General features: G+C 44.6%; 1 protein-coding gene across 1 annotated transcript; it reads left to right on the forward strand.

Annotated features, from left to right (window-relative positions):
- Window positions 1–23,215: 23,215 nt before the first annotated feature.
- On the forward strand, window positions 23,216–51,210 carry LOC144680400 (heme-binding protein 2-like). Its single transcript, XM_078541370.1, has 4 exons — window positions 23,216–23,338; window positions 36,156–36,285; window positions 44,110–44,284; window positions 51,054–51,210. The coding sequence occupies exons 1-4, from the start codon at window positions 23,216–23,218 to the stop codon at window positions 51,208–51,210; spliced, it is 585 nt and encodes a 194-aa protein (XP_078397496.1).
- The last annotated feature ends 20,879 nt before the right edge of the window (window positions 51,211–72,089 follow it).

Consider the following 72,089-nt stretch of genomic DNA (forward strand, 5'->3'; position numbering starts at 1 on the left):
AATATATTTAAGGCAGAGCTAGATAGATTCTTGATGAACAAGGGTGAAAGGTTATCAGGGCTAGGCAGGAATGTGGGGTTGAGGTTACATTCAGATCAGCCATGATCTTATTGAATGGGGGAGCAGGCTTGAGGGACCGGGTGGCCTATTCCTGCTCTTAATTCATACATTTGCATGTTCGCATACAACCTACGACAAATGAACAAACTGCATAAAATAGGAGTTAACCAGTTATTACAGATGTACGCTGACAATGAAATGCAGCTACAGCAAGTCTGCATGCAAACAACCAGTATTGTACCTGGTGGACACGAGTGGAGAAGCAATAGCAGGGTTACTGGTGTGTACGGAACTCAGCGATGTGATCAAACGTAAGATCACCAATTTACCAATCATGGCAGAAGAGGACAAGAATAACCACATTGACTCAGATATACCAAGACAGATTGGATGCTCTAGGAAACTCCAGGGGTGATGCTGTATAGTACTGTAGATTGGATGCATTTCCATCGATCAATCTTTCTAGAAAGTACAATGTTCACATACTGAAGTTTAAAAGCGAGTTAGACAACATGGGACACATTGGCATTATTCGTTGTGTGCGTCAGCACACTGACTGGTACAGTTGCATCATGTGCCTGCTGAAAAAAAGATGGCACAGTCTGGGTATGCTTGGACACAAGGTGTATAAATATTGAACTGGAGAGTTCACAGAAGATCCCAACATTAAAGGAATTGAATCCCAAATTCACAGGAGCAAAGTTTTTCTCCCAGGTGGATGCCAAACACGGATATTGGTTGGTTCATTTGGCAGAGAGACCACAAGAAGTCACTACTTTCAGTGTGCCATTCATAAGAGGGGAGCAATGGTGTCGTGGTGTTGTCAATGGAATAGTAATACAGAAACCCAGAGTAATGCTCTGGGGATGTGGGTTTGAATCCCACCATGGCTAATGACGAAATTCGAATTCAATGAAAAACAATCTGGAATGAAAAGTCTAATGATTATCTAGAAACCATTGTCAATTGTTATAAAAACCCATTACCTGGTCTGATATGTGACTCCAGACCCACAACAATGGGGTTGACTCTGAAATGGCCTAGCAAGCCATTCAGCTCTTAAGAGCAATAAATGGTGGCCTAGTCAGTGTTACCCCCATTCCATGAAGAAATCTTAAAAAAAGATACTCCTTCTAGGCATTATCACTTTCTTTAGACATCATCAAGATGTGTTCCAGCAGCATATGGACAGCATTACAGCAAATATCCCTGGATGTGTATGCATTGCTGATGATATCGCAATGATGGTTAAAACCAAAGAAGAGCATGACTGAAATCTACCCTAACTGCAGCAGTTCATGCTATCAGAGCATGAAGGAGTCGTCTTCAACAGTGGGTAAAGCCAGGTCAATATCGATCAATGTCACAAAAGTGCAGTCATGATATTATTGAGTTTGTACAAAAGCAAAGCTTTTCTTGAAATGAACATGAGGAGCCTTAAATAATATTTGCCAAAAGTTACCTGACCTTTTTCGACTGCAATGTTTGTCAATTTTCTAGAAGGCTCCAAGTGGATTGCAAATAAACATACCCAGACATGATTTTTTTATTATTGATTCATGGGATGTGGCTTTGCTGACTGGGCCAGCATTTATTGCCCATCCTTAGTTGCCGGTTGGGCCGAGGACACTACCCTTAGGAACTCCTGCGGTGATGTCCTGGAGCTGAGATGACTGACCTCCAACAACCTCAACCATCTTCCTTTGTGCTAGGTATGACTCCAACCAGTGGAGAGTTTTCCCCCTGATTCCCATTGACTTCAGTTTTGCTAGGGTTCCTTGATGCCACACTCCGTCAAATACAGCCTTGATATCAAGGGCAGTCAACTCTTTTGTCCATGTTCTGAACCAAGGCTGCAATGAGGTCAGGAGCTGAGTGTCCCTGGCGGAACCCAAACTGGGCATCAGTGAGCAGATTATTGCTAAGAAAGTATGGCTTGTTAGCACTGTTGATGGCCCCTTCCATTGCTTTACTGAAGATGGAGAATTGACTGCTGGGGCAGTAATTGGCCGGGTTGCATTTGTCCTGCTTTTTGTGTACAGGATATACCTGGGCAACTCTACACATAGCTGGCATAAATGCCTGCATTGTAGCTGTCCTGGAAGAGCTTGGCAAGGCACGCGGCAAGTTCTGGAGCGCAAGTCTTTATTACTATTGCCGGAACATTGTCAGGGCCCATAGCCTTTGCAGCATCCAGTGCCTTCAGCCGTTTCTTGATATCACGTGGAGCGATTCGAATTGGCTGAAGACTGGCATCATTGATGCAGTGGACCTCCGGAGGAAGCCGAGATGGATCATGCACTCGACACTTCTGGCTGAAGATGGTTGCGAATGATTCAGCCTTAACTTTTGCACTGATGTGCTGGGCTCCTCCATCATTGAGGATGGGGATATTTGTGGAGCCTCCTCCTCCAGTGAGTTGTTTAATTGTCCACCACTATTCATGACTGGATGTGGCAGGACTGCAGAGCTTAAATCTGATCCATTGGTTGTGGGATCACTTAGCTCTGTCTATCGCTTGATGCTTATGCTGTTTGGCACGCAACTAGTCTGTGTTATAGCTTCACCAGGTTGACACCTCATGTCAGGCTGTTGCTTGTCTAGTCTGTAAGACAGCTCTCCCAATTTTGGTACTAGCCGCCAGATGTTAGACTTTGCAGGTTGGACAGGGCCATTTGCGGTGCCTAGGTCGGTGCCAAATAGGGATTTAAATCCCAGACTTTGCAAGAGCAATAAGTGAGTCAATGTCCTCTTTTATACCACTCCTGGTTTTCAGTTTCTTACATTCGTTTCAATGAGGTCCAAGATTCTCAAGACTCTGGCGTGTCAGTCAAATTGTACCTACTTAGGACATCACGAAAATTTAGACTGCTGTTGAAATGCTGGTTTAAATTGAAAAGAACATTTTTAGAAACGTACAGTATTAATTTTTGGTACTAAACCTTAAAAGTGACCTCCCAACCCACACCACCCTCCCGCACCCCTACCTCAACTTTACTTTCCCACCCAGCCCCCATCTGTGATGTTCCTAGAATCCAGAAATCTATCTCAATGACTAAACATCCATAACCCTCTGGGATAGAGAATTCCAAAGATTCACAAGCCTTTGAGTGAGGAAATTTCTCCTCCTCTCAGTCCTAAATGATTAACCCCTCATCCAGAGCTTGTCCCCCCGTGTTCTAGGTTACCAACCAGGGGAAACAACTTCCCTGTGTCTGCACTGCCAAGCCCCTTCACAATCTTGTATGTCTCAATGAAATCACCTCTCACTCTTCTAAACACCAGGGAGCATGCTCCAATTTATCATTTCTCTCATCATAGGACTCCCCTCCCCCATCCCAGAAATCAACCCCGTAAATCTTCATGCATCACCTCTGAAGTGTAGACATCCTTCTTTAAGTAAGGAGATCAAAACTGCACACAGTACTCCAGGTGTGATCTTCCTAAAGCCTTGTACAATTGGAGCAAGACTTCATTATTCTGGAACTCCAAACCCCTTTCAGTAAAGGGCAAATTAATATTTGCCTTTCTAATCATTTGTTATACCCTTATACAAACTTTCTGAGTTTCTTGGGTTATGACATCAAATGCTTCTAAATACCAAAATGGAAATGTTCTTTATACCAATTAAAAAAATTAGAGTCATACAGTCATCAAGACCTACAGCACAGAAAAAGACCCTTCGGCCCATTGACTCTGCGCCGGTCAAACAATTACCTAACTAGTCTAATCCCATTTTCCAGCACTAGGCCCAAAGCCGTGTGTGCCATGGCATTGCAAATGCACATCCAAATATTTCTTAAATGTTATGAGAGTTTCTGCCTCTACCACCCTTTCAGGCATTGAATTTGCAGATTCACACCACCCTCTGGGTGAAAAAATTCTTCCTCACATCCCTTCTAAACCTTCTGCCCCTTAACTTAAATCTATGCCCCCTGGTTATTGAACCCTCCACCTAGGGGACGAGTTCCTTCCTGTCTACCCAACTCTATGCTCCTCAAAATTTTACGCACCTCAATCATGCCCCCCCTCAATCTCCTCTGCTCCAAGGAAAATAACCTCAGCCGATCCAAACTGTCCACATAAGTAAAACTCTCCAGCCCAGGCAACATCCGGGTAAATCTCGTCTGCACTCTCTCTCACATCTACCCCTCTCTTGACCCTTTGCTGGAGACGGAAACCCTGATATTCTCACTACACAAGCTGGCAGTGGAGACCAATCAGCTGACAGCAGCTCATGTATAAAATGTTAATGAGACCCAAGGACCAATTTCAGTCCAGTCTCATGTTTCAGAGTTGGGGTGTGCACTGTCGGTGCACCACAGGTTATTTACCCCAAAAACGGGCATAGTATAATTTCCCCTGGTACAAACATTACAGAATGCAGTAAACTCTGAACTATACTTACCTTGTCCACAATGACTTCTGCAGGCTCAATGCAGTCATTTTCATCACAGAAGTTGTCCACCTCATCCTGTGCAGCAAGTTGATGCCAGAAGAGGACAGACACAGTTAGGAAGAGTCTCAGCATCCTGGTGTCTGCTCAGATCACTGGTGAACGCCCTGAATGACTCTCAGCACCTTCAGGTGGATCTGCAGACTGAGCAGAGAGCTCAGGTCTTTTTAAAAACAAAAAGCTAAAAGCTACTGCGGATGCTGGAAATCCAAAACAAAACAAAAACAGAATTACCTGGAAAAACTCAGCAAGTCTGGCAGCATCGGCGGAGAAGAAATCAGTCAACGCTTCAACTGAGACTGGCTGAGGTACATAACCCTTGGTAACAACTCCCACTGAAGTCCAGTTCCTGACACTGCCTTGGGTTCGCTGATGATTACACGATGTTCAGCAACATTCGCCGCTCCTCAGATACTGAACCAGTCCATGTCCAAATGCAGCAAGACCTGGATAATGTCCAGGCTTGGGCTGACAAGTGGCAAGTAATATTTGTGCCACACAAGTGCCAGGCAATGACCATCTCCAACAAGAGGGAATCTAACCATCGCCCCTTGACGTTCAATGGCATTATCATCACTGAATCCCCCACTATCAACATCCTGACCAGAAACTGAACTGGACCAGCCATATAAATACTGTGGCTGCAAGAGCAGGTCAGAGACGTGGATTCCTGCGACAAGCTACGCAGCTCCTGATTCCCCGAAGCCTGTCCACCATCTACAAGGCACAAGTCAGGAGTGTGATGGAATACTTCCCACTTGTCTAGATGAGTGCAGCTCCCACAACACTCAAGAAGCTCGACACCATCCAGGACAAAGCAGCCCGCTTGATTGGCACCACATCCACAAACATTCACTGCCCCCACCATCTACGCACAGTAGCAGCAGTGTGTACCATCTACAAGATGCATTTCAGGAATTCAGCAAGGCTCCTTACACAGCACCTTCCAAACCCACAGCCACCACCATATAGAAGGACAAAGGCAGCAGATAGATGGGATCACCACCACCTGGAAGTTCCCCTCCAAGTCACTCACCATTCTGACTTGGAAATATATCACCATTCCTTCACTGTTGCATTGGTCAAAATCCTGGAACTCCCTCCCTAACAGCACTGTGGATGCACCTACAGCAAGTGGACTGCAGTGGTTCAAGAGGGCAGCTCACCACCACCTTCTCAAGGGCATCTAGGGATGGGCAATAAATGCTGGCTTAGCCAGCGAAGCCCACTTCCCTTAATGAATAATTAAAAAAACCTTTCCTGGCAAAGCCTCTCACCGGGTTACTTTATCCCTGGCACTGCCTTTCACCGGGTTACTTTATCCCTGGCACAGCCTCTCACCGGGTTACTTTATCCCTGGCACTGCCTCTCACTGGGTTTTTTTTCCTGGCACTGACACTCACTCGGGTGCCGATCCCCGGCATTGATCTCACTGGGTTTCTCTTTCCCTCACACTGCCTCTCACTGGGTTAGTTTTTCACTGGCACTACCTCTCACTGGGTTTCTGTTTGCTGGGCACTGCCTCTCACTGGGGTGCAATCCCCCTGGCACTGACTGACTGGGGTAAAAGGGAACCTGCAATGGGAGGCACAGTGTAAAAATAAGGAGAAGCCTAGGCATGTGCATTTTTTTAATGTTTTGAAGGCTGGGGAAAGAGGACAGGGATAGATAGCACAACCCCTCGAGACTGACCATCCATTCAGGCCCAACAGTCTATCTGAGTGTCACTCCAGGATCCACTCAAAACCCTTTTCCACCTCCGGTTCAGGCATCCCTTCACCTTCCCCAATTCCAATCATTTCCAGACCTTTTCCCTGACCACTTTACTAATGCCAGGGATCATTCTCTCCAGTCTCTGGTCGTAGCCTTTTTAATGGTTCTGTTATTTTTAGCTCCCGGTAAGGTCAGCCAATTCCCTTCAACTTATTGCTAGCTTAAAGTCCCAACTAGAAGAAGTTCTAAGCGTTAAAGGAACATAATCTTAGACTGGGTACTCAAATATAAACCCTCTGCTCCAGGAGTCTCAAAGCCCACAAAATTATCTTAGGATGGGACATACATTGTGGCATGTCTTAGCAGACCAGCTTCTTTGAAAGCTTCAAAAACATGCACATTTTATTGAAGCCCATTACAGTTTAGAGCTTATAAATGAAGTTATAAATGATAATTAAAGCTAAACATAACATGTCAATAATAGTCTTAAATACATGAAATATATAAATCCAACTGACCTGCAAATATTGTTGGATAACTCAAACAAAGAGCAACAATTAAAAAAGATATTTACTCACGAATTCAATATGATTATATTGAATTTTGATATATCTCTGTCTCAACCCAGGGGAATTCTCAAAAGAGAACACTGACCCTTTATGTTCCAAAGGTGCCTGACTGACCTAATCCTCATGGTGTGAACTTTTAAATGCAGTGGGTGGAATCGTCTGTGCCCGCTGGCATCGGGCGTGTTCGGTGCTGTGAGCGGACAATATGGCAAGAAAGCCAAAAATTGGTTCCATGGAGTTGAAAAACCAGTTTGCGATCATCCTCTCAGTCCATCGATGGCGGGCCACATTTCCATCCATTGGACATGGGGAACCTCAATGTCGTACACCTGCATATCATTGTAAGGTTCACCTGTCAGACTCATTCCTCCCCCGGCCGGATCGTCCACTCACGCTGATGTGTTTCACAACAGCATATAAAAGGTGTGCACTTGACGGGCTGCACTTTGAGGCAAACTTGGAGGCGAGTGCACAGTAACATTGCAGAGCACTCACCAAGGACGCCTGTTAGATTTCAAGGTTCAGGCGTGTTTTTCAGGGGGTTTGGGGCAAAGGCTGCCCTGCAGTTGAAGGTAGCACACAAGCCCGTGTGGGGTGGAGGGTGGGGGGGGTGGATGAGGGAAGCGGACACGCATTTGGGACACATTAGACCATAAGACCATAAGACATAGGAGCAGAAATTAGGCCAATCGACCCATCGAGTCTGCTCCGCCATTCAATCATGGCTGATAAGTTTCTCAACCCCATTCTCCCGCCTTCTCCCCGTAACCTTTGATTCCCTTACCAATCAAGAACCTATCTATCTCGGTCTTTAATATACTCAATGACCTGGCCTCCACAGCCTTCTGTGGCAATGAATTCCATAGATTCACCACCCTCTGGCTAAAGAAGTTTCTCCTCATCTCTGTTCGAAAAGGTCTTCCCTTTACTCTGAGGCTGTGTCCTCGGGTCCTAGTCTCTCCTACTAATGGAAACATCTTCCCCATGTCCACTCTATCCAGGCCTTTCAGTATTCTGTAAGTTTCAATCAGATCCCCCCTCATCCTTCCAAACTCCATCGAGTATAGACCCAGAGTCCTCAAACGTTCCTCATATGTTAAGCCTTTCATTCCTGGGATCATTCTCGTGAACCTCCTCTGGACCCTCTCCAGGGCCAGCACATCCTTCCTGAGATACGGGGCCCAAAATTGCTCACAATATTCTAAATGTGGTCTGACCAGAGCCTTATAAAGCCTCAGCAGCACATCCCTGCTTTTATATTTTAGTCCTCTCGAAATAAGTGCCAACGTTGTATTTCCCTTCCTAACTACTGACTCAACCTGCAAGTTAACCTTAAGAAAATCCTGGACTAGGACTCCCAAGTCCCTTTGCACTCCAGATTTCTGAATTCCCCCCCCATTTAGAAAATAGTCCATTCCTCTATTCTTCCTACCAAAGTGCATGACCTCACACTTGCCCACGTTGTATTCCATATGCCACTTCTTTGCCCATTCTCCTAACCTGTTCAAATCCTTCTGCAGCCTCCCCGCCTCTTCAATAATACCTGTCCCTCCACCTATCTTTGTATCATCTGCAAACTTAGCCAGGATGCCCTCAGTTCCTTCATCTAGATCATTAACGTATAAAGTGAAAAGTTGTGGTCCCAACACTGACCCCTGCGGAACTCCACTAGTCTCCAGCTGCCATCCTGAGAAGTACCCCCTTATCCCCACTCTCTGCCTCCTGCCAGACAGCCAATCTTCTATCCATGCTAATACCTTGCCTCTAACACTATGGGCTCTTATCTTACTGAGCAGCCTCCTGAGTGACACGTGGTCAAAGGCCTTCTGGAAGTCCAAGTAGATAACATCCATTGGCTCTCCTTTGTCTAACCTACTCGTTACCTCCTCAAGAATTCTAACAGATTTGTCAGGCATGACCTCCCCTTGATGAAACCATGCTGACTTTGCCCTATTTTACCATGCACTCCCAAATATTCTGAAATCTCATCCTTATTAATGGACTCTAAAATCTTACCAACGACCGAGGTCAGCCTAATCGGCCTGTAATTTCCCGTCTTTTGCCTCACCCACTTCTTAAACAGAGGGGTTACATTAGCGATTTTCCAGTCCTCTGGGACCCTCCATGACTCTAGTGATTCCTGAAAGATCACCACTAACGCCTCCACTATCTCTTCAGCTATCTTCTTCAGAACTCTGGGGTGTAATCCATCTGGTCCAGGTGATTTATCCACCTTCAGACCTTTCAGTTTTCCTAGCACCTTTTCCTTGGTAAAGGCCACCATACTCACCTCTGCCCCCCCGACTCTCTTGAACTTTGGGGATGTCACTCGTGTCTTCCACTGTGAAGACTGATGCAAAGTACCTATTCAGTTCCTCCACCATTTCTTTGTTCCGCACTACTACTTCTCCAGCGTCATTTTCCAGCGGCCCAATGTCCACTTTTGCCTCTCTCTTACCCTTTATATATCTAAAATAACTCTTGCAATCTTCTTTTATATTACTGGCTAGTTTACCCTCATATTTAATCTTTTCCCTCCTTATTTCTTTTTTAGTTGTCCTCCGTTGGTCTTTGTAGGCTTCCCAATCCCCTGGTATCCCACTGCTCTTCACCGCATTGCAGGCTTTCTCTTTAGCTTTTATGCTGTCCCTGACTTCCCTCGTCAGCCATGGTTGCCTCGTCCTCCCTTTAGTATGCTTATTCTTCCTCGGGATGAATTTTTGCTGTGTCTCCCAAATTACTCCCAGAAACTCCTGCCATTGCTGTTCCACTGTCTTTCCTGCTAGGCTCATCTCCCAGCCAATTCTGGCCAGCTCCTCCCTCATGCCTCTGTAGTTGCCTTTATTCAACTGTAATACCGTTACATCTGATTCCAGGTTTTTCCTCTCAAATTGCAGGGTAAATTCTATCATATTATGGTCACTTCCTCCTAAGGGTTCCTTCACCTTATGCTCCCTTATCAAATCTGCCTCATTACACATCACTAAATCTAGAATTGCCTGTTCCCTAGTGGGCTCCACCACAAGCTGCTCCAAAAAGCCATCTCGTAGACATTCCACAAATTCCTTTTCTTGGGATCCACTACCAACCTGATTTTCCCAGTCTACCTGCATATTGAAATCCCCCATGATCACTGTAACCTTGCCTTTCTTACACGCCTTTTCCATCTCCTGGTGTATCTTGTACCCCACATCTTGACTATTGTACATAACTCCCATTATGTTTTTATTTACCTTTGCGGTTCCTCAACTCAACCCACACAGATTCTACATCATCTGACCCCACATCAGTTCTTGCTATCGATTTAATTTCATTTCTTACTAACAAAGCAACCCCATCCCCTCTGCCAACCTGCCTATCTTTTCGATAGGATGTATATCCTCGGATATCTAGCTCCCAGTCCTGATCCCCTTGCAGCCATGTCTCCCTGATACCCACCACATCATACCTGCCAATTTCAATCAGCGCCACAAGCTCATTTACCTTATTTTGTATGCTGCGTGCATTCAGATACAACACCTTCAGTCCTGTACCTTGTATAAAGTGACCCTTACTCTGCAGCTGAGACAGTTCAGGAGCAGCCAGATTGATATGATTGGAGTCGGGCCTCAAGCTTATCTGCCCACTCAAGCAACACAGAGGCATTAAAGTGCCACCAAGTGCTCCAGAGCTTATTATAGCGCGAGTTAGGAGAATACCTGCACCTGAGCTGAGAGCACAGCATGCAGTCCAATGGGCAAAGCTGCCGCCAATCGGCCGGGTGGAGTGGGGTGGCGGAAGGTGGGGTTTCGGGCAGCCATGCAGTGCAATAATCTCTGGCCATCCAAGTGATGGCCAGCTCCCTCCAGGATGTGTTAAGGGGACTTCAAATTTAACCAAAGAGAGGTTCTTAGTACACCCATGCTGACCCATGCCTCACTCTCTTTTATCCTGCAGGAGGAGTTCATCAGGATCATGGAGCCTGGTGAACTAGCTGTATGTCTCATGGCTTACAGAGAGTAAAGACAATGGAGAAGAGAGTGACTGAGGCACTGGCTGTGCAGAGGGAGGAGTAGCACCCTCAGGAAGAAGGGGCGACTGGGACTCCCGCTCACGCCGCTGAAGGGACACAGTGAGCCATCACTGGTCGGCACCTAGCTAGACCAAGGGACTATACGAGAGCCAGGATGCAAGAGTGATTAGATTTGTCCAGGTCTCAGGTTTCCCACAGGTGCAGGTTGCCATCGACTGCACTCATGTGGCGCTCAGATCTCCGTCGCTACACACGGTCCACTATGTGAACCATAAGGGATTCAATTCACTGAATGTGCAGCTGATGTGCAAACACCACAAACACATCCTGCAGGTCCGTGCACCGTTTCCAGGGAGTGTTCACAACTCCTAGATTCTCAATCAGTCACAGATCTCTGATGTTTTCCAGGGTCCACAGAGGCTGCAGGGATGGCTCCTCAGAGACTAGGGCTACTCACAGAGGACGTGGCTGATGACACCCGTGCGGCGGCCTCAGACTGGAGCAGAGCAACGCTATAGTGAGGCTCATGCTGCAACCTGGTGGAGCAAACCATCGGGATGCTGAAAAGGAGGTTCCGGTGCCTGGACCGGTCTGGAGGAGCCCTGCAATACAATCCCCAGAGGGTATCTCCCATCATCGTCACCTGCTGCACCCTTTACAACCTGGTGCTGCAAACAGGAGAGGAGCTGGCTGAGGAGGAGATAGAGGAGCTGGAGGTCTCCTCCTCCTCCATCACCTCTGAGGACATCGACTGTGATGAGGGTGAAGAGGGCCTTGAAGGCAACCATGACTGGGATGAGGCCCTCGCACTGGCCAGACGAGGCAGACGTGCTCGGGAGGCCCTCATTGCCTCTAGACTTGTGGAGGAGGATGACAACATGCAGTGGAGAGACACCATAAGATCCTCACATTGCATCTATGAATATTTGAATCCAGTCTGGATTATGGCAGGACACACACCCTCTGTGATAATGCTCCTGTCATGGAGATGCAGTGGAGGCCCTAATAGTCACTTGATTGCAGGAGGATAATGACGACATGCAGTGAGGACTCACCTAATATCTTTATATAGCCTCTGAGAATGTCTGACTCCTGTCTGGCTAAGGGCATCTCGCTTCCGCTCTGTGATCAGGGTCATATCAAAGAGACAAAGCCCTGAAACTTAAGGAGCATCTGGTCCTTTGTCCGCCTTCAGCAACTGAGCCCTTCAGGAGTACAGCGTCACAGATGCTGAGGAGATGGGGGCCAGCCCCACCTTAAAGATGCTGAGAACACACAGAGAGAATGACGGATCTCTGGGATGTCTGCCCACAACATTCCGGCAGCAATAACAAGCACAGCCGAGGTGCAGGCATCAGGAATGTGTCCAGGGAGCGTGAGGATACACCATTACTTTGGTCTGAAGGCTGCACAAAGCACAGGGGAGAGGCCATGGACTGAGACTCCTGCCTTTATCTTGTGCAGAAAGGTTTCATACCTGAGTGACATGAACAGTGCTCGTCATAACAGGGAGACACAGGATGGGCATCCATTGGAGGATGAGTCCTTGAGGGCCCTGTCTGCTTTCGGGGTCCTGCTGTGAGGTTTTGGCACCCCCATTGGCCTGTGCAGCTGGAGCTGCTGAGGCCACAGGAAGAGGGGATTAAATGTGCCGTACACTCCCAGAGTCACCTGGATGGATGGCCTCAGGGTGTGGACCTGCTGATCCTCCCCCCTATGGATGCCCAAGGGCCCCTGGCTGACCCTGTGAGGAGAAAGGGTAGACTTACTCTGGTGGAATGGGGGAGGTCATTCATCCTCTTGTGGCACAGGGTGGCAGTCCTCTTGTGCAGGGCATTGGAACTAACCATGCTGCCACAGCCTGCCAAGCCGGGTTGGTGATGTTGCTGCCCATTCTGCGGCCAGAGCGGGGTTAGAGGACATCATGGCGAGTCTCCACTACGTCCAAAAGGTGCTCGAGAGACATGTCATTGAACTGGGAGGGCTGCAGTCTTTTTTCCATTCAGGACTATGTCTTCTGTGCAGCAGCCGTGGGCTGGAAGCACTGAGAGGTTTTGCCGCAGCTACACTTTAAATATGGTGCCGGGTGTGAAGCGGTGAGATGATGGTGTGGAGGACAAATGAGAGGCCGCCTGGCATGGAAACGGTGTGTTTCCTGGGAATGCATAATTAACACGGTGGGTTTGGGACAATAAGCTGTTTTCCGGCCGATGGGTAAAATGTCATTTTACCCGCTGGCTACCGCACTTAAAGCAAATCTGGGACGAATTCCCCCAGTGCCTGCAGAGACAAAACAAGTTCCTATTGTCTATTTTATTAATAAAGGCTAAATCTTTTCTTTCCAACCTGTGTAATGGGCTGTTTTCAAGTGACTGGCTGGTTGGCTACACTCCAAAAATAATTTAGCCTCAGGGTTTAGCTGTACTCTGTGTTTCTTTCAATGTTGTCTCCCGCAACAGTATCCAAAACAATATATGTGTTAGAGATGTGGATGGACATGGGGGTCTCCTGCACTACCTGCCTTCCTCTACTCTGCCTTGTGGTGACCTATCCCCTTTCTGCTTGTTTAGTCTTTATCTGCGGTGTGACCATCTCAATGAATGTGCTGTCCACACAATATCAGCATCGTGCATTCGCCACAATGAATCCGCCTGCAGCTCCAGCTCCATAATGCAGTTAGCCAATAAATGCAACTGGACACACTTCCTCACACATGGTCACCAAGGACAGTGGAAGCATTCATGTCTTCCCACCTAGTGCAGGAGGAGCATATCACAGGTGTGAGCACTGCTGCCATGACTTCCATTTCAATTAAGCTCATTAGTAACTCCCTTTAAAGAATACTAACTATGCTAGGGACCTTATTCTACCGAAACACTCCCACTACAGTCCAAAGTCCCCACGTTATTTTGTTTAAGCTAATGAACTGCAGCAGTTTAATTAGTAGAAAAAGTAGAAGTGGAAGTGCTCACCTGACCCTACTTACCAATCAGCTGCCTCCGCTGTGTCGTGTCACTTTTTGAATCAGGACATCACTTCGAAATCCACCACCTGAAGGTCCTGAGGGTACAGCTCTCCTCTCAGGTCTCGGCCTCTGTTTCTCATGCCCTTTTATACCGATTTCGCTGGCCTCTCCTCTCCTGTCTAAAACTCACCTTCCTCTAACCCTAACAGCAACTTTTAGTTAATTGTTAAATTAAAGAAAGACTAGACTTTAGATAGAATTTTACCCTTAAGTTAACCCTTATACTCCCTCAGTCACCAATCTCCAACTGAAGCTCTCTACTGCAGCCAAACACAGCACTCCAGTGCAGACAAAAGACCACTCGTCACATCCTGCCAACCAGGAAAAGACCCATTTATGCAAACTCTCTGCTTCCTGTTAGCTAGCCAATCTTCTATCCATGCCAATATGTTACCCCCTACACCATGAGCTTTTATTTTCTGCATTATCCTTTGATGTGACACTTCATCAAATGCCTTCTGGAAATCTAAGTACAGAACATCCACTGGTTCCGCTTTTCCACAGCACATGTGACTCCATCAAAGAACGCCAATAAATTGGTTTAACATGATTTCCCTTTTACAAAACCATGTTGACCCTGTCTGTTTGCCTTGAATTTTTCTAAGTGCCCTGCTATAGCATCTTTAATAATAGCTTCTAACTTTTTCCCTATGACAGAGGCTAGGCTAACTGGCCTTTAGGTTCCTGCTTTCTGTCTGCCTCCCTTTTGGAATAAAGGAGTTATATTTGTTATTTTCCAATCGAATGTAACTTTCCCCAAATCTAGGAAATTTTTGAAAATTAAAGCCAATCCATCAGCTATCTCACTAACCACTTCTGTCAAGACCTCACAGTGAATTCCATCTGTACCTGGGGATTTGTCAGCCCGCAGCCCCAACAATTTGCTCAATACCACTTTTCTGGGGATTGTAATTTTCCCGAGTTTTTCCTCCCTTCCATTTCCTGATTTACAGCTAAGCCCAGGATATTACTTGTGTCCTCTATAGTGAAGATCAAAGCAAAATATCTGTTTAATTCATCCGCCACCTCCCGACTTTCAATTACCAATTCCCCCGACGCACTCTCTAAAGGACCAACACTCACTTTGTTAACTCTTCTTATTTAAATATCCATAGAAACACTTACTGCCCATCTTTATATTACGAGCTAGCTTTCTCTCATTCTCTCATTTTTCCTTCCTTATTAATCTTTTTCACATCCTTTGCTGTTCCTTATATTCTTTCCAATCTTCTAACCTTCCAGCCATCCGCGTGTAATTATCTGTTTTTACTTTAAGTTTGATGCTGTCTTTAACTTTTTTAGTTAACCACAGATGCTGGGCCCTCCCGTTGGAATTTTTCTTTCCCATTGGAATGTATATATTCTGTATATTCTGAAATATCCCTTTAAATATCTGCCACTGAACCTCTACTGGCCTTTCCCCTAGGGGGTGGTGAGGTGCCAGAGAGAATCACGAAGGTCCAGAAGGCCAATCGGATGACCTGTTTTGAGGTTTTGTCTTATGTGCCAAAGGGGAAGGGGTCAGAGTCAGAAAAAGTGTATAAACGTCAGAGCCCAAGAAGACATCAGCGCTGCAGGCAGAGGATAGAGGCCTGGTCACTCACTGGGAGACATGGGGAGACATCGTCCAGTGGGCCGACTACCTGAAGGGTGACCCCGTGCACGGGGAGTCACCAAGCACCCGGTACAGTGAGTACGAGCTGTCATTAGTGAATGAATAAAGGTTTCCCACCTGAAGTAGAAATTGCATCCAAGACTGGTTTTGTGTTGCTGATACCCAGAGAACAGGTCCCGAACCTTGTAGACTCCCTGCTTCTAGAGTCTTACACCTCCTGGACAGCCGTTGCAGTTCAGAGCTGCATACAGCAGACCTGGACAACACCCTGGCTTGTCTGATGAGGGGTAAAGAAATTTCATGCCACCCAAGTGCCAGGCAGTGACCATGAATGATGGCATCACCATTGCTGAGACCCAAGCATCAACCTCCTGGGTGTCACCATTGCGCAGAAACTGAAGTGTCCAACCTCACAAACACTCTTTCTATCCACCCAGATTAGATACTTCATACTGGATCACCTCCTGCACACCCAATCCTCACTGCAAGGCAGACGTCTGGGTGTAATGTAATCCTCACCACTTTCCTGGATGTGTGAAGGTCCAGCAACACTCCAGGAGCTGACACAACCGTCCACAACAAATCAATCCCTATAACCAGCACCACATCTATTAGCTTAAATATCCACACCTTCCACCATCGGTATGTTGTAGCTACAGGCTGTAATCTCTACAAGATTCACTGCAGAGTGTTACTAAAATTTTTAGTTTGGTGGGTGGGCGCGAGCCCCACCCGCTCGAGCGTGAAACGACACTCATTGATTTCAGCCCAACGTGCCGACATCAACGCACAGTTACGCGATGGTTTGGTCAGCGGGTACACAGCGGAGTCGGCAGCACGCCCGCCGACAATGAAAAAGCTGTTAAAGAATCAATTAACTTACATTTTTCACTGACCATCGATCCTTATGGTTGGCGGGCAGGCAGAAAGGCCAAGCGGCCTTTGCACTTTTTTGGAAACCTCATCCACGTGCAGGATGAGGTTTCCAAAAGCAAATAAAAAATAAAAGTTTTAAAATTTAATCAATAACGTGTCCCTGCTCATGTGACAGAGTCACAAGAGGGGACTTTTTAATTAATTTTTTCAAATCTTTTTTTTTTTAAATCTGTAAGGGGTTAATATAGGGGTAGAGTAAGAATTTATTGAAAGGGAATGAATTATTTAAAATCTCCAAGCAACCAGTGCTACCAAGCACATTAACAGTTAAAGGTTACCAGATGAACCTTGCACAGCCTTAGGGCCTGCAAACAACACAAAGGCTTTGGGAACCAGACTGGAGTCAGAGGATGGCAATAACATAGATTAAATGTGCTCTTCAGCAGATAGGGGAAGAACATATAGTCCTAGTTTAGATAGGAGGGAACGTCTCTGCCTGGTTGAAAACAAATAGAGACATTCGGTGCATGTACCTGTTACCAGTGATGTCTGTTTAATGTAAACCTATATGTTGACGAGATCGGAATCTGGAATCTGTTCTTGTACGTGACCAATAATGTATAAATATACTGAACACTTGTAATTTAGCAGAGTGCTATCTCAAGCTGCATTGAGATGGTTCTCCCCTTGCAATTACTCGAATAAACGATCGTGACCTGTACCTGAGACTCCTGTGGTCCGTTTGTCAAAGTGACCATAACAAAGTGCTTCATGTTCCTGAGGCAGCTCTGTGCCTCAGGGAGATTTTGAATCACTCACTCGTGCACATGTGTGAAGTTAGCGCTCGCCCCGCTCACCCTCCTCCCCCGCCCGCAGAGGCAGCGCTGCTGCTGCCACTCCTGCTTCACGCTGGGCCGGCCTTCATTTGGCGGCCATCGTGAAGTTGCTGTCTGGCTCCAATCGCAGGCGGCAGCCGGCTCCCCGACTGCCTGTGCCCACCCCCATCGAGCATGCCCGTCAAGGGCAAAATTCTGCCCTAAGACTTCCTCTGCAGCACCTCCCAATCCCACAACCTTCACCAGCCAGAAGGACAAGAGCAGCAGATCAATGGAACACCTTCACCTCCAAGTTCCCCTCCAAGATCTCAATCTCCATTTTCTCACTGTCGCTGGATTAATCCCTGGAACTCCCAGTTTAACAATGTTGGTTTACCTGCACCACATGGAATGCAGCTGTTCAAAAAGAGGCATAACCACCATCTTAGGGCACCAAGGGAAGGGTAATAAATACCAAACTTGTCGGCAACTCTCACATCCCAAGAAGCAATAATAAATACCATGTGACCACAATGTGCAATGACTCGAACAAATATGTCCCTGGTTAAAGTTTTTTACAGCTTCATTTTACTATGGGGAGAATTTTCTCCCCTTTGGCGAGCCGCGTGGGAGCGGGCAAGGGCGGGCGCACAGCCGGTCACCACCCGCAATCGGCCGGGCGCCACCATTTTGCGTGGGTGAGCCCAGCGTGACGCACACCCGGAAGTGCTCAGGGCTACCTGTGCGTGCGATTAAAGAGCACTTGAACAATTTCAAATATAAAAATCAGCTCCAGTTCTTGCTCTGAAATTTAGGCCCTGTAAATGTCCGGAAGGACAATTGGGATTTGATTTCAGATCTGTCTTTGGAGGCAGATTTACTTCAGTGATCATTGGGTGGTCCAGATCTTACCCACATTTACAATGACCCTGTTTTTGAGTGAGGTACTCAGCTGATTAGATTACTTTGCATTGAGAGAGCAACAAGTCATTTCTTGGCCTCTCTTCTCAGTAACATTTACAATGTGCTTTGCATCTTTTTATGTAAAACTAATGAGAGATGAAGAAAAACAGCATCACAAGACATAAAGTGACTTCATCTGCACCTGGACAAAATAAATACTTGAATTTTAATAACTGGAGATTTTCCAACCTGAGACACAAAATGTACCTGTAATTCTCTCTGACTCTTTATTCCCTGGATTAGTTACAAAGCTTGTAGTCAAACCCGAATCTAGCAGACATGAGGAGGTGGGCGGTGGGTAGCAGTGCGATTACACACGGCATGAGGCTGTAAATTCAGTTACAGATCAGGTGGCAAATCTAAGATTTGAAGCTGTTAATCCCAGGATTAGCAGCACCAGATTAGCAGCATCAGGTTAGCAACATAAAAAGGCAAAATTGACTTTAACTACTTAAGATAGTTGATAACTTGAATTGTTGCCGATGTAACAGAAGAATATAAGAACAGAAGAAATAGGAACAGGAGTAGACCATTCAGCCCCTCAAGCCTGCTCCGAGATTCAATAAATTCATGGCTGATTTTCTTGTGTTTCGAATTCCACATTCCCATCTAGCCCCGAAACACTTTGTTTCCCTTGCCGAACAAGAATCCACCTACATCTGCCTTAAAAATATTCAATGACCCCGACTCCACCACTTTCTGAGGCAAAGAATTCCAAAATTGCACTACCCTCTGAGAGAAAAAAAAAATCTCCCCATCTCTGTCCTAAAACAGCACCCCCTAATTTTAAAACAGTGCCTCCTAGTTCTGGACTCACCCACAAGAGGAAACATCCTTTCCACACACACCTTGTAAAGGCCATTCAGGATCTTGTATACTTCAATCATATTAGCCCTCAATCTACAAAACACCAGTGGAAACAAGCCCAGTCTGTCCAACCTTTCCTCATCAGACAAAGGAAGCTTCAGATGGTGAGAAATTAGAATATAGCCAAAGTAGACATCTACGCTCAGAGTCAGTTTGAACATGAAATCACTTCAGATAAGCAAACATTTTTTAAAAGTACAGCTAAACCTTGAAGCGAAATTACTTTTGGAAGGTAGCCAACCAACCAGCCATTTTAAAACACCCCATTACAGAGGCTGGAAAGAAAACATTTAGCCTCCACTAACTCTTAAATTGATAAGATTTATTAATAAAATAGACAATAGGAGCTTGTATCGTCTCAGCAGACTGTCTATAAAAAGTACACACCATTAGCTTTCAGTCAGTCAGCCATCTTTGGAACATAAAGGGTCAGAGGGCAGTCTTTTGAGAATTCCCTTGGATTGATACAGAGATATATCAAAAGTCGATATGACCATTGTGAATTTCTGAGTATATATCTTTCTTAATTGTTACTGTATGCTTGAGATATCCAACAACATTTGCTGATAAGGTAGATTTATAAATTCCATGTATTTAGGACTACATTATTTACATGTTATGCTTAGCTTTAGTTATCATTTATAACTTAATGTATAAGCTATAATCTACAATGGGCTTCAATAAAATGTATATGTTTTTGAAGCATATAGCATGTGCAGTCTGAAATATTTATTATCTCGCCAGTCCACATAAATACATTATTCTAGAATTCTTAGTAAGTTTTCTAAGAGCTGATATTGGTTAACTTTCAAAGAAATTGGTGAACTAAGAAATTCCTCAATGTGTGTACCGTCCTGAGATAATTTTGTGGGCTTTGAGACTCCTGGAGGAGAGGGCTGAACGGTCCAGGTATCGGAATCGCATCTTGAGAAGATCGATGGTTTAATCTACCACCGCCCTTGTGGAGGCATGGCTCCTATTGTACGGCTGCTCGGCCTCTGTTCTTGGGTGACGGAGGGGCATCATGTGCCATCTTTTGAGGGGAGAGCTCTTGCCGCCCAGGTGCCATTCATCCAGCTGGGCTGGAGCACTGAAGATCCTCGGTACCTGGGAGTGTCTCAGGAGTGAAATCCCTTCCTGTTGACGAAGGCACCCGGATGACGGGTAGAGAGAGCTGTTTCTAAAGCAGACAGTATTCTAGGCTTCATTAACAAGTGCATAGAGCACAAGAGCAGGGGGCTAGTGATGAACTTATATAAGGTACTGGTTAGACTCAGCTGGAGTACTGTGTACAGCTCAGGGCACCACACTATAGGAAGGATATAAACGCATTGGAAGACTGTAGAAGAGGTTTATAAGAATGATTTCAGAGATGAGACACTTCAGTTATAATGGAGAAGTTGGGACTGCTTTCCTATGAAAGGAGAAGTCTAAGACGAGACTTGATGAAAGTTTTCAAAATTATGAGTGGTCTGGACAGAGCAGATGGAGAGAAATTGTTCCTGCTGGTAAATAGGCTGAGAGCCAGAGGGACAGTTTTAAAGTGTTTTGCAAAATAAGCAAATGCGAGGTGAGTAAAATCTTTTTCACATAGCGAGTGGTTAGGGTTTGGAATGCACTGCCTGGAAGTGTGGTGGAGGCAGATTCGATTGAGGCATTCATGAGGTTATTGGTTGATTAATTAAATAGAAACAATGTGCAGGGTTACGAGGAAAAGGCAGGAGACTGGCCCTAAGTTAAAATGCTCAGAGAGCCAGTGCAGACACGATGGGCTAATTGGTCTCCTTTTACACTGTAACAATAAATAAATTCATGCTTGAAGACTAAGAGGCATCCCTCACGAGTGCTCTGCAATGTTTCTGTGCACTCACCTCCGAGTTACCCTCAAAGTGCAGCCCGCCAAGTGCACGCCTTTTATCTGCTGTTGTGAAACACATCGGCGTGGGCGGCCGGTCCAGCAGAGGGGGGAATGAGTCCGGTGGGCGAACCTTATGATGATGTGCAGATGAACCACAATGAGGTTCCCAACGTCCGATGGAAGGAAATGCAGCCGCCATCGACGGGCTGAGCAGACAATCGCAAACTGGTTTCACAACGCCAGAGGGTACGGATGATTCCACCCACTGTCTTTTAAAGTACACACCATTAGCGTTAGGTCAGTCAGCCATCATTGGAACATAAAGGGTCAGAGTTCCCTTTGGAGAATTTCCCTCGGTTGAGACAGAGATATATCAAAATTCGATGTAACCATATTGAATTTGTGAGTAACTACTTTTATTAATTGTTGTTGTTTGTTTGAGTTATCCAGCAATATTTGCTGATAAGGTATATTCATACATTCCATGTATTTAACACCACATTATTTACATGTTATGTTAGCTTTAGTTATCATTTATAACTTCATGTATAAGCTACAACTTATAATGAGCTTCAGTAAAATGTATTTGCTTTTGAAGCATATAGAATGTGTTGTCTGAAATATTTATTATCTCGGCAATTCACATAAATACACCACTTCTGAAGTCTTAGGACGATTTCCAAGAGCTGATATTGGTAAATTTTCAAAGAAGTTGGTCCACTAAGACATGTCTCAATGTAAGTCCCGTCCCAAGATAATCATGTGGGCTTTGAGAGTTCTGGAGGAGAGGGCTTGTATTTGAAGACCCAATCCAAGACTTTATTCCATTAATGCTTAGAATCTCTTTTAGTTGGGACTTTAAGCTAGCAATAAGTTGAAGGGAATTGACTTAACTTGCCGGGAACTAAAAATATTCAAGCCATAAAAAAGGCCACCACTTGAGACTGGAGAGAATTCCCTGGCATTGGGAAAGTGGTCAGGGAAAAGTTTCGGAAGTGATTAGAATTCGGGAAGGTGAAAGGATGCCTGTACCGGAGGGTGGACAAAGGTTTTAAGTGGATCCTGGAGTGACACTCATATGGACCAGAGGGCCTGAATGGAAGGACAATCTTGAGGGGTTGTGCTATTTTTTCCTGTCCTCTTTGCCCACTAGGGAGCCTTCAAAACATTAAAAAGATGGACATGTCATGGCTCCTGCTTATTTTAACACTCTGCCCCCTTGTTCCAGATTTGCTTTCACCCCTGTCAGTCCGTGTCAGGGGAATTGCACCCCAGTGAGAGGCAGTGCCAGGAAAACAGAAATCCAGTGAGAGGCAGTGCCAGGAAAAGAGAAACCCAGTGAGAGTCAGTGCCAGGAAAACAGAAACCCAGTGAGAGGCAGTGCCAGGAAAACTGAAACCCAGTGAGAGGCAGTGCCAGGAAAACAGAAACCCAGTGAGAGGCAGTGTTCAGGAAACAGAAACCCAGTGAGAGGCAGTGCCAGGAAAACAGAAACCCAGTGAGAGTCAATGTCCCGGAAACAGAAAACCAATGAGAGGCAGTGCCAGGAAAGCAGGAACCCAGTGAGAGGCAGTGCCAGGAAAGCAGGAACCCAGTGAGAGGCAGTGCCAGGAAAGCAGAAACCCAGTGAGAGGCAGTGCCAGGAAAGCAGGAACCAAGTGAGAGGCAGAGCCAGGAAAGCAGAAACCCAGTGAGAGGCAGTGTCCAGGAAAATAGAAACCCAGTGATAGGCAGTGCCAGGAAAACTGAACCCAAGTCAGAAACTGGACTTCAGTGGGAGCTGCTACAAAGGGTTATGTACCTCAGCCAGTCTCAGTTACCTCAGGAGAGGAGGGGAAGAAACAAACAGGAACAGTGTGAAATGCTCAAGTCATTGGGCAGTGAGACCCACACCAGCTTCACCTACTCAGTGAGGAAATGGTGGTGTGTCCTGCGGTTGGAGTGCAGCATGGCCACTGGGTTCCCACTTTCCGCCAGTGCAGGAAACCCAAGAAATGAAACTGTGCAGACATGAAACCCGAATGTGAAACTGTTTTCTCCCGGGTCACTAACACCAGCGACCGGCAGATCAATCTTCCATTCCAGGCGACCTCCCAAACAGGGAGGGTTGACAATCCTGAGTGTGTGAATGGGAATCAATTGTGAAATAGCTTCCCGAGTGTTCAGACTTCCCGGGAACCGGCACTCAGAGAGTTAATGGTTTCTAATGGCATCAGCAAGTGCATTTCTTCAATACATGATGTTCCTGCCTGCAGCTAAACATTATTCAAAATCATCTTCATAAAACAGTATAAAAAGATCTGAGCTCTCTGCTCAAACTGCAGATCCACCTGAAGGTGCTGAGAGTCATTCAGTGTGTTCACCAGTGATCTGAGCAGACACCAGGATGCTGAGACTCTTCCTAACTGTGTTTGTCCTCTTCTGGCATCAACTTGCTGCACTTGATGAAGTGAATAACTTCTGTCATCAAAAGCACTGCATTGAGCCCACAGAAGTCATTCAACACAAGGTAAGTATTGTTCAGAGTTTACTGCATTCTGTCATGGTTGTACCAGGGGAAATTATTCAATGCCTGTTTTTGGGGTAAATAACCTGTGGTGGACCGACAGCGCACACCCCAACCCTGAAACATGAGGCTGGACTGAAATTGGTCCTTGGGTCTCAGTAACATTTTATACATGAGCTGCTGTCGGCTGATTGGTCTCCACTGCCAGCTTGTGTAGTGAGAATATCAGGGTTTCCGTCTCCAGCAGCGGGTCTAAAGTGGGGTTGGTGTGGAAACAGACAGGTTAGAGGGACAATGCGAAGGACTGTAGAGTCGGGACACATTCCTGTTACTCCTGTATTCACTGAATTTAACCCAATTTCTGAAATTTATAACAGATTTAAGATCACTATGTTATATCTGTAAGAAGCTCTTTCTGTCCATTAGCCAATTCCCTATTCATGTTAATGGCTCACAACATCCGGGGAGTGACAATCACCTTCGGATTTCCACTCTGCTCCTTTTCACTCACCCAGGTGTGGGGGAGGGTCAGGATGTCAGGAAGGGTAGGGAGTAGTGAGGGTAGGTGGGGGTATTCGGCGGGGGGGAATGGGGTGTCATGTGGTAGTCGGGGGTACAGCTGGGGTAGATGGGTCGGTGTGGGGGTATTCTTGGGCATTGTTTGGGCAATAGTCGGGGGGTGGGGAGCACTCGGAGTGTTTTGGGTTAGTCAGGGATTGGAGGAGGGCTGGGAGTGTCCAGTGGTGGGGGCTAGTCAGGATGTGGGGGTTAGTCGGGGCTGTTGTGGGGTAGTCAGGGAGTGGGAGGGTCAGGGGAGGGTAAGGGGGTATGGGGAGTAGCATGGGTGGGGTCAGGTGGCTGTGTTGCCCGGAGAGGATCTGGGTTTTGGGTGGTGGGGTTGGGGTGAAGTCAGGAGTTGGGGGTAGTCGAGGTGGTGGGGTAGTTTGGGGTACAGGATAGTGAGGTATGGGGGGTTTGAATGGTAATTGGGGTGTAGGGGGTAGATAGGGGTGGGGGGTAAATTGTGGCAGTCATTGGAGAGATGGAGGTAGTTGGGGGTGGGGGTGGTGGTTGGGGGTAGTGAGGTTAGTCAGTGGTGATAATTGGTGGGGTGGGGATAGACATGGGAAGGGAGGGTTAGTCAGGTGGGTGACTAGATAGGGGTTGGGGATGGGGGTAGCTGGGGTGCTGGGGGTGTTCAGGTGATATTCGGGGTGACTGGGGTACAGTCAGGGGGGAGTCCTCGGGGAAGGAAGATGGGAGACATGTCAGAAGCGCCAATTTGGAAGGTGGCATCAACAGAACAGATGCGACGGAGGCGAAGGAACTGAGAGAATGGGATGGAGCCCTCACAGGAAGCAGGGTGTGAGGAGCTGTAGTCGAAGTAGCTGTGGGAGTGGGTGGGCTTGTACTAAATATTGGTGGACAGTCTATCACCAGGAGCGGAGACAGAGGTCAAGGAAGGGAAGGGAAGTGTCAGAGATGCATCATGTGAAGGTGATAGAGGGGTGGAAATAGAAAGCAAAATTGATAAATTTTTCCAGGTCCAGACGTTAGCATGAAGCAGCCCCAATACAGTCATCGGTGTACCGAGAAAAGAATTCTGGGAGGGGTCCTCATGATGCCACCTTCCAAAGTGGCACTTCTGACATGCCTTCTATCCTCCTTAACCAAGGGTTACCCCACCCCCATTGTGAGTGATAGGACCTCAACTGCGTCCGACCTGTTTCCTGTGGCTCTGCCCTCACACCTTTCCCTCCCTCCTAGAACCATGATAGGGACCCTTTGTCCTCATCTTTCACCCACCAGCCACCACATTCAAAGGATCATCCTCTGCCATTTCTGTCAACTCCAGCATGATGCCACCGCCAAACACATCTTCTCCTCACCCCTCGCCATCAGCATTCTGTTGGGTCCATTCCCTCAGTGACACCCTGGCCCACTTCTCCATCACCCCCAACACCCCATCCCCTAGCCATAGCATCTTCTCATGCAATCGCAGAAGGTGCAACACCTGCCCCTTTCCCTCCTCCCTCCTCACTGTCCAAATGTCCAAACACTCTTTTCTGGTGAAGCAGCACTTCACTTGCACCTCCTTCAATTTGGTCCACTCCATTCGCTGCTCCCAATGCGGTCTCTTCTCCACTGGGGAGACCAAAGGCCGACTGGGTGACTGCTTTGCGGAACACCTTCGGTCTGTCTGCAAGCATGACCCAGACCTTCCTGTCGCTTGCCATTTCAATACCCCACCCTGCTCTCAGGCCCACATATTCGTCCTTGGCCTACTGCAATGTTCCAGTGAAGCCCAACACAATCTGGAGTAACAGCAGCTCATCTTCCAATTAGGCACTTTACAGCCTTCCGGACTGAATATTGAGTTTAACAACTTCAAACCAAGAAATCTCTCCTCCATTTTTACCCCTTTTTTAATCCATTTTAAAAACTGTATTTATATTTCAAAAGTTTATTATTCATTTATTCATTGTTTTACCCCTTCTTTATTAAAGAAAATCTGCCTGGCTACAGACCAACGCAAAGTGGTTGACTCTGAACTGCCCCGAAAGCAATAAATGCTGGCCTAGCCAGCGACACCCACATCCCATGAACGAATAAATAAAAGTGCATCTACAGAGTGGAAAGTGTCCCTAGGTAGCAGTAACCACAGTTTGATTGAATTTTACACTCAGTTTGAAAGGGAGAAGAGTGGGCCTAAGACCAATATTTTAACTTAAATAAGGGCAACTACATGGGCATGAAAGCTGAGCAAGCTGAAGTGAACTGGGATACTCGACTATGGGCTAAATCAATAGAGAAGAGTGGCTGACATTTGAAGGGGTATTTGAAAGGGGCATTTGAAGGCCTTTATCTACAGTGCGTGTCAGCTGTGGCTCAGTTCATAGCACCCTCGCCTTTGAATCAGAGGGTTGTGGATTCATGTCCCACTCCCGGAAACTGTGATTGTACTCGAAAGAGTTGCAATCTGTGACTGTTGATAACTCGAAAGAGTTTACTCCTTCAAAGAGCTCCAAAAAATTGGTTAAACATGATTTCCTTTCCTCAAAACCATGCTGACTCTTTCCCACTTACCTTGATTTTCTCTAAGTGCCCAGATATAACCTCCTTAATGATCAATTCTAACACCTTCCCCATGACAAGTGTCAAGCTAATTTCCTTAATTAACTATCTACAGCTGCACCCCAGTGGATAGCTGCTCTCTCACTGTTCAGGTCCCTGGATGAGATTTAGAATGTTAAATGTTAAAATCAAACGATATTAGACATTTAGAAAGAGACTTAATGTTCCCTCAACTCACCAAACTCTCAGCGCTCTGTTGAAGTCGCACTCCAGTGCAAGGTCACCCTTATAATTGTTGTCAGTTTTTTTTGCTTTTGGAGATTCTTCTTTATTAATTACATTTTTCCACTTAATATGCCTGGTTCTGTCACAGCTCAAAAGCGATTTAAAAAAATACTATTTGCACATTTATTTAGTAGAAATAAAATGCAACATCACATTGAACCTGTGGATAGGTTGTAAATTCAGTGCTCAACACAACTTGTACGACAGCTTCTGGGGGCAGGGGAATCAATCCAGTTCTTGAGTGATGGCCGTACTGGATGTTTGTGCCATGTATCATTCTACTCTGAAACATTCAGAACAACGATTCTCTCTACATTATTTCTGAGCTGCTGGACAAACAGGTGCAATCGACTAACTGAGTGAAGACTTGGGCCTCAATTTTGCCCTCGTTGGGCGGGCATGGCGGGCAGGCCCAGGAGTGTCCATGAAACCGATCGCTACACGCGATCAAGCCCCGACTGTGATTTCACGCAGGTGGCCTAATTAAGACCCGTCCAGCATGAAACGCGGCTCTGCACTGGTCAGGAAGGGCCGAGCGGGGGCGGGGTCCTGTCGGCTGCTGGGTCCAATGGTGACCCGGAAACCTGTTTAAAAACAGCCCAGGCAGCCCCTGGAAGGCTAGCTATGGAAGGATGTCTGTTCTGTGGTGTCAGTATGGAAGTTATGAAGTTGAGTGTGGCTGGACACAGCAGGCGGGAGGGCAGGTCGGGTGGGAAATCGGCCGGCAGCTTTTCCGATGAGCGCCTCACCATCCTGCTGGAGGAGGTGACTCCCAGGATAGACACCCTTGTCCCCAGAGATCGGAGGGGGAGGCCACCGCACTTCACAAAGAGGGCATGGGAGGAGGTGGTAGCCCGCGTGAGCAGCCATGATGTGGTGCAGCGCACACGGGTGCAGTGCCACAAGCTCTTCAATGGCCTGAAGCGCTCAGGAAGGGTGGGTACCATGTTGGCTTGGGTCAGTGTGCCGTTGTTTTAAGGGATGCCCTTCCCCCCTGGGCCACAGCGGTGCTAGAGCCTGAGTGCCAATTGTCAATGATGCCAGAACTGGCCAAGGGGGTGAGCCCTAGCTGCTTGGACTGAGTGCCTTGCGGCTGGAGAGCCATGACTCGGATGTGCCCTGCAAGGGGTTCCTCAGCTGGTGTTGGCCAGGCTGCATTAGAGCTGCAGGTAGAGAGTGGACTGATCAATGCTCCTTTGTCCGTTCAAGAGAAGACAATCCATTACCAAGCAGAGAGGTCACGTACAGGAGGAGGGCCGTCCAACCTGCTGCTGCCCTCCCGGTTCGAGCAGGACACCCTTGAGCTGGAGAGCCAGCACGCACCCGTGCAACCGGGCATGGAGAGGCGAGGGTGCCAGATGAAGGTAAGAGCTCAGTGCACAGAGGTGACACTCTCGGATTGTGCAGCCATTCTAGTGCAGTCTCCTCATTGATGGGAGTCTCGAACCTGGTGTCCCCATTGATCATTGGAAGACAATGGCACCATGATGCAGATCTCTGGTGTCTCACCAGGGTGCCTGGCATGCACAGTGACAGAGTGATGACTTTAACTAATGAAATGTCCTTCTTTTCCTTTTTAGGTTCGCCAGCTGACGTCCGATCTGTAGACCCCGAAGGGCCTCCCCCTAACGGCAGAAAACCTCCGGGCATCACTGTCACCTGCATCACACCCGCTCTCTGAAGCAGGCACCAGTGCAGATACCAGCACGTTGGTGGGCATTAGTTCAGTGGTTAGTAATTCGGTGCACTTTGTTGAAGGCACTTCACACTCGCTTGAGGTGCATGCAGAGGCAGAGAGTGCCCAGGGTGCCGGCAGTCGGAGGATTGCCGGGGGCCAGGACAATGCTCAGTCAAAGGCTGAAAATGAGCCTCTGCAATCATCCATTAGGCAGCAGATGCTGGATGTTCAGTGAGATGTACGAGAGCATCGAGCGAAGATCATTGAGGATATGCGCACCATGCTCTCCGCGATGGAGGAGTCCATTTGGAGCGTGAGCACTGCATTGACCATCATGGGCGAGCGCACTGCCCCCTCCATTGAGACAGTGGTGTCTCTCATCGAGAGGCAGCTGAGGGACAGAATGAGGGTTTCCTGGGGTTGCGCTCGGACCTGCAAGCCCTCACACAGGAACTGACCTCAGGTGGTAAGTGTCAGTGTGGGAGAAGGATGAGGCACCCAGTATCCCATCCAGGCGCATGTCCATTAATGTTGTGCAGGGAGGTCCACAGAGACCTTACATTGGAGCACGAGCTGCCAGCCATCTCTGTGAACCCCTCTCAGGGCGGTCAAGGTGACAGCAGCAGCTTCTCCGCCCCTCCACCAGTGACCATGGCACCAGGTGAGGCTGTGGCGATTGGAGGGGTGCCAGCTGTGGCACTGGCTGCTCCATCCCAGGCAGGGCCAGCACGGGATCCACTGGCCTGAGGACAACCGACAAGGTCATCAAGCCCAACAGGGCAGCAGGGTCAGCAGGCTGTCTCCGATACCAGTGCCAGTGAGGGGGGAGCACCGAGAGTGAGCACTCACAAGTGTAAGTTAAAGGCAGCATGAGCACAAGAGGGACAGGTCATGGGTGATTTTATGTTCATTTATGTTTAGTTAATGTATACTGGTCTGGGACTTAAGACCAGAGGGTTTGATGTAAGTAGCCTGCACTTGTCAAAATGATATAAATCTGGTTTTGTCATCATGGCCTTAGAATCTTCACCTATTTAATTCATTGGTGTGGGGAACGCCAGGATGTAATTCTGGACGTAGGTGGCTGAGAACTTTATTGCTGGGTGTTCTTTGTGTTGAAATGAAAGGGTCCTTTCAGACATCTGGGTTGGAGGAGGCAGCCCTGGCATGAATTTGAAGCTGATCTTTGGTAGCCTCGCTGAAGGAGCGTTGGATCAAGGCATCCCTACTGTCTCTGCCTTCCTGGAGGTTACCGAGGTCAGGCTCCACACCCACAGCATTCTCCTCTCTGTGCTCATCTTCCAACTCACCATTGGACCCATCATCTGTGGCTTATGCAGCTGCATCAAGATCCCTTTCCTTCAGTGTGTCCCCCCCTTGCTAGTGCCAAACCACAGTCCCCATTAGCAGAGTAAAGGAAGGCTGTCTGATACCTGGAAAGGTCCACATGGTTTGAACGCTCCTGGCAGACAGCAATGAGTCCTGAAATGAGGCCAGGAAATGCTAAGAATGAGGCCCTGAACAGAAATGATGCTGCCAAATACCAATAAACAACCAGCTGCAAACTATCTCCAAAACTCCTCACTACCCACACTGGCAATGCTGCTGACCCTTTTTATCCCACCCTTAGATGAGGTTTGAGGAAATGTCAGCTGGCCACCTGCCTGTTTTGCCCGTGCAATGAGCAGAAAATCGGTTGGGCAATGAAAAACCTCAGACAATTGCATTGTTCAGGGCCTTGAGTTGCTTGTTAACTAATGGTGGGCACCGCTCTGGCACCCGCACGCACCCACCGGGTGAATAATCGCGAGAGTGCACGGTGACGTAGGGAGGCTCGCCCAGGAGGGAAACATTCTGCCCTTGGAGTTTGCTGAGAGGGGAGTTTTAAGTGTTAATTTTGTTCTTAAATTTTGCTCTGAGAATCGAATCTAGTCGGTAATTAGCAGTAACTGGAAAGTGCTGTGTAAGCAGGCTAAGTTCTTTCTTGCAGTTTAGACAGGGTAAACTCACTCTCGGCTGTAGGAGCTGAGTAGTTAATTCGCTAACTGCTTCAATCTGGTTACTGTTGCCCCTGTTCAGTTTACTATAAATTCAGGGTTCTTTCATGCAGCTGACAAATTGAGTGAAGACTTGGATAATGGTTGGAGGAAGGAGTTGTTCATTTCCTCTTTCTACCATTCTCAGCCCATAGAAATTGGTTCTTGCCCTACTACAGGGAGAGGAGCGAGCTGTTTGGTGAGTATCTGGTAAGTGGGTAAGTTCTATTCTATTGCTAACTTTTAAAATAATACATAATTTGTTGGTAAAGTTGATCAAATAAGTAAGAAAGCCATATTAAACAAGTGATTAATGTAATTATTTAAAACATCTTAAGGATGCAGTATGTGGGAGCTCCTGGATAACATTGTGATCCACGACACACGTCTGAGGTGAGTGTTTGCGCCTTGAGGAAATTCCGCTCAGAGTCATTGATCTGGAGGCTGAGCTGCAGACTTTGCGACACATCAGGGAGGGGGAAATTTACCTGGATGCATTATACCCAGGAGGCAGTCACACCACTTCGGATAGGGTCTTGTGTTTTGGTCAGTGGCCAGGGATAGGAGGGTATGACTGTGAGGCAGGCAAGCGGACCCAGAGGGCAGCAATGTGAATCTCTGCAATCGTCCAATAGGATTTCAGTTCTCTCAATTTGTTTGGATGAGAGTGGAGGCTTCAGGTGGATGAGCAAACTGACCATGGCACCGTGGTACAGGGAGCCATTCAAGTGGGGGAGCAAAAAGGAATGTAGTGCTAGTAGGGACAGTATAGTGAGGGGGATTGACACTGTTCTCTGTAGCAAAGAGTGAGAGTCCAGACAGCTTTGTTGCCTGCCTGGTACCAGGGTTCGGGACATCTGCTCAGGGCTAGAGATAAACTTGCAATGGGAGGGGGAGGATCCAGTGCTCATGGTCCATGTAGATACCAACAACTTAGGCATTCAAAGCAAAGCAGATGAACTGATAGCACAAATCGAAATAAGTAAGTACAATCAGATAGCCATTACAGAGACATGGCTACGGGATGTCAAAGAATGGCAACTGAATGTTGAAGGGTATGTGACATTTAGGAAGGACAGGAAGGTAGGAAAAGGTGGATGGCTGGCTCTGTTAAATAATGATGGTGTTAACACTTTAGAGAGGGATGACCTAAGTTCAGGAAACCAGGATGTAGTAGTAGTTTAGGTTAAGATGAGGAATGTTAAAGGCAAGAAGTCACTAGTGGATGTGGTGTACAGTGCCTCTTAATTGTAACTACACATTCGGACAGAGCATAAAAGAAGAGGTAATGGGGACTTGTCAGGAAGGTACAGTAATGGGGGCTTGTCAGAAAGGTACAGCAATAATCATGGGGGATTTTAATCTGCATAAAGACTGGAAAAATCAGATGGGCCAAGGTAGCGTAGATGAGAGTTGATAGAATGTTTTCAGGGTAGTTTGTTAGAACCGTGCATTCTGGAGCCAACCAGAGAGCAGGCGATACTAGACCTGATATTGAGAAACAAGATTGGATTAATTGATAATCTCCTAGTGAAGGCACCCCGGGTAGCAGCGATCATAATATGATTGACATTTACATTCATTGTGAGGGAGAAACGAGTGCGAACAAGATGAGTATTTCAATCTAAAATAACGGCAATTCTGGGGGCATGAAAGCAAAGGTAGCTAAAGTGAACTGGCAAATGAGGTTATGGGATAGGTCAATAGAAGTTCAGTCGCAGACATTTAAATGGATATTTCAGAAACACAGAATATATACATTCCAATGAGAGAAAATTCCAAGGGGAGGGCCCACCATCTGTCGTAAACTAAAACAGTATCAAACTTAAAGAAAAAGCATATAAGTATGCAAAGATGGGTGGCAGGTCAGGAGATTGGAAAGAATATAAAGAACATCAAAGTATCACAAAAAGTTTAAGGAGGGAAAATTAGAGTATGAGAGCAAACTTGCTCATAATATGAAGACAGATAGTAAGAGCTTCTTTCGATATTTAAGTAAGAAAAGGGTTAACAAAGTGAGCATTGGTCCGTTCAAGAGTGTGTCTGGGGAATTGATGATGGCAAGTTGGGTAATTTCGGATGAATTAAACAGATATTTTGCTTTGGTCTTCACTGTAGAGGACACAAGTGACATTCCAAAAATGGCTGTTTATCAGGAAATGGAAGGGAGAGAGGAACCCGGAAAAATTACCATCACCAGGGAAGTGGGATTGAGCAAATTGTTGGGGCTGTGGGCTGACCAATCCTCAGGTCTGGATGGACCTCATCCTGAGGCCTTGAAAGAAGTGGCTTATGAGATAGTTTATGCCTTCATTTTAATTTTCCAAAATTCCCTAGATTCGGGAAGGTTCCAGTAGATTGGAAAATAACAAATATAACTCCTTTATGCAAAGAGGGAGGGAAACAGAAAGCAGGGAACTTTTGGCCAGTTAGCCTAACATCTGTTAGAGGAACATGAGAAGTTATTAGGAAAGATATAATAGCAGCACACTTAGAAAAATTCAAGGCAATCGGGCAGAGTCAACATGGATTTGTAAAAGGGAAATCATATTTAACCAATTTATTGGTGTTGTTTGAAGGAGTCACATGTGCTGTGGATAAAGAGTAAATGTACTGTACTTATATTTTCAGAAGGCATTTGATAAAGTACCATGACAAAAGTATTGGAGAAAATAAAAGCTCCTGATGTAGGGGATAACATATTGGCATGGCTAGAAGAAGCTAACAGGAAGCAGAGAGTTGGCATAAATGAATCTTTTACTGGTTAGCAGGGCGTGACAAGTGGTGTGCCACAGGGATCACTGCTGGGGCTCAACTTTTTACAAATGATGTAAATGACTTGGATGAAGAGGCCGAAGGAATGATTGATAAATTTGGTGGTGGCACAAAGATAGGCAGGAAAGTCAATTGTGAAGAGGATGTAAGGAGGCTACGCAGTGACATGGATAGGTTAAGTGGGTGGGCAAGGATCTGGCAAATGGAGTATAGTGTGGGAAAAAGTGAAATCATTCACTTGGTTGGAATACTTTTATCTAAATGGTGAGAGATTGCAGGGTTCTGAGATTCCGAGGGATTTGGGTGTTCTAGCACATGAATCATTAAAGTTTAGTTTGCAGGTAGAGCAGGTAATTAGGAAACATAAACGAATGTTATCATTTATTGTGAGGGGAGTTGATAACATAAGTAGGGAGGTTATGATTCAGTTGTACAGGGCATTGGTGAGACCACATCTGGAGTACTGTGTACAATATTGGTCTCCTTGTATAAAAAAAAATGTAAATGCGTTACAAGCAGTTCAGAGAACATTTACTAGACTAATGGCAGGAATGGGCAGCTTGTCTTATGAGGAAAGGCTGGGCAGGCTAGGATTGTATCCACTGGGATTTACATGAGTAAGAAGCAAATTTATTGGAACCTTTAAGATCCTGAGGGGTCCAGACAGGGTTTATGTGGAGAGGATGTTTCCTCTTGTGGAGAATCTGGAATTGGGGCCAGTATTTAAAAATAAGGAGTCACTCACTTAAGACGCAGATGAGGAGAATTATTTGTCTGAGGGTTGTGTGTCTTTGGAACTGTCTTCCTAAGGAAGTGGTGGAAGCAAAGTCTTTGAATATTTTAAAGGCAGAACTAGATAGATTCTTGATTGACATGGGGGTGAAAGGTTATTAGGGGTGGGCAGGAATGTGCAGCTGAAGTTACATACAGATCAGCCGTGATCTTATTGAATGATGGGACAGTTTTGAGGGGCCGAGTGGCCTACTGCTCTTCCTAATTCATAAGCTCGTATGTTCATATGTCTGACTGACAAATCCTTGGATAGTTTCATTAGCATAAAATGGGCAGGTGTCATTTAAGGTTTGCTGTGATTTGGTGCCAGAGAAGTCAGAATGGTAAGGTTGTATTAGTTACAGAGTTGAATTGCTTTGTAAATGTAGTAATTTTTTTTGTAGCCACTTTCCTGACACCAGTTGATTTCTCTGTGATTAATTGTCCTTAGAGAATCAGCATTGGACCTCCAATATCACTATTGCTCCAGTTCTCTGCCTACTGCATGCTGGTGTAATGAAAGAAAGACAAAAGCTGCATTTACACAGCACCTTGCACAATGTCTCAAATCTCCTTATTGACAATTAAATGCTTTTTCATTGTAGTCACTGTGATGATTTAGGGAATGTTATTAAATGGCAGAGCAGGCTCAACAGGCCAAATGGCTCACTCCCACTGCTAACAGTATGTTTGTGTGCCATTCTGGACAGATCAGATGAGCTAGTCTAGATGACCTTTGTCATCCATAATTATCTTGCATTCAGAGTATTGAATAATTGCTGGAAATCTGTTTTTTTTTTGCTAATGGTTCTTTACTGTTAGCAAGTTTTGTGGGGTGAAATTACAAGGACACAAGTAGACAACGAGCTCATCATGAATCATTAACTTGTTTTATGCTCTACATAATTCTCAAGGTTCTTTTCCATTTTGTCTGCTCACCTATTAGCTCACTCTATCCTGGTGCTTTTATGACTTCCTTGAGGCATTGAAATATTGTGATAAAGTTGTGTTGCATACCAGATATTAAAAATAAAGAGTGATAAGAAACAGCAATCAGAAGAGTCTTCAGACTTGATGATCAAGAAACCCAATACAAATGTGAACCATTCAGTCTTTGTCCCCTGGCCTCTTAAAAGTTGTGTTACAAAGAGACACATTAGGGCACCAATGCTTATCACTGACGGTGAAGACTTATGTTGTTCAATCATTTCACTTTATTCCTCAGGAGTTATTTGACATTTCTAGCCTGTGAGATCACTGGTAAAGTAGAATCCAGTTACACTTCTTGTGGGCAGTAATTATATTGAATAATATCATGCACCCAAGTCAGGATAAAGTCTTCTACATCTTCTATGGAATGGGGAAGATCTTGTACACTTTATCTGGGTTGCAAGTTTTGAATCTTTCCCCTAAATATTAATTTACTGTCACTGCTTCCATAGGACCCAAAGTGCAGAATAAGTTAATGAGGTCTGAAGCACTGAACAAAATCAGCGTTATCGTCCGCAGTGTTATAAATAACTAATGGGATACATTACAGGAAAATTTGTACTATCTGGTCTGTTTAATGCTCGTGGTGGGATCACCTTTCAGCTGCGCACAAACTAACAATGCATTGTATCATTGTAGCTCTTAATATTATTGACCCATGCTGCATAAATACCAGTCGATGTTGGCATCTGGTTGCAAATATGAGTTATCATTTTCCTTGGAACTTTCTGTAACTGTTTGGTGAATGTTGAATGGGGATAAATGACCTGCATGATTGAGTGGGGAGAGTGTCGTTGGAGGGGAAGAACGTGTGTTGTAGATGGGGGTGGGATTAAGGGGCCCAAAGACAGGAGGAGAAATAGTGCTCATGGCTTCTCTCCCTGACCCTGAGAACACTCAGATGGAAGTGACTCAGTGTAGAAGGCTGTCAATAACATTCTCTTTTTTTATTGAATACCCAAGGGGAGGAGCAAGGCCAATGGTGCAGGACAACGCCAAAGTTGAAAGACTAAATGAGAAAGGAAAATGAACCAGGAAGTGTTAATGCCAAGAATTCCATCAAACCTTCTAACTCTCTTTCAATCCCAGCCATCCAGGACATGAATGCCGCTACCGCACCTGGGAACCAGGATGTCCTATCAACACTGGTGCTTTACAGGGGTAGTTCAGTTGTGTCATATGATAATACATTCTGCTTTTTTTGTTTTAGAATTATGAAGAGAGAAAATACCAACCTTTCCATTGGATTTACACAACGGTTGCTGGAATGGATATGAATCATGCAATAGAGACCGGCCTGAAAAAACTTTTCAGTTATTCACATTTCTCTAATGCTGCAGGTACATCAAATGTTCCATGAAGGTAACAACAGACTAGAAAACAACCCTTCAATCTTTGATATCTCATGTTTAAAACTTTGGCCGGGATTTTCCGTGCCCGCTGGTATCAGGCGTGTTTGGTGGCGTGACCGGACAATGTGGCGCGATTGGTTTCACAACCGCATGAAACCCGTTTGCGATTGTCCGCTCAGCCCACCCATGGCGGGCCGTGTTCCCTGCCATTGGACATCGGGAACCTCATTGTGATAGATCAGCAGATGTTTATAAGCCCAGCCGGCCGGCATCATCCTCCCCCGCTGGATCGTCCGCCCATGTTGGCTGGAAAGTGTTTGACAACAGCACATGTAGTGGGAGTGGGATTCCAAACTCATGTTCCTACTCCAGCAGTGGCTGCTGAATTTTCCTAGTATAATAAAGGCTCCATATGCCAGGCATGAATCCCACTATTGGAGTCGACATGTACCCTTGTGGAAGCTGATACATTGCATCTCTCTCAGGTTACTGGATGCTGCTGGAATGCTGGGTCCAGACTGAGGCTCAGTGGCAGGAAATTCTGTCTTGTTACAGATAAATCGTGTTTGACTAGCTTCATTCAGTTATTTAATGGTTAAAGGTGGATGAGGTTACAGTTGATATTATGTATACACACTTTCAAAAGATGTTTGACAAATTACTATATAATAGACTGTTAGCAAATTAAAGCCCATGGGATTAAAGGGTTTGGCAGCGTAGATACAGAATTGGTTAACAGACAGAACACAGAGAGTAGTGGTGGACAGTTGTTTTTCAGACTGGAAGGAAGTATACAGTGGTGTTCTCCAGGGGTCAGGGGCTATTACACTTTTGGAATTGAGGACTATTACACTTTAATAAATATTAATGATTTGGAATTGGGTATGCAAGGCAGAATACCAACATTTGCAAATGGTAACAATTTTGGGAAATGCAGAAAAAAATATGGAGGATTCTAACAGGACATCCAATAGGAACATAGGAGCAGGAATAGGGGAGGAATTTGGCACTTTGAGCCTGCTCCACCATTCAATAAGATCATGGCTGATCTGGTTGTGGTCTCAGCTCCACTTTCCTGTCTGCCCCTCCATAACCCTTGACTAACAGAAATCTTCTGACCCTGCCTTAAATCAATTCAAAGATCCAGCCTCCACGACTTTCTGGGGAAGAGAATTCCACACACCAACGATCCTTTGGGAGGAAAGGTTTCTCCTCATCTCTGCCTTCAAAGGGAGACCCCTTATTTTTAAACTGTATCCCCCAGTTTTAGTCACCCCAAAACAGGAAACATTCTCTGGGTTTCCACCTATCATGTCCCCTCAGGATTTTGTATGTTTCAATAAGATCACCTCTCATTCTTCAATGACAACTCATTTCTGGAATGAAGGAGATCAGTGAACCTTCTCTGAACTGCTTCCGAAAAATTATATATATTTTTTTTTAAATAAGAAGACCAAAGCTGCCCAGTACTCCAGATATGGTCTCACCAAGGCCTAGTACAGCTGTAGTAAAACGTTCTGACTTTTATATTCCATTCCTCTTGCAATAAACACCAACATTCCATTTGCCTTCCTAATCACTTGCTGTACCTGCACACTAACCTTATGTGTTTCCTGTATGTTCACATTTACCCATGTTACCCTCAATCTGCCAAACTTTTCCCACTCACTTAATCTGTCTATTTCTCTTTGCAGACGTACAACCTCCTCTAGACTACTTACTTTCCTACATACCTTGGTGTCATTGGCAAATTTAGTTACTATACATTTGTTTTCTTTTTCATTTACAGGATGTGGGCATTGCCAGCAATGCCCGCATTTATTGTACATCCCTAATTGCCTTTGAGAAGGTGGTGATGAGCTGCCTTTTTGAACTGCTACAGTCCCTGTGGTGTAGGTACACCCACAGTGCTGTTAGGGAGGGAGTTCCCACATTTTGTCCCAGACACAGTGAAGGAACTGGGTTTGCATTTACTTCAAGCAAGTCATTGATATAGATTGTAAACAGTTGAGGCCCCAGCACTGAAACCTCTGGCACTCCACTAGTTGCAGCTTGCCAACCTGATAAAGACCCATTTTTCCCTACCCTCTGCTTCCTGTTAGCCATCCAATCTATTATCCATGCTAATATATTACCCCTACAGCATGTGCTTTTATATTGTGTAGTGACATTTGATGTGGTACCTTATCAAATGCTTTTTGCAAATCCAAGTACACCAGATCCACAGGTTCCCCTTTATCCACCTTGAATGTCACTTCGTCAAAAAATTCAAACAGATTCATTAAAAACAATTTCCCTTTCACAAAGCCATGTTGGCACTGTTAGGAATTAGTTTAAACATTTTAATTTTTTTTGATGACTGATCGAAAATTCATCCCGCCCGTGGATGAGGTTTTGCAAGAAACCCAAAGGCCACTTTGCCTTTTCGCCTGCCCGCCCGCTAACTGAGGTTGGATGGACAGCAAAAGCTTTCATTTAATTAGATCTTCAATGGCCTTAATAGGCCTGTTAAATGTCGGCGGACGCACTTCCGACTACCACACCCACCCTGTGACCGAAATAGTGAGGACGATCGCCCAACATCATCACGCGTCATTTTACCCTCGGTCAGGTTGGGTGTGCGGCCACCCGACGGGAGGAAAATTCTGCCCTGAGGAATTTTACAAGATTATAACCAATGCATCTGTTATCTGTGCCAACACTTCTTTTCAGACCTCTGGATGTAGGCCATCCGGTCCTGGGGACTCCTCAACCTTCAGGTCTTGTTTCAGCTGCAGCTGATGTTGATGCTCAGCAAACCAGATCTCAGATTGAAACCCGCCTAAGCTGATCATAATTTATTATTAATTCATTCTTTGCTGGTTCTTAAAATCTGTCCAATCCTCTGACCTACAGCTAATCATTGCAGATTTGTATAGTTTTTCTTTCAATGTAAAACTATCCTTTAAATATCTTGTTAAGAATTTGTCAGTGCAACTTTACTGTACTACATTTTAACCTAGTTTCCCAGTTCACCTTAGCTAACTCTGATTTCATACTCTCATAGTTACATTTATTTAGCTTTAAAACACCAGTCATGGACCCACACTTCTCCACTTCAAATTGAACATGAAATTCTACAATGTGATCACTGTTCCTATTCACTTCTCCTGTGTCACAGATCTTGCCTGTTCCCCGGTTGGCTCTAGAATCTACTCCTCTAAGAAAGTGTCCCAAAAACTCCTGGTTCCAGGCTACCTTTGCCAATCTGATTTCCCCAATCTACATGTAGATTAAAGTCACCCATGATTATTGCAGTACCTTTCTTAAATAACCCATTTATTTCTTCCTGTATGCTCTATCATACAGATCTTTTTCATTGGTGCCTATATGGCTCAGAACCATTGGGTCATCACCCTCCCACTGCAAGTTCTCCAGCCCAGGCAGGCAACACAGCCATCTGGATTCATGCTCTCAACTGCAGAGAACTGTATCTATCCCCCTGACGATCCTGTATCCTATCACTTCCACATTCCTCTCTGCTCACCCACTTGAATGACATCCTTCACCAAGGTGCCATGGTCAGTCTGCTCATACAACTTGTAGTCCTCCTGCTCATCCACACAGTTTGCAAGCCTCTTGTACCTGTTGGAAATCTCCACTGGGAAACTCTACTATGCACCTTCCTCTAGTTTCTGTTTCCTGTCACTCAGACAATTTTCTATCCATGTTGCTATTGTCCCTTTTATTCCAGAAGCTAAAGCTTTGCTCAGCAGTCTGGTGTGTGACACTCTGTCAAATGCCTTTTGGAAGCCTATGTACACAACACCAAAACCATTATCTTCATCAACACTTTCTGTTACTTCATCGAAAAACTCAAGTAAGTTAGTTAAACACAATTAGTGCTTAACAAATCTGTGCTAGCTTTCCTTCATTAACCCCACTTGCATTAACCCACTGCTATGGGCCAGACTGCTGGCTGTTCACTCTTCCCCATCAGGGTTCTCAGCAGTGGCCAGTGACATCATTGACCCTGGCACCAAAGAGGCAATATAACATCCAAATTCATGTCTGCATTCACAGAAACACGTATCTTTCCCCTAACTATTGAATTTCCTATTACTATTGCTCTTCCCGTCTTCTTCATGTGCCCCTGTACAGCTGAGCTGCTGGTGGTGCTATGGACTTGACTGTACTCCCCAGTTAAACCATCACTTTCATCAATATTCAGAACTGAATACTGGTTGGAGAGTGGGGTGCACTCAGGGGTCTCCTGCCTCTTTTATTTCTTGATTGCCTGGTGGTCACCCATTCCCTCTCTCCCTGCATACTCTGAAGCTGTGGGATGACCACATCTATAAACATGCTATCACAAAGCTCTCTAACTTACAGATGTACCATAGTGATAACAGCTGATGCTTAAGCTCTGAAACCTGGAGCTCGAGCTGCTGCAACTGATGACAATTCCTGCACAAGCATCCTGGAGTTCCTACATAGCGCAGGATGTGCATTCAAGAGGTCAGATCTGCCCTGCCATTCCTCTATCTATTAGATAAGAAAACCTACAACCACTAATAAAACTTACTACTTAAAAAAATAAAGACTCACCAGCTACTCAATTCCCATCTGCTGTTGTCATTTAAACATGAGGAAAGTGACCAAATGTTTTATTTAAACCTCACTGCCTTTCGTAATTTTTTTTTATTGCAGTTATTAATTTCCCAGCTGCTTAAACTATCTCCTTAACTTTGGAGATAGGGAAACAAGCTACAGCACTCGCCAGGCAATCAATTCATAATTTCCAGTGATGTGATATTTTGATTTATTTTTTCTCACATTTTATTTCAAACTCCAGCATGCCCAGCTCCACTGCTCCTGACCAGACTCTCCACGAGAAATGGAATGGAATATAAAAGTAGTGATGTTTTTCATGGGGCTGAATTTTACCCCTGTCAGAGGGGAAGTTGAATGGTGGGGGCGCACAGCTGCGTTTCCGGTCGGCACCCGCGAACGGGAGCGCGCCACCATTTTATGTGTGCAGGCTATTTAAGGCCCCCCCCAGCATGACGTCGGCACGGCAGCGCTATGCGCTCCCTGTACAGGCTGAGGAGGGAACCCCAAAATCGAGAGTGCGCTCTTTCCCGCTTATTGCTGCCTCAGGGAGATCGGCTGTAAATGTCAAAAAGATAAAAATAGAAACATAAAGTTTCCCTAACATGACCCCTCATGTGACAATGTCACATGAATTGGGACATGTCCATAATTTTCAGAAAAACTTTATTAATACATTTAAAAGGTACATGAAACCTCATCCCGCCCGTGGATGAGGCTTCATGCTTTTTAACCCTGTCAGAGGGGAAGTTAAATGGCGGGTGCGCAAAGCTGCGCTTCTGGTCAGTGCCCCCGAACAAGAGCATGCCACCATTTTACGTGTGCAGGCCAATTGAGGCCCACCCAGCATGACATCAGCATGGAAGCGCTATGCGCTCCCTGTCCGAGCAGGGAGGGGAAATCCCAAAATCGTGAGTGTGCTCTTTCACGCACAAAAGAGCGCACTCATCTCCCTGAGGCTAAGTGCTGCCTCAGGGAGATCAACTGTAAATGTCAAAAAGATAAAAGAAAAATAAAATTACCCTGACATGTCCGCATGTGACAATGTCACATGTATTGGGACGTGTCCATAATTTTCAGAAAAACTTTATTAAAATATTTTAAAAGCTACATGAAACCTCATCCCACCCATGGATGAGGTTTTGTGCTTTTTCCAATTCGCGCCAGGGCTCCTGGTCTGCCCGCCAACATGAAGGTTGGAAGGGCAGGTTCTTTAATTATTTAATAGCCTCTGTCAAAGGCCTCAACTGGCCATTGACAGGCCAGTGGTCGTGCAGTTGATTTCTTTGCGCCCTCGTCTTCCTGAAAATTTAAATGGGGTGCAGCGAAGTCGGGAGTTCCCCCCGATGTCACCGCATGTCATTCTACCCGTGTGTGTGGGCCCCGCCCCCGCTTGCCGACGTGTAAAATCCTGTCCATATAGTTTTACAGAGCTTTAGTGAGATCACATCTCGAATACAGTGCACAGTTTTGTTTTCCTTATTTAAGAAATGATATCATTGCATTAGAAGTCGTTCAAAGAAGGTTCAGACAACTGATTCCTGGGATGAGGGTTTATCTTATGAGGAAAGGTGGGACAGGTTGGGACTGTGTCCATTTAAGTTTAGACTGAGGTGATTTTATTGAAACATATAAGAACCTGAGGAAGCTTGGCAGGGTGGATATTGAGAGGATATTTCCCCTTGTTGGAGAGACCAGAACGAGGGGACACTGTTTAAAATTAATGTGTCTCCCATTTAAGAGAGAGATGAGGAGAAGTTTTTTCTCTCAGAGGGCCGTGAGTCTATGGAACCCTCTTCCCCTGAGACCGGTAGATGCAGGTGATTAAATATTTCTAAGGCAGAAATAGACAAATTCTTTACTAACAAGGGAGTCGAAGTGTGCAGGGAGTAGGAAGGAAAGTGGAGTTGAGGCCAAAATCAGATCAGCCATGATCTTACTGAATGGTGGAGCAGGCTCGAGCAGCCAAATGATTTACTCCATCTCCTAATTTGTATGTATGAATGTAAGTAAGATAAGGCTATTTCTTTGCTAAACACGTCCCTTCAGTCTTCAAGCCTCTTGTCACCTGTCATTTTAATTTTCCATCTTGCTTCCATGCTGATCTTGCTGTCCACAGTCTCCTGCCATGTTCCAATGACTCTCATCAGTACCTTTGCCTCCATTTCCTTTCCTTTCTCTTTGCTGGTTTCCTTTTCTCTCTCTTGTTTTGCTCTTTTTGTTTTCAGGCGGTAGCTGTTCAGATTCTATCAATCACACCTCCTCCAGACACATCTTTTGTTTCTTTACACAAGGAAGGAGATCAAGGCTTTGGAGAGGGTGCAGAAGAGATTTACTAGAATGATAGGAGTGTGGATGGGTCTCAGTTACATGGAGAGACTGGAGAGGTCGGAGGTCATTTCCTTAGAGCAGAGAAATTTGCCAGGAGATTTGAGAGATCCAAGGTGTGCAGAACCAGGAATGGATTTGATAGAGTAAATAAGGAGAAACTGTTTCCATTGGCAGAGCAGTCGATAACTGGAGGACATAGAATTAAGATAATTGGCAACAGAACCAGATGCAACATTTATTTAAACAATGAGTCGCTGTGATCTGGAGAGCACTGCCTCAACTGGTGGTGAAGCAAATTCAACAGTAAAATTCAAAAGACAATTGTTGAGATAATGGGAAACATTTTTGTCTGTCTGTGGGAAGAGAGGAGGTCAGGGTGATTAGTGGGATAAGTCCACCAAACAACACAGGAGCAGCCTTCCTCTAGGCTGTTCCATTCTGTGTCTATAATTCAATGCCCACATCAGCGTTTTCCACATCTCAGTTTATTCATCTCAGCTTTCACCTTCCAAGCCCATGACCACTCCCATCTAGAAGGACACGAGCAGCAGATAGATGGGAATGCCACCAACTGGAAGTTCCCCTCCAAGCCACTCACCATCCTGACTTGGAAATATATCGCCATTCCTTCAAAGTTGCTGGGTCAAAATCTTGGAACTACCTTCCCAATAGCACTGTGGGTGTACCTACACCACATGAACTGCAGCGGTTCAAGGCAACTTGCCACCATCTTCTCAAGGGCAATTAGGGATGGGTAGTAAATGCTGGCCCAGCTAGTGAAGGTCACATCCTGTGAATGAATAAAAGAAAAGCAAAGTCACCCTGTCCCCTCACCCGTAATTTCTGATTCACCATGGGCAATTCTGTAACAATATGTTTCTTTGTCTACAGGTACAGTTGTTCCCATCTCTGCACCTTGGGGAGTTATTGGACAGTTAGCAAATGGCAAAATACAGCAGGCATTCAGAGTATCTATTGTAATAGTTCCTGAAGTCATCAGTCCACCGGAACCAACGGATAAAACGATCAAATTAAAAAAAGAACCTCCTAGTTCGTACTATGCCAGGTAACTTTAGTTACTGATATATTGTGTTTGACATTTCTTTACGTCAGCTCTTGTGTCAACATCACTCAACCTGGAGTCGGACTGTGATTATTGGGCTCATCCGGGTACAGGCGAACATTGGTCAATATTAATTGTATAATGGAGTGATTCATATCTCACAATCTGCAGTTCCTTCTTCTGAGAACACAGCGAGACCTCCCCATTCAAATTAGTCAGGTTCATTTGGAGTTGGGTCCTGTTTTTCCGACATTCTCACACCACCGCGTTGTGCATTTTTGATAGACCACTTTCACATCTTTTAATCAGTGCCTCAGCCAAAATAAAACATCAGCTCATTGAGATGTTTGATGTTCTTTCTACTGTAATTAGTTCAAATGTCTCTTTATCTGCTCTTTCTGTGCGTAGTCATAATTTACATAGTTCCAATGTTACTGGTCCCCCTCCCATACCCTTTGGAGGGGTCATTTTCCTCAAAGGTGTCTGGACGATGAATGTTGGCGTGATTTGCTGACCTCAGAGAGGATCAAGCTTGGCCCAGTCCATTCCTCACTCAACATTCACTAACTCACACTATCAGTGAGGGTCACTACACAGAATGCTCTCCAATGTGGACATTGTCCTACTGGTGTAATGAACTGTGATGCTATTTAGTCATCTGTAGAGTTTGCACATTGAGCTTTCTCAGTGAGCAAATGTGATCACAGAGATTGCTGTTTAGGAAAATTACTGTCCAGTTTTCAATCTGTTTAAATTCTTGACAGAAATCAGCGAGTTGGGGCCTGTGAATTCCCAACAAGTCACCCCTGTGAACAACAATTCACTCCAGGAACACACGATTAGGGATTCTGTCCTCATATTTTAAACAATCAAAAAGTGGAAGTGCTCCCTTCAAAGAGCAGAAGTTGGGGTGGGAGGAGTTTCCGTGTTATCAGCTGGTGTGGGTCATCCTTTATATGGGCTGGCAGTCTGTGGTAGCTGTAGAGAGCAGGAAATTCAGCAGGCAATTGGTGCACAGCCAGATCATACAAACATACAAATTAGGAGCAGGAGTAGGCCATCAGATCCTGGAGCCTCCTCTGCCATTCACGAGGATCATGGCTGATCTTATTGCGGCCTCAATTTCACTTTCCTGCCAACCATCTGTACATTTCACTCCCTTAATCGTCAAGAATCTATCTCCCTCGACATTAAAACTATTGAATGATCCTCTTTTGCTATCTGTGGAAGACAGTTCCACTGAGTCAAGGCCTTCAGAGAGAAAAAAATAATTCTCCTCATCTCCATCTTAAATAGGAGAGCTCTTATTTTTAAACTTTGGCCCCAGGTTCAGGTCTCTCCAACAAGGCGAAAAATCCTCTCAGCATCCACTCTGTCATGTCTCTCCAGCATCTTTCATTTCTCAATAAGATCACCTCATTCTTCTAAACTCCAATTGGCCCAACATGCCCAACCTTTCCTCATAAGATAACTTGTCCCAGGAATCAGTAGAGTGAACCTTCTCTGAACTGCTTCGAAGGCAATTATGTCCCTTCCTAAATAAGGAGACCAAAACTGTCCACAGTACTCCAGATGTGGTCTCACCAATGCTCTGTAGAACTGTAGCAAAGATCCCTAATTTTATATTCCAGTCACCTTGCAATAATGATAACATTTCCCCTCCTAATCACTTGCTGTATCTGCATACTAACTTCTTGTGATTCATCTACCCAGACACCCAGATCCCTCTGTACCTCAGAGTTCTGCAATCTCTGTCCAGTTAAACAATCTGCTGCTTTTCTATTCTTCCTGCCAAAGTGGACAAGAGGAATTACATTGACTATTTTCCAATCTGATGGGACCCATCCAGAATCTAGGGAATTTTAGAAAACTAAAACCAATGCATCTACTATCTCAGCAGCCATTTCTTCTAAGACTCTAGGATGAAGTCCACATGGCCTGGGGACTTGTCAGCCTTTAATTCCAATAATTTCCTCAGTACTCTTTCCCTGGTGATTGTAATTGTTTGAAGTTGCTCCCTACCTTTCACCTCTTGATTATTCCTGGGATGTTACTTTTTCCTCTATAGTTAAGACAGATGCAAAATAACATCTGTTAAATTCACCTGCCTGGTCCTCATTTTCCATTATTAATTCCAGACTCACTCTCTAGAAGACAAATGCTCACTTTAGTTATTCTATTCCCTTTTTGAATACTTGTCGAAACCCTTACTATATATTTTTATATTCCCAGCAAACTTTCTCTCATATTTTAATTTGCCCTCCTTATTATTCTTTTGGTCATTATTTGTTTTTTTTTATATATGCAAATTTTAATTTTCTGATCTTCATGGAATTCTGTGTTCTTTCTTTCAATTTGATGCTACCTTTAAATTCCTTAGTTAGCCACGGATGGTGTGTTCCTCCCAGAGAATTTCTCTTTCTCACTGGAATGTATCTTTGCTGAGGGTTATGGAATATCTCCAGAAATATCTGCCACTGCATCCCTACAGACCTATCTCTAAACCTATTTCCCCAGTTCACTTTAGCCCGCTCTGTTGTCATGCCCTCATAGTTGCCCTTATTTAAGTTTAAAACATTAGTCTTAGACCCACTGGCCCATAACTTCCAATCTCCGGGGCATTGTATCTGTAAGATGCCCTTGGATCTCCCCATGCAAGGACTGTATGGGAATTCCCCAGGAAGTTGAAAATTCCCTTTGGCAATTACCCTGCACTGGGAACCATTCCTTACTCCACTTTAAATCGGAGACTTCAGAAGGTTCCAAACTAGTTACCCAGGAAAAATTAGAAGAATTGAAACCACATCTAAATCCTGGATAACGATCGTACTGTCCACCTCCGCCTGAGCACCCAGGGGCCTCTTCCAACACCCACACCCATCCCCCAACTAGCCCCTCAAAGTTCTGACTACCTCCCAATCCCCCCCCCAAACTACTACCTCACTCTCTGACCACCAGCCACCTTCCCATTCCCTGAATTCCCCCCTGAACCTAAGACCACAACCCACTCCCAAACCCCTGACAACCCCCTCCAGCACCCTGACGACTATCCCGACCCACCAACTAAACCCTAGCCTCCACAATTACCATTCCGACCTGCCAGCAACCTCCCACCACACCCACTACTACACCCCTGACCTCCCGAATATCCCCCACCCCACCAACTACCCACCCAACACTCTCTACTCCCCTCCTCATCCCATGACCAAACCCCAACCCCCTCAACTCTCCTCCCATTCCCCCACCAACCCCAGGCCCATTCTACCACCACAATGCCTCACCACTGACCACTCGACAACTCCCTATTCTACCCACTTGCATTGCACAATTACCTTCCCCCTGGCTTCTCAAAGTGGCTGGGTATTTTAAACTTAGCTGCTTTATGGCAGCTAGTGCCATAAACAAGGGTGTGGCCTCCTCTCACCTGACTCTGCTGCCCTTGACTGAAGGCCTGGGGAACTCGCTGCGATGCATATTTCTCACCCGGCCCGAGGCGGAAGCTCGTCTGAGGAAGGTACCCACATGGACCAGAACCACTGGATCCTCCACCTCCCACTGCAAGTTCCCCCCCAGCCCTGATCAGGTGTCCCGAACCCTGGCACGAGGAAGCAATCCAACCTTCTGGGTTTCACTCTCAGCTGCAGGAAACTGTGCCTATCCCCCTGACTATTCTGTCCCCTACACCCACTACATTCCTATTCACTCCCCCTATTTGACTGGCTTCCTGTACGATGGTGCCATGGTCAGTTCGCTCAGCCATGCTGCAGTCCCCACTTTCATCCCTACAAACTGCAGGAACTCAAATCTGTTGAACAACTGCAAGGGCTGAGGCTCCTCCACTTCTACCTTCTCGATCCCTTATCTGCCTCACTCACAGCGACATCCTCCTGCCCCTGACCACTGACCAAATCAGCTGACCCTATCCTAAGGGGTGTGATCAGATCCTTGAATGAAGAGTCAAAGTAACTTTCCCCCTCCCTGATGCCTCGTAGTGTCTGCAGCTCGGCCTCCAGCTCAAAGACTCTGAGCCGAAGCTCCTCGAGTCTCTGGCACTTACTGCAGACATGTTTGCCCTGGATCACACACGTGTCCACGAGCTACGCATTCTGCAGTCGCAACACGTAGATCTCACGAGAATTCCCACAAGGGGCATTCTCTCAATTTCTTGAAAGTACAAAACTTCTTCGAAAACTGGGAATAAACTTGTGATTCCTTCAGGAAACTTTTTTTAAAAATTGCTGTTCCAAGATTCACATTTGCAAATCAGATGTTGTAGAAGGAAAGATGTGACTGGGGTTTTTTTCCAAAGGTGGTGCTAAAGTATTTAAATAGAGTAGAGGTACGGATTATAGACTTATAAGGCGCTATTTCAATGGAGGCGATGGGGATCTCAGCTAAATAGTCAGTGAGGGCCCTGCGTCACCTCCTTTAGGGAGGGCCTGCTGCATTAAGTGCCTTTCAGGCGGCCAATGATAGGCCTTCCCTGGGACCAAGGACCCCATGGGGCAAAGGCCTCACTCTCCAAAAGCTGCTGGCCAATCAGAGGCCAGCAGCTCTCAGCGCGTGTCAGCATCAAGAAGGTGTAGTGGCTGCTGTTGGCTCTGTTCCTGAGAGGCCTCGGATTAGTGCTGGATCCCAGGATAACAGGTGACCGATGGCAGGAAGAGGATCGCAGCAAAGGGGGTCACGGGGTAGGGGTGAGGTGTGTAGGAGAAAAAGGCAGCATGGAGGCTTCCTGCAGCTCTGCTCACCTTCCTGATGCCAGTCCCTCGACAACAAGGTGCTCCCTCCCACGGAAAGCAACCCGAGTAGTGATAGGCCCTACTGCCTCTGGGTTAATGCCTTTGGCTGTGGTAAGAGGCTCTTAGGTTGACATGAATTGTCCACTTAAGTGCCTCCATTGATGGTGGGTTGGGAAGGTTTGGGATGGCCGCCCACGAGCGTCCCCGCACTGGATTTAACCTTGGTGGAGGCAGCAGGGCAGCAGGGTGCCCGCCTGCCACCCTCACATACAATTAAATGCCCTGTACATGACCAAACTTGCCTGAATAGAGCATATTAAATTTGGCCTATAAAAACATGACTGCACATAAGGAGGCTATTCAGCCCTTTGAGACCATGCTGGCTATATAGAGCAATCCAATCAGTGCCATACCCTCCCTTTTACCCTGTGACCCTGCAATTTTATTCCCCTCAAATGCCCATCCAATTTCCATTCTGAAATCATTCATCATCTCTGCTTCCTCCGCCCTAATTAACAGTGAGTTCCAGATCATTACCACACACTGCATAAAAAGGTTTTTCCTCAGATACCCCCTGAATCTCTTGCCCAAAGTCTTCTATCTGTCTCCCTAGTTCTTGTACCATCAGCTCATGAGAACAGCTTTTCCTTTTCTACCTCATCAACCCAGTCAGGATCTTGTACAGCTCTATCCAATCACCCCTAAAACTCTTTTACCCCATGGAGAACAACCCCAGCTTCTCCAACCCAACCCTGTACTAAAATCCCCCACCCGGGGAACCATTCGAGTAAGTCTCCTCTGCATCTCCTCAAGGAGCCTCACATCCCTTCTAAAGTGTGATGACCATCACTGGATGCAATACTCTAGTTGTTGCCTCTCCAGAGCTTAATAAAGGTTCAGCATCACTTCCTTGCTTTTGTATTCAACACCTCTATCCATGAAACCCAAGTTCCTATGTAGTTTGCGAAACATTTTCTCAATATGTGTTTTCACCTTCAAAGATCCATGCACCCCAAGGTCCCCCTGTCCCTGCACACTCTTTATAATTGTTCCATGCCGTCTCTATTACCTCTCTCTATACCTTGTGCAAAATTCATCAGCTCACTTTGTTTTTGTTTCATTCATGGAGTGTGGGTGCTGCTGGCTAGGCCTGCATTTATTGCCCATTCCTAATTACCCTTGAGAAAGTGATGGTGAGCTGCCTTCTTGAACCGCTGCACTCTATGTGGTGTAGGTACACCCACAGTGCTGTTTGGGAGGGAGTTCCAGGATTTTGACCCAGCTATAGTGAAGAAACTGCCTTATATTTCCACGTCAGAATGGTGAGTGGCTTGGAGGGGAACTTCCAGGTGTTGGTGTTCCCAGGTATCTGCTGCCCTTGTCCTTCTAGTTGGTGGTGGTTGTGGATTTGGACTGTCCAAGGAGTCTTGGTGAGTTCCTGCAGTGCATCTTGTGGATGGTACATACTGCTGCCACTGTGTGTCAGTGGTGGAGGGAGTGAAATTTTGTGGATGTGGTGTCAATTAAGTGGGCTGCTTTGTCCAGTATGATGTCAAACATCTTGATTGTTGTAGGAGCTGTTCTCATGCAGGCAGGTGGAGAGTGTTCCATCACACTCCTGATGTGGGCCTTGTAGATGGTGGACAGGCTTTGAGGAGTCAGGAGGTGAGTTACTCATTGCAGGATTTCTAACCTCTGACCTGCTCTTGTAGCCACCATATTTATATGGCCAATCCAGTACTGTTTCAGGTCAAAAGTGACCGCTACAATGCAAATAGTGGGGGATTCAGTGATGGTAATGCCATTGAATGTCATTTCTCTGTATTAAATCCAATCTGGCAATTGTCTGCCCATTCAGCTAGCTTATCTATTATGTTACAACAGCTGTGGATGAACTGAATGGTGGAGGGTCCTCAGTGGGCTGAATGACCAACTCCTGTTCCTATTGTCCTCACAATCGACTTGGATCTCGGACAGGATTTGTCAGGAGGAATAAAAATGAAAATTATATATTCTTAATTCTGTTGCAGGACTTTTGACAAGAAAGTTGATGAGCAACAATATGAAGAACTCGTGAATAAACTCCAGCAGGACTTGCAACAAGACAATCGGCAATTTGATCCAAGATTTATTATTGCTTTCTATAACACACGTGGGCTCATGCAAATAGGTTTCAGAAAGAAATAAAATCCTCTTGGGTAGGTTTTGTCACCTCTGTAGACATCAACAGTGAGATGTGCTTAACTCTATTCTTAAACTATTTGAACCTTCCACAATTTACACATTGGGTTTAAGCTGGAGTACTGTGCTAAGTTCTGGTCTCCTTTCCTAAGGAAGGATATATTTACCTTAGAGGGAATGCAACAACTGTTCATTAGACAGATTACATATATGTGCTGGTATTGGGGTTTTGAACAATTCCACCAATGACACATTCAGCACTGAGACCCTGTTTAGAAATATTGCCCTCTAGTGACAGTTAATTCTGACTCACACACACACTGATGCATTTAATCTTTAATCAAAATTATACCAACACATGAGCATCAAAAGTGAGCAGATCTTCCCCATTTACATATGTTGGTTACTTTAGTTGTTTAGTTCCATTATTACAAACAACGGATCTTTCCAGGTGTCCAGTTCAATGTCTCTCCACATTGTCCTGTGACAGACAGATCTTGTTTCTCATCAAATTCGACTAAAAACAGGGTATTTTCAATCTTGCTCCGCCATTCATTAAGATCATAGCTGATCGTCTACCTAAACTCCACCTTCCCACACTATCCCTCGAGTGTATAATCTCTCTAATAAACAGGCATTGCAGTCTCTCTAAGGAAAGTTCATCCCTTAGGTAAGGAGAGCAAAACAACGGTTTTACCCACCTAAATAACTGAAGTAAGATTTCATTGCTCTTTGCTCCCTTTGTACTAAAGGCTAAGATACCATTTGTTTTCTGATTGCTTGTTGTAGCTGCAGATTACCTTTCTATGCTGCATGTGTAAAGACACCCAAGCCCCTCTGAATACCAACATTTTCCAGTCACTCACCCTTGCAAAATATTCCACTTTTATATTTTTCCGATGTTTGACTGACTTCACACGTCCCCAAATTATATTCTGTCAGCCACATTCTTACCCATTCACTTAACCAACCAAATATGGAGAAACCACATGGTCTGCGACCCACACGTTAACCAGACATGAGGATCCAGCCCTGGTAGATCTGACTGTCCCTGACAGAGGAGCCCTGACTGCTGCTGTTGCTTTTCATATTGTTTATAATTAGGTTCCTCCTTCAATTCCAAATTATTTGCTAATGTTTCAGGTTCACTTCTGACCAACCAACTCTGTGGGCAGCAAAGGTAAAATGAGTCTAACATCACCGCACTGCACATACACAGGCCTAATCCCAGTTGGACATGGGTAGTGGGCCCTCCATTGGGGAACAGGGATTAATCACTGCAGTAATTTGCCTTTTCTATAATCTTGCTTTAATTGAATCATGACCAGACTGAGATTGAGATGGTCCTGATGACTGACATAGTTCTAGGATGTTCTATCTTGACACAGCGATGGATTATATTTATGTTTATCACAGTCATTCTGAACAGAATGTTTCAAGGTGAAGTGAAAATATCTCATTGAAAATGGGATGTGTTTCAGAGCAGAGAGAATTGAAGTTGTTACAAATGAAATTATGGAGTGGTCAGATTTGGCATTGTACCTGAGCTCGGGGAGGGGAGCAAAAGAATGGCAGCTTGCATTGAGGCCCAGGACCGGCACGAGAGACTCAGATTTGGTGGGGTATGTGCAGTTAGGTCGGGGGTCAGGGGCATGCAAGAGTTAGAGTGTGTGAGGTGCTTGATAGTAGAAACAGCCAGAGAAACCTAGAATTAAAAGCGCATGAGCAACATGGCTCCTTATATTAAAACATCTTCTTTGGACTCTTTACTTCTTCATGCAGACTCCCTCTGCGGGAATAATTCTGTAAGGAAGCTTCCAGTGAACAACATGTACAGATTGCAATTTCAAAACAGTAATCAAAGACAGAAAGATCCAAGGAGGGCAGAGGGTGGACTTGGGGCAGGGAGGGGTGAAATAGGAGGGGCCTGGCATCTTGGTTCTGGTAGGGGTGGGGGTACGGGTGGAATGTGCAATACTGACAAGTGAAGTTTAAATTTGAAAAACACGCATGCCATCTTTGTGCTCTCAATAATTCTCCTGTTAGTAGCAATGGAGCTGGGCAGGAAAGTTGTGGTCACGATGAAGATCGTCCCTGTTTGTCCAGGAGACTCTTTTATAACCCGCCTGTACCTGCTACATTGTCAGCTGACAACAGTATTCACCAATGAAAAGCTTCCCCGCAGCATGATCACACACGTCTCCCATGCACACCACCAGCACTTTAAATTTTCATTAGAATCGTGAGGAACCTTCAGTGGAAACTTAACTGTTTAAAACTGAGAAAGAATCCCAATCTAAAATTAGACTCCAGAGACTGAACATGGAATAAAGTTCAGACTCCCATCTCCTCACACCCGTACTAGGTGCTCACAGTCGGAACATCGACAGGCTGAATCCGTGATTGAGAACATGAGCTACTCAGATATTACCCCTGTTAACAGGTGACCCATTCACAGGCTTCTCTCATGGTGTAAATTAGCCATTGTTTTCTTGCCTTTGTTTGTCTTTTATTTTTCAAACTGCTGGGAATGTATTCTCACTGTGAAATAAAGAGGGTGATGCATTTCAACTTTTGGTGTCATGTTAGATTCTTACTCAGAAATAAATCTGGATCACTCATTGGCTATTTCTGAGGAGATAGTGGCGTTGTGATAATATCACTGAACTAGTAATACAGAGAACCAGGTTAATGCTCTGGGAGCACGTGTTCAAATCCCACCATTGCAGCTGGTGAACTTTAAATTCAGTTAATAAAATCTGGAATTGAATACTAGTTTCAGTAATAGTGACTCTGAAAAAATCATTGATTGTTGTAAAAATCCATCTGCTTCACGAATGCCCTTACCTAGTTTGGCCTACATCTGACTCCAGGTCCACAGCAATGTGGCTGACTATTTACTGCCCTCTGAAATGGCCTAGCAAGACTCTTAGATCAAGGGCAATTAGGGATGGGCAACAATATGTGAACCTTGCCAGCAACACCCACATCCCATGAAAGAATAAATAAAAAATATTAGATAAACTCTCCGCATTTCAGTGAAATGATTCTGTCAAAATATTGAGATGTAAAAGGAAAGAATGAAGAGACAGAGAGTAATTTCTTGAGAGATGTGACACTTGGAGAGTGAGCTCCATATTCTCCAGGTGACAGCTCACACCCCGTGCAGCCTGACACTTCAACCTGTCAAACTCCACTCTGAACAGGGTTTAAAACTCTCTCAATGGGATTTCACTGATAAACTCCCAGGACAGACAGAGTCCAACACACAACAATTCATGGATCAATCATCGGCCGGGAGTTGTGAAATTCTTCTTTCTTGGAAAATCTCCCAATCTGGGCAGGTAAGGGAGGATTCTGGGGAGGGACCTAGAAAGGTCTCATTCTCCTTTCCTCACTTTTTCAAATTTCCACCCAAGAAGGGTCCGGAACTCCTTCTCTCCACACTTTCCATTGCAGGGGTCACAGGAAGAGGTTGAACTGATGGGAGAATCTCATCAATTGGGAATTCTGTCAGTTCCACCTCCATTGTGTGAAAGCTGCTTCTCCCTGTAGAGAACTGGGAGACTAGCATTCCAGAGCCTGATCCTGGCTGGAGTGGGACCTGCTTTCCATCGAAAGGACACTTTCCGTGCTGCAAAAACAGATGAGCAAAAAAAAATCAGGCGTGTTTTTTTTTAAGGGTCTTTGTTCCAGGGAAGAGGCCCCACTTACATAGCAGCAAGATAACACAGTGATATCCCTCCAAACCCCACTCAGACAGACACAACAGTTAGTGAGGAAATCACACCCACAGCCCCAATATATTCCAATCGTCCTGATCCTGCAATTCCAGGCAGGGGCAGCAGCATATCCATGGGGCAGCTGGATATCCTGCTACATGATGATCCTTCCCAGGAAGCATCCACTGAATTCAAGGATGAATCCCAGAGGTTGGGAGCTAGGATTCTCACAATTGTGTTCATGGTGTAGCCTCTGACAGGGTCAAAACTGGGTCAGGCTGAAGTGGATTATAATCCTAGCCCCTCTTTGGGGCTATTCTGGATCAGATGCACTGCTCGGATGATCACTCTGACTTAAGGTAGAGAAAAACAGGCCTCACAGATATTTAACTGTGCCTGAAGAACTGATATATCTCTCCCCAAAGGAAAGGAATTAACAGAGATTATTACCATGCTCCAGATAGCCTTTTTAACAAGTTTAAAGCTAGATTCTAACAACCTAGATATTACTGCAGTCTGGGCATCTCTCCTCAACAATATACCTCTCCACTGTAGATTGTATGGAGATAGCTTTTCGAGTTTGATACAGAAGACAATATGAGACTATACACTTTCGAAATTATATTAAAGTTGTTTTAGGAACTGAAAATGCAATTCACTTTTTATGGTAAATCAATCGTAACATTGACAGTTCTAGGAGAAGTAAGTATATTTTTGATTCTAATAGAGAATCCAGATCTTATTCATGTTACAAAAAAAATTGATATCTATTAATATTTGTAGTTGTTTTGTAGTAGAGAACATGATCATTGCGAAAACAGAGACATGTCAAAGTTTTTCGTATTGCACTCATCAGGACACTCCTCAAGAATACCAATATAAGGGAAAAACAACTGTTTATACTGTATGAGAAGAGAGTGCTGGTTGATTGGCAAGTGGACTCTGTTTGGTAGAGGCATTGATATTATGTGAATCAGCATTAATTGAACCTATAAACTTGGCAACTTATGCAGTTGAATTCAGTTTTAACCATGCCATGCATACCCAAATAGATGGTGTTGTCATAGGATCCCCTCTAGGCCCAGCTCTCATGAACATCTTTGTTGGGTTCCATGACAAATGTGTCTTTGATGTAATGACATCTACCTCTCACACATTTCTGATACGTGGATGATGTGTTTGCCATATTTAAATCTTCAGCTGCATATAATAATTTCCATATACATATTAATGGACTCCACCCAGTGCTCTGATAACCCTGGAAAGGCAAGTTATCCCAATAATTTGTTCAGCAGCAATAAGAGTGATATTCACTAGTAGCAGGATGCTGCCATCAAGCCAAAAGGACATTCTGCCTCTCACACAAATGAGTGATGTGGGATATGATTTCTCGTGCCAGTGCGATGCTAGGTATGTAGGCCGGACGTGCCAAAAACAGGGGATCACATCAAACAGCATGTCCCAGCTGCTGTTCACAACGGGCAGGGTACAGGCCGTATCCAACCAGCCCTTTCTTGCAAAAATCAAAACACAGTGTCCAACGTTAGATGTGATTCGGTGAATGGACAACATTTGCTAATTAATCCTCAGTGTGCTAAGAATGACGCTGACAACCAATTGAAGATTGTCAGTTGAGATCGCAGTGTGGCACTTTTACATGAACTGGAAGCTACACATATTAATACACAGGGCCCTGCTCATTGCAGACAGAAAGAAGATGTACAATGGGGAGGTGATGGTGTTGTGGTATTTTCACTGGTCTAGTAATCCAGAGACCTAGGGTAATGCTCTGGGGACCCAGGTTTGAACTTGCCAGCGCAGATGGTGGAAATTGAATTCAAAAACAACCTGGAATTAAAAGTCTAAAGATGATCACAAAACCATTGTCGATTGTTGTAAAAAAACCATCTGGTTCACTTATGCCGTTGAGGGAAGGAAATCTGCCATCCTTACCTGATCTAGCCTACATGTGACTCCAAACCCACAGCACTGTGGTTGACTCCTAAATGCCCTCTGAAATGGAGCCACTCAGTTGTTTCAAACTGTTACAAAGTCTCAAAAATGGAATGAAAACTAACGGACCAGTCGGCATCAGCCAAGCAACAGCCTGACATATTCATACTCACGGAATCATACTTTACAGATAATGTGCCAGACACCAGCAGCAGAGGTGGTGGCACAGTGGTATACAGGTGGGAGGGAGTTGCCCTGGGAGTCCTCAACTTCAACTCGGGACCCCATGAAGTCTCATGGCATCAGGTAAAACATGGGCAAGGAAACCTCCTGCTGATTACCACCCACCGCCCTCCGTCAGCTGATGAATCAGCGCTCCTCCATGTTGAATACCACTTGGAGGATGTTCTGAGAGTGGCAAGAGCACAGAATGTACCCTGGGTGGGAAACTTCAAAGTCCATCATCAAGAATGGCTCAGTTGCACCACTAATGACTGAGCTAGGCGAGTCCAAAAGGACATACCTACTAGACTGGGTCTGCCGCAGGTGGTGAGGGAACCAACAAAAGGGAAAAACACACTTGATGCTCACCAGCACAGCTGCATCCATCCATGACAGTATCGATAATAGTGACCAATGCACAGACCTTTTGGAGACAAAGCCTCATTTTCACATTGAGGATACCCTCCATCATGTTGTGTGGCACTACCACAATGCCAAGTGGGATAGGTTTTGAAAAGACCTCGCAACTCAAGACTGGGCACCCATGAGGCATCCAAGAGCAGCTGCAGAAACATGTTAGAACACAATCTGTAACCTCCATGGTCCGGCATATCCCCCACTCTACCATTACCATCAAGACAGGGGATCAACCCTGGTTCAATGAATTGTGCAGGTGGGCATGCCAGGAGCAGCACCAGGCATGCCAAAAACTGAGGTGTCAGGCTGGTGAAGCTAGAACACAGGACTACTTGCGTGCCAAACAGCATAAGCAACAATTGATAGACAGAGCTAAGCAATCCCACAACCAAAGGATCAGATCTAAGCTCTGCAGTCTTGCTGCATCCAGTCATGAATGGTGGTGGACAATTCAACAACTCATTGGGGGAGGAGGTTCCACAAATATCCCCATCCTCAATGATGGGGGAGCCCAGCACATCAGTGCAAAAGATAAGGCTGAAGCATTTGCAACAACCTTCAGCCAAAAGTGCCCAACGAATGATCATTCTTGGCCCCAGTTTCACAGATGCCAGTCTTCAGCGAATTCGATTCACTCCACATCTGAAGTCACTATATAGCGCAAAGGCTGTGGGCACTGAAAATATTCCAGCCATCGTACTAAAGACTTGTGCCCAAGAATATGCCATGCCCCTAGCCAAGATGTTCCAGTGCACCTCCAATGCTGGCATCTACCCAGCAATGTGGAAAATTGCCCAGGTATGCAAGACAAATGCAACCCGGCCAATTAATGCCCCGTCAGTCTACTCTCGATCATCAGTAAAGTAATGGAAGGGATCTTGAACTGTGCTATCAAGCAGCAGTTGCCGAGTAATAACCTACTCATTGATGCCCAGTTTGTGTTCCTCCTGGGCCACTCAGATCCTGACCTCATTAGAGCCTTGATTCAATTGTGGACTAAAGAGCTGAACTGCTGAGATGAGGTGGAAATTACTGCTCCTGACATCAAGTCAGTATTTTATTAGTGTGGCAACAAGGAGTCCTAGCTAAACTGGAGTCAATGGGAATCAGGGGGAAAATTCTCCACTGGTTGGAGTCTTACCTCAAACAAAGGAATGTGGTTGTGGTTGTTGGAGGTCAGTCATCTCAGCTCCAGAACATCACTGCAGCAGTTCCTCAGGGTAATGTCCTCAGCCCAACCATCATCAGCTGCTTCATCTATGACATTCCTTCCATCATAAGGTCAGAAGTGGGGATGTTCGCTGATGATTGCACAACGTTCATCACCATTCACGGCTCCTCAGATACTGAAGCAGTTCCATGTCCAATTGTAGTAAAACCTGCACAATATCCAGTCTTGGGCATACAAGCGGCCATAAGACCATACGGTTTAGGAGCAGAAGTTGGCCATTTGGCACATCGAATCTGCTCTGCCATTTAATGAGATCATGGCTGGTCTGATAATCCTTAACTCCACTTTCCTGCCTCTTCCCCATAACTCTTGATTCCATTACTTATTAAATATCTGTGTATCTCAGTCTTGAAAATACTTAACAACCCAGTCTCTACAGCCCTCTGCGGTAAAGAATTCCACAGATTCACTAGCCTCTGAGAGAAGAAATTCCTCCTCTTCTTCTTCTTAAATGGGTGGCCCCTTACTCTGAGATTAGGCCTTCTGGCGCTAGACTCTAGCACAAGGGGAAACAATCTCTCAGCATCTACCCTGTCAAGCCGCCTAACAATGTTATCTGTTTCAATAAGTTTGCCTCTCATTCTTCTAAACTCCAGTGGGTACAGGCCCAACCTACTCAACGTCTCCTCAGAAGAAAATCCCTCCATACGCGGGATCAACTTAATGAACTTCTCTGGGCTGCCTCCAATGCCAGTATATCTTTCCTTAGATAAGGGGACCAAAACTGTTCATAGCATTCTAGGTGTGGTCGAACTAGGGCCTTGTATAGTTTTAGCAAGACTTCCTTATTTTTATACTCCAATCCCTTTGAAATGAAGGCCAACATTTCATTTGCCTTCCCTATTACCTGCTGAACCTGTATGCTAGCTTTCTGTGATTCATGCACAAGGACCCCCAAATCCCTCTGTGCTGAAGCTTTCTGCAGTCTTTCTTCATTTAAATAATATTCAGCTCCTCTCTTCTTCCTGCCAACCTCACATTTTCCCACATTATATTCCATTTGCCAAGTTTTTCCTCACTCGCTTAACCTGTCCATATCCCTCTGTCGACTCTTTGTGTCATCCTCACCACTTACCTTCCCACATTTTATTGTGTCATCTGTAAACATGGCGATAGTACATTCACTTCTCTCATCCACTTCATTAATTAATATTGTAAATAATTGTGGCCCCAGCACTGATCCCTGTGTTACAGGTTGTCATCCTGAAAATGCCCCCCTTGTCCCAACTCTCTGTCTTCTGTTCATTATCCAATCCTCTATCCATGCGAATATACCACCCCAAACACAATGGACTCTTATCTTATTAAGCATTATTATGTGCGGTACCTTATCAAACGTCTTTTGGAATTTCAAATAGATTACATTGACTGATTCCCCTTTATCTCTCCTGCTTGTGACCTCAAAGAATTCCAATAAATTTGTCAGCCATGGTTTCCCCTTCATGAAGCCATGTCGTCTCTGCTAGATTATATTATGCATTTCTAAATGATCTGCTATTATATTGTTTATAATAAACTCGAACATTTTCCCAATGACAGATGTTAAGTTAACTGGCCTTTAGTTACCTGTTTTTTCTCTCCGACCCTTTTTGAATAAGTGTGTTACATTGGCAGTTTTCCAACCCTCTGGGACTTTACCAGAATCTAAGGATTCTTGGAAGATTGCTATTAATGCATCCACTATCTCTGTAGCTATTTCCTTTAATATCCTAGGATGCAACCCATCAGGTCCAGGCTATCAGCCTTTAGCACCATTAGTTTTCCTATTACTTTTGATAGTTATTGTATTCGTTTCCTCCCCTGCTCCCCCTGCTCCCCTCTTTTCCCCTTGATTATTTAGTATTTTTGGAACGCTATTAGTGTCTTCTAACGTGAAGACTGATGCAAAGTATTTATTCAACTCTTCTGCTATTTCCTGGTTCCCCATTATTATTTCCCCAACCTCGTTCTCCAAGGGGCCTATGTTCATTTTAGCCTCTTCCTTCCTTTTTATATATTTAAAGAAGCTCTTACAGTCCATTTATATATTACTTACTAGTTTACCCTCAAAGTTTATTTTCTCCCTCTTTATTTTGTTTTGGTCATCTTTTTAGATTTTAAATTTCTCCCAATCCTTTGCCTTACCACTAATCTTTCCCACATTGTATATTTTTTCTTTCAATTTGACAGTATTTGTTATAGAGTTGATCTTCAGACTAGTTTTCTTTGTGGAAACATTTAACTTTATATACAAGACAGCAGCAACAGCTGCACGTGTGCATCAAACTCCATAACTAAAGAAAAACTCTACTGTAGAGCTTCCCCGCGCTGCTAACATATTGGTTTACACAGATCATGTGATCTTACAACACAGGATTAATCTTAAAGCTACAGCCCAACATTTCTCAAAATGATAATTACTACTTTCCTCTCTCTTTAACTTTTCTGCACATTTTGTATTTACAAGGATTTTAATCTCATGACATTACAATGTTTACACAGGTTATGAAATTACAAGTTCAGTTTTTCAGGTGGTTTCCTGATCCGTGTGGAAAGTCGCAGATCCACATCTTCAGATTCTTTTGTAGGAAACACATTCTCTGGAACCCCATTAACATCAGGAACCTCATTATACACTTGCAGTTCAGTGTCTTCCACTCCGACAGAGACACTGGGCATGTCTGTCCTTGATTGAGCAACTTCAACAGGAAACACTGGCTCAGTAATGGTTACAAGTGGAACATCATTTTGTTGGGGTATCTCTCTATTTCTTAAATGATCCACATGTTTACGGGTGATCCGGCCCTCCACTTCCACATGGTACAACAATGGTCCGGTAACAGAACTCACTTTACCAGGTAACCATTTCAGTCCTCCACCAAAAATCTTTACACATTTTGCTTCTCCAACCGTAAACTGTCGCTCAAGACGATGCAAATCATGAGTCGCTTTTTGATTCCCTTGGATTTTCCCCACTTTCCCCTCCAAATGAGGAAGTATTAGGCTTAGTCTTGTCTGAAGACGGTGCCTCATCAGTAATCCTGTCGGTGTTGCTCCTGCCGTAGTGTGGGGGATTTGTTCTGTAGTGAAATCGAATACAAGCAAGCTTGGTCTCCAACGAAACCGCTGTTAACTCTTTCATTCCCGCCTTAAATGTGTGCACTGCCCTTTCCACCAGTGCGTTTGATGACGGATAGTACAGTGCAGTCTTCATTTGGTTGATACTGTTGAGGCTGATAAATCATTGGAACTCAGTGCTTGTAAATGCCGAACCATTATCTGAGACGATTACCTCTGGCAATCCATGGATGGTGAAGCTCTGGCGTAGTTTTTCTATAGTAGTGCCTGACATTGGCGACTTTACCTCATAAATGTCTAAACACTTGGAATGAGCATCTATAATCTGTAGAAGCAGGTTCCAAGGAAAGGACTCACGTAATCATTGTGCTATTGCACCCAGGGTCTACCAGGATACTCCCATGGGTGTAATGGGGCTTCCAAGGGCAAATTTTGTAACCGTTGACACTGCACACAGTGTTTAACCACCTTCTCAATATCACCATCCATCCACGGCCACCAAAGGTAACTCCGCGCTTTCATCTTCATTCGGGAGATCCCTGGATGGGCACTGTGTAGCTCTACTAAAAATGGTTCCCTTCCTTGTGCAGGAATTACTAGCCGTGCACCCCATAATAGAAAACCATCATGACTGCTCATCTTCTATCTGCGGTTGAAAAATCAGAGACTGGTTCCTGGGACTAACCCTGTAACACTTGGTCTCTCACTCGAGACAGGACGGGATCATGGTTCATCCAGTTTCTTATTTGCCTGGCACAGACTGGTGAGGAATCTAGAAGATTCATCACTAACTTGAGCTCCTGTGGGATTGGAACATGTTCATCATTCTCTTGTAAAGGGAAGTGACTCAGGGCATCGGTATTTGCTATATGAATCCCTGGTCTATGTACAAAGGTGCATTCATATGCCTCCAAAATTCGGACCCATCTTTGTATTCTTGCAGAGTCTATGGGTGGTATAAGGTTTTCCTCGCTAAGCAGACCCAAAAGTGGTTTGTGTTCTGATGCTATCATGAAATGTCGCCTGTGCACGTATTGGTGTAATGTTTTCATGCCAACAATAATTGAGAGGCCTTCCATTTTGATCTGAGGATATCCTTTTTCAACTGTTGTGTCCCGGGTACACAGCCTCTCGGCCTCTCTGTGCTGTCGTCCATTTTGTGAGGTAGTACCGCTCCCACTCCATAGGGGGAGCGCAGGTTAGCTCCAATTCCTTCATCTGCTCATAATGCACTAACACATTTGAGGAGTGTGAGAGCTGTTTTACTTTCCTGAAGGCTTCTTTTTGGGGTGTCTCTCAAAACCAACACTGCTTTTCTCTTAGCATCGAAAATAGAGGGATTAGAATTGTGGACAAATTTGGTAGAAATCGCCCACAGTCATTTATCATCCCTAAAAGTGATTGAAGTTCAGAGTTGTTCTTGGGTGCAGGTGCCTCTCTGATTGCTTTAACCCGATCTTCAACCGCGTGTAACCCTTGGGCATCTACCTGGTGGCCTAAATAAGTGACTTCATTTTCTTAAAAAGTACATTTTTCCTCCTTCAAGTACACTCCTGCTTCTAGAAATCACTTCAGGATTTCCTCTAAGTTAACCAAGTGTTCCCTTTCAGTGAATCCAGTTATCAGTACATCGCCCAGGTAGACTACAGCCTGAGGTAGTCCCTGTAATAAGCTCTCCATTGTCCTCTGAAAAATGGCACAGGCTGAGGAAACACCGAAGTGCAGACTGGGTGACCACTTTGCGGAACACCTTCGGACTGTCTGCAAGCATGACCCAGACCTCCCTGTCGCTTGCCATTTCAACACCCCACCCAGCTCTCATGCCCACATGTCCATCCTTGGCCTGCTGCAATCTTCCAGTGAAGCTCAACGCAAACTGGAGGAACAGCACCTCATCTTCCGACTAGGCACTTTACAGCCTTCCGGACTGAATATTGAGTTCAACAACTTTGGATCATGAACTCTCTCCTCCATCCCCACCCCCTTTCCGATCCCCCTTTTTTCCAATAATTTATATAGATTTTTCTTTTCCAACCTATTTCCATTATTTTAAATGTACTTCCATCCATTGTTTTATCTCTACCTTTTAGCCTATTTCGATCCCTTCCCCTCACCCCACCCACCCTAGGGTTATCTGTACCTTGCTCGTCCTGCTTTCTACCCTTAATGTCACTTATTAGCACATTCCTTAGATAATATCACCACAGTCAACACCTCTTTCTCCTTTTGTCTATGGCATCTTTTGGCAATCTCCACCTATCACTGGCCCTCTATCCAGCTCTACTTGTCCCACCCCCCTTAAACTAGCTTATATTTCACCTCTCTTCTATTTGACCTTAGTTCTGTTGAAGAGTCATACGGACTCGAAATGTTAACTGTGTTCCTCTCCGCAGATGCTGTCAGACCTGCTGCGTTTTTCCAGGTATTTTTATTTTTGTTTTTGTTTTGGATTTCCAGCATCTGCAGTTTTTTGCTTTTAAGTTTAACAAGATGCCTCGATCCAAGTTAAAGGGAGAACTATCATCACTACACTATAGCAGCATACCTTCACCTTGAGAGATGCTGGAGTGAATCCAACAAATTAAATATCCTACTGTGTCATTCCAATATATATACACGAACATACGATTAAGGAACAGGAGTAGACCATTCAGCCCCTTGAGCCTGCTCTGCAATTTAATAAGATCATGGCTGATCTGATAGTAAGCTGAAATCAGTATCTCACATACCGCCGATAACCTATCACCCTCTTGCTTATTAAGAAACTATCCATCTCTGCCTTTAAAATATTCAAAGACTCTGATTCCACCACTTTTCCAGGAAGAGAGTTCCAAAAACTCACGACCCTCTAAGTCAAAAACATTTTGTCTCATCTCTGTTTTAAATGGGTGATCCCTTCTTTTTTAATCAGCGACACTTAGATCTAGATTCTCCCACAAGAGGAAACATCCTCTCCACATCCACCCAATCATGGCCCCTCAGGATCTTATATGTTTCAATCAAGTCACCTCTTACCCTTCCAAACTCCAGCGGATACAAGCTTAGTTTGCCCAATCTTTCCTCATAAGACAACCCACAATTTCCAGGAATTAGTCTGGTAAACCTTCTCTGTACTGCTTCCAATGCATTTATATCTTTCCATAAACAAAGTTACCAATATTGTACACAGTGCTCCAAATATAGTCTTACTAGTGCCCTGTAGAACTAAAGCATAACCTCCCTACTTTCATTCAATCCACCTCACAATAAATGATAACATTACAATTGCTTTCCTAATTACTTGCTGTAGCTGTATTCTAGCCTCTTGCGATTCATGCACGAAGACACCCAGATCCCTTTGCATCTCAGAGCTCTGCAATCTCTTGCCATTTAGATAATATGCTTCTGTTTTATTCTTCCTGTCAAAATGGACAATTTCACATTTTCTCACATTATACTCGATTGGCCAGATCTTTGCCCACTCACTTAACCTACCTATATCTTTTTATAGCCTCCTTATGTCCTCTTCACAGTTTACTTTCCTACCTATCTTTTTGTCATCAGCAAATTTGTCAACCATCCCTCCAATTCCTTCATCCAAGTCATTTATATAAATTATAAACTGAGGTCCCTGTGGCACACCATTCGTTACAACCTGCCAACATGAAAAAGACCCATTTATGCCTTCTCTCTGCTTCTTATTGGCCAGCCACTCTTCTATCCATGCCAATGTGTCACCCCCTATACCATGAGCTCTTATTTGCCGCAATTACTTTTGATGTAATACTTTATCAAATGCCTTCTGGAAATCTAAGTACAGTACATCACCAATTCCCCTTTATCCACAGCACATGTTACTTCATAAAGAACTCCAATGCGTTGGTTAAACATGATTACCCTTTCATAAAAGCATGTTGACCCTGCCTAATGACCTTGAGCTTATCCAAGTGCCCTCCTAACATTTTTAAAAAAATAATAGTTTCTAACATTTTCCCTATGACAGATATTAAGCTGCCTGGCCTGTAGTTCTCTACTGTCTCCGTCCCTCCCTTTTTGAATAAAGGGGTTACAATTACTATCTTCCAATCTAATAGGACTTTCCCCGAATCTAGGGAGTTTTGGGAAATTAAAACCAATGCATTAACTATCTCAGGAGATCCTAGACTGAAGTCCATCAAGATCCTGGTTCTTGTTAGCCACAGCTCCAATAATTTACTCAGTACCATTTCTCTGGTGACTGTAATTTTCCTGATTTCCTTCCCCACTTCCATTTTCTGGTTTATAGCTGCCTCCTGCATGTTACTTGTATCCTCTGTAGTGAAGACTGATGCAAAATCCCTATTCAATTCAGCTGCCATCTCCTGGTTTTCCATGATCAATTCCCCAGACTCACTTACTCACTTTCTACAAGACAAGCCTATACCCTAAATGAACGAAACCAGCAGGAAGCCTGTTGAACGCTCATGCTGGACAACATCCTTTGTTTATCGTCAACATCATTAAATCAAACATGATACTGAGAGGTGCAGACAATGGTCACTCCTTTACGAAACCCAGTTTCCAGGATTCAGTTAACAAGTTACTTAGAGTAATCTTTAAGGTTATCTATTGTTAGGTTGTAGCATCTTACAATCTACCAATGCCTTGCTGAGGTGATGTAATGGTCAGTTCCTGTTTTTTAACAGAGCCACCCTTCCACTTTCTCTCACTTCCTCTCCTTCCTAAATATCTTTTACTCTTTGATATTCAGGTCCCAATCCTTGTCCTCCTGCAGCTATGTCTCTGTAATGGCTATCAAATCATATTTATTTATTTCTATGTGCACTCTCAGTTCATCTGTTTTAGATTTGTACTTTAACTCCCTTTCTCTCGTGGTCTGCTTTTCATTTCTGGTAATAATACCTTTCTTTTTAGTTTTGTTTCTACTCTTTGATTTACCACATCTTCCCAATTTTGTACCCTTGCCCCCACTTCTTAGTTTAAAGCCCTCAGCACCATTCATGACTCTTCAGATACTGAAGCAGTCCCTGTTCAAATGCAGCAAGACCTGGACAACATCCAGGCTTGGGCTGACAAGTGGCAAGTAACATTCACAGATGAGAAGTGTCAGGTAATGATCATCTCCAACAAGAGAGAATCTCACCATCGCCCCTGACATTCAATGGCATTGCCATTCAATCCCCCGCTATCAACATCCTGGGGGTTACCGGTGACCAGGTACTGAACTGGACTAGTCATATAAATATGGTGGCCACACGAGCAGATCAGAGGTTTGGAATCCTGTGGCAAGTAACTCACCCCCTGACTTCCCAAAGCCTGTGCACCATCCACAAGGCACAAGTCAGGAGTGTGATGGAATACTCTCCATTTGTCTGGATGAGTGCAGCTCCAACAACATTCAAAAAGCTTCACACCAGCTAGGACAAAGCAGCGCACTTGATTGGCACCACATCCACAACCATTCACTGCCCCCACCACCGACCACAAAAGCACCAGTGTGTACCATCTACAAGATGCACTGTAGAAACTCACAAAGGCTTCTTAGACAGCAACTTCCAAACACACAACCACTATTATCTAGAAGGACAATGGCAACAGATAGATGGGAACACCACCACCTGGAAGCTCCCCTCCAAGCCACTCACCATCCTGATTTGGAAATATATCACCATTTCTTCACTGTCACTGGATCAAAATCCTGGAACACCCTCCCTAACAGTACGGTGCATTTACCTCTACCACAGGAACTGCAGCGGTTGAAGATGGTGGCTCACTACCACCTTCTCAAGGGCAATTAGAGATGGACGAGAAATGCTGGCCTAACCAGTGATGCCCAGGGGGCTGTGCTGTACTGTACAGACCGGTTGTAAAAGGGAAAAATCTTAACGGTGATTTAAAGGGGACTTTGAGATAGTATGTGGAGAAGTTTGGGTATGACATACTCCCACTAGCTGAGCATTTGAGTAGGTTTTGAGAGGAGATAGACAAGATCCAGGAAAGCATTTTATCAAATACAACCTGTCAAACATCGGATTTTGCAGAGAATTAAAGATATCCCAGAAACGTCTTGGTGAGATGCTGGAGCTATTTTTGTAATATGTTCCTGCATGAATATAATATTGTATGTTCTGGTAGTCGTACAGCTTTGAGTTGTAATGTATTTAGTCTGCGAATCTTGTACTTAGTCTGTCAGAAGTGTAATAATGTTCTCTAGTGAAATTATACACTTAAGGGTGGATGCTGTAAAGGGAGCGTAGCCAAGGAACATCTGGAGAAAGCATGGAGATGTACAGTGATGTCATTAATAACCAATTAAAAGGATGAAAAGCAGGCTTTACCTTATTTGGCATAGGAACATCGCAAAAAAGATATAAAGAAAGAGCCCACAGAACCATCTCTACTGCAATGGTTAGAGCAACTTGGTCAGTTGGTCAGAAGACACACACGGAGGATTCATCATTGGATTGGCCACTGAGACGGACTCCGGCTCACAGGGAAGCTAAACAACCGGTATTATTGTGAGTGTGTGGACTTGCTTAGTGGTTTAATAAAGGGGAAATTTTGGTGAAATTTTATCCTAGTTGTTGTGTGCTGTTGATATCCAAGAAAAGAGCGCTTAGACCAGGAACATGGTCTTACAATGGAATACCCTCCACTTTCCTGGATTAATGCAGCTCCAACAACAATCAAGAGGCTCAACACCATCCACGACAAAGCAGCCCACTTGTTCGGCACCCCATCCACCAGCTTCAACATACGCTCCCTCCACCACCAACACACAGTGTCAGCAGTGTGTACCATGTACATGTTGCACTGCAGAAACTCACCAAGGCTTCTTCGACAGCACCTTCCAAACCCATGACCTCTTTCACCTAAAAGGACAAGGACAGAAGATACATGGGAACATCAGCACCTGGATGTTCCCCTCTAAACCACACACCATCCTTACTTAGAAGTATACAGCTGTTCCTTCACTGTCGCTGGGTCATAAATCCTGGAACTCCCTCCTAACTACATTGTGGGTGTACCTACACCACATGGACCGCACGTGTTCTTCTGTCTTTGTCCTTCTTCTCCTGCACACATATGCAGTGTCCCAAATGTTATGCCACACATTATTGATGTTCATGTGATCTCAAAAGGTCTTGACGTCTTTTGATTATCCCTCTACATATGATCCTGATGTGTTGGGTGTTGAAGAATATCAAATTCAGTTCTCTAAAAAAAAACGTAGACAAGGACAAAAATATCACCAACTGAAAGTTATCAACTTCCGAGCCTCACCTCTGCTTTCCTTTCACTAGAAAGTGCATCAGTACCAGAATGAAATGTTCCATTGAATTACACCCAATATAGATTATTCCAATTCTCATTTGGTGCTGTGTTCTCTTGTCTCCATCTTCCAGCCTCAATTATTTCCTCTCATTCAATTTCACACATCCCACTAGTTACTACCCTATCTCATTCATGAGCCCTGGAGAAACTTTGCAGTCCAATAAAATATTCTCATAACGTGTTTAAAACAGAAATCAATCATTTCTGTTTGATTCAAGGCATTAATATATTTTGCTTCTTTGTTCTGTATCTTAGAGGACATCATAGTTTTACAGAAGTTACTTGCTAAATTAGACAGCACTTTTCACATCTCAAAATTGCCCCAAATTCAAACAATTGGGCTGATAGATTTCCTTTCATATTTAATTTATCTCTTCTTCAAAAGAAACCTTATCTTTATCCATAATAACCACCTAGTCTGTGTGTTTATATCTTTTTTTCTTTTCCTAGAATCCCTTTGAATTTCAGGTAATTTTTCCTCAAAATGTTTGGAACACCAGCTCATATGAACAAAAAGTAATTCATCAATTCCAGTTTCTTGTGCCCAGGCTTGGTGGTTTTTAAATGTCTGATACTCATTGGTCAACGTGTTTACATCAGATTTCCCATACTCAAGCACTTTGTTTCTGGGAATTACAGATGGACTGAATGGGTTAAAGACAACTTTCTCTTAGTTTTTTTTTCATAAAACAAAGCCTTTAGTCCATGACTATGCTGTGACATTGAAAGTCTGCAGATAAATTCTCAAATCCTTGAAGCTACTGCAAATCCTGTTCCACTTGCACTTACCTGTAAACAAAACACAAAAGATTCATTCTGCTCGTTGCAAAATGGGTTAATTCATCCAAACATATCTGCAATGCCCAATACATATAAATATAAACACAGTTTGATTGAACAAGGTAGAACCTGTGATGAGTTTAAGCAGCTAGCAGGAATGAGTGAATTCTCTGCTTGGAAAGGGGTGGAGCAAAAGTTCTCAAATGGACATAATGATGTCACGGCCCCTTTTTAAATTTGTGCTCGAAAGGAAAAACCTGAATCTTCTCAAAGCTGTTTCTTTGCAGAGTCCAATCACAAAATGTTCCTTTCCCTTTGTGTCAATTGTGTCAGGGACAAACCTTGAAGCTTTGCAAAGAGTTTCTAACCCTAGATCAATCCAGCTCAGTATTGGTCATCATTACTTTAAATATCCCAGAGTCAAATCCACCCGATTGAACTAATTCCTTCTCAAATGTGTAAATTTGTATCCAGATTAAAATCCCCACAAATTTTATAAGAATACTCTGGAATCATGATTCTGGTCAGTGACCATGACTCCAGGTTCATAACTTGAAAATTGTACTTTCGGAATTACTCTTCCCTTTTGTTAGCTTTTAAACTTAAAGTACTGAAACTACTACCACAAAAATCACAATATTGGGACGAGAAACACTAAAGCTTGAGGGACACGAACATCATCCACACAAAAATCAATTTATTCCCCACACAGAGACAAAAAACACATGCTTAAAAAAAAGAGAACAAATGAATGAAGTCAGCGGTCTTGTGGTTCTTTCTTCAATTGCGTTTCCAATTAATTAATAATAACTAAAGAAACAGTGAATTCTCACAAGAAAACTTTCAGCATCCTTAGTCTGAAATGCCTGGAACCTGTAAGCTCCCACACAAAAGAAAAGCAATCACACAATTTCTCGCAGCTCATAAAATTCAATCAGTCGAGTCTCAGCATTCTCTCGCAGCTACACACAGGCTTTCAAAGACAGAACACTACAACCTCACAATGCCTTCATCAAAATACAAAATGAGAATTCTCCATTCGTTTTCGCTTAACTTACCTTTTCTTGTTTAAATCAACTTCTAATTGCTGAAATGATTTCCATTACCCATTCTGCACTGAACCAGAATCTCAATCTTATTCTCACCCAAACACATCATTACCTCCTGCAGAATTTCTCCTCGTTTATCTGGCAGAGATGTGACAGCGCAACAAAGTTCCAATACTAAATGCACATCTCTCTGGACCAAGCTTATAATTCTCATATTTAACTGGTCACTGAGTTCCCACAAAACCACAAATAAACTTTATATTAAATTGACATAGGTTCACTCAACAATCACATTCACATTTTCATAATTCCATGCGCCCCTAGAAATATGAACTACTATAATGAGAAAAACTCAAAGTACATAAATTATCCCCAGATCGTGAACTCCAGGGGGGAGCGGAATAAAAACAAATTAGAGTTGAAGCCAGTTTAAAGTCTCAAACATTATATAAATGTATAAACACATTAAACAACCACGGATAAAAAACGTTAAGTATAGCAGAACACAGAGGGTAACTAATCCGTTAGTTCGGCGACACTAACCCAGCACTTACAGACACAAGTCAATCACATTCAGGCAGTAAAATGCTTTATACCTCAACAAAATACTCAAGCAAATACTTCCTCACACACCAGTTATCTCTTTCCTTTTTTTTTTGCCTTTTCACACAGCATCTTAACTATACTGTAGGTCTATCAACTTAATTTTTACTTTCCCCGAACCATTTTCTTTAACCCCAAACATTCTTTTACATCTCCACCTTACTTGCCATGTGGTGGGATTTACAGAAACGGATTGTTTTAATTTATTATCTGACTCCTGAAAAAACTTGTCACATTTCTCAGGACAGTGAGGTGTCTGAACCGAAAAGTCTTCACTCTTTTCAGCTCTCGCTCTTTTCTCATACATCTGTCCTTGGATAACTGCTACTTCTTTAAAAGGAACCCTCTCCTCCTTCTCTAGACATTCGGGGAGCAGTGTCTGAACCTGTTTAATAAGCATCTTGTCTGCCTCATCCCCCTCCAGGCTCTGAAGAAGATTCATACAGACTCAAAACATTAACTCTGTTTCTCTCTCCACAGATGCTGCCAGACCCGTTATGTTTATCCAACATTATCTGTTTATATTTCAGATTTCCA

This window comes from Cetorhinus maximus, chromosome 5 (assembly GCF_964194155.1).
Source record: "Cetorhinus maximus chromosome 5, sCetMax3.hap1.1, whole genome shotgun sequence".
Lineage (NCBI taxonomy): Eukaryota > Metazoa > Chordata > Chondrichthyes > Lamniformes > Cetorhinidae > Cetorhinus > Cetorhinus maximus.

Coding starts and splice junctions, on each gene's coding strand:
- LOC144680400 (XM_078541370.1), top strand. CDS start 23,216: ATGCTGAGACTCTTCCTAACTGTGTTTGTCCTCTTCTGGCATCAACTT. Junction 36,286..44,109: donor ACATTTCTCTAATGCTGCAG/GTACATCAAATG, acceptor CTTTGTCTACAG/GTACAGTTGTTCCCATCTCT. Junction 44,285..51,053: donor CCTAGTTCGTACTATGCCAG/GTAACTTTAGTT, acceptor ATTCTGTTGCAG/GACTTTTGACAAGAAAGTTG.